Raw genomic sequence first — 72,089 nt, forward strand, 5'->3', positions numbered from 1 at the left:
AACTACAAGTAGGTACAACTTTCTCAGATGATACAAGAATGAAATTTTGTCTTGGTAAATGTGCAAAAGCAATGTTTAAAGCAGGAAAGTTGCAGTACCAAGAAAATATCAATCTAGGATAGGAATGTGAGATAAAGATTCTTCAGTAGGAAGGAGTGTATACATAATTTGGGAACTGATTAAGGATTGGTAATAAATCATGAGCAAGTTTGAATAAAACTTAATAAGGAATACTTTAGGAAAATAAACTAATACAGAAAGCAGTCTTGACATTTAGGAATAAAGCCCAGGCTATAACCAATTTGCTCTTCCTGTTTTAACTTATTGTTTTGCTGTAATTACTGACACCAAAAGGTCTTGGATCAGATGGACAGAAAAACAAGAAAAATGGTTCATGCTTATCAAATAGTATATAAAAATCAGTGTATATCAAGATTATATATTCCATGCTGTAAAGGAGGTATGGACCTCCTCAAAATTGATTATATATATAGATCTTCTATAAATCCTATTATTGCCCTATGTTAATATTTCTCTACTGTCTTTGCCCTGTTTCAGCCATAAAGCCCTGTATACCTCTCTGCTTCGCCTATCATCAAACAATATTAAAATAGTGACTCATCCCTGTGCCTTCTTACCTCTAAGCTTGCCATTCAGTCCACTGATTGTTCTTCGCTGACTTGCCTTCTCCCTCCTCCTTGGCTCTACCTGCTTAGTTCACCCTGTGGACTCACTCTGCTCCCCTACCCTGCCCCCAAATTCCACCTGCCCCTAGCACCTCTACACTTATAGAAAGTAAACCACATTCACCACCCCAACCCAAAATCAACTTATCCAATCTCATCCCTACTAATTAATCCCACCCCTTTCCATTCAATAAATCCAACCTCACTTACTTCAGCCCATCACAGCACCTAATAATATCTAAACTCACACCCTAATAGCAACCTGAACAAACACCATGCCTACTAAATCTTCCTTATTTCTAACTCAGCTACTATTTCTTCTCACCCTATGCTATCTAAGCTATCTCACCAGACCTCTTAATGCTAATCACTCTCCTCCTTTTCATACAACTAATCCATTCTACACAAAACCTGCACACTCCTCAACCTTCATATCCTCCTGTCTCTACCTCTTCAACACCATTTACTCTTCCCCCTTAAACTTAAACCCATTTCCAAAATTACAACTCTCATTCTTATTAGTACTACTACTCCTACAAAACTAGTAACCTATAAACCAGATACTAAGCTATCTAAACACCTCTTTTCCTATATTTTCCAGTTCATCACCATCCTTCTCTCCGGTGATATCCAGCCGAACCCTGGCCTCCTTCACCCTCAAGTCCCAACCTCCCCCTCTCATTTCACCCACTCCACTATTAAATCCCTCCATTTCACAGCTCTAAATGTTCAGAGCATATGTAATAAGATCCCTAACCTCCATGCCTGGCTTCTCCACAATCAGCCAAATATCTGGTCCATCTCCAAAACCTGGCTGAAACCCCATATAAAAGACTCTGAACTAATACCACCCAACTACTGCATAATTAGAAAAGATAGAACTCATAAAAAAGGTAGGAGAGTCACTCTCCTCTACTCATCCTCCCTCTTAGTTACTCCCTACACCAAACAGATTCCCCAATTTGCTAATGATTTACTAATTCCAGCTCTACATCAGATAAACAAATATAAGCTCATCTGCATAGTTACCCTTTACATCCCTTCTGGAGACAATGTCCCAGTCCTTGAAGACAGTCTTTCTTGGCTTTCCACCAATGTAACCAATGAGACTATAATTCTGGGTGATATAAATATTAACTGGGCCGCTATTCAATCTCCCACAAACCCTCTAAATTAAACCTCTACAACTTGTCCCAAAATGATCAATGCTGCAACCAGACCTTCCAAGGACTTCTCCACTGGAAGTACCCTTGATTGAATTCTAGTTTCTCATCCTCACAACATCTCTGATAGTGGCACCCTTCCCGACCCACTCAGCGATCACTTTTCCACCTTTGCCACCATCTTTCCCCCTCCTTACAACTATTCCATACCTATATCTCCACTCGGTCCCTAAAAAACCTTAACCCCAATACATTTATAAACTTGTGCAAAGAAATAAACTGGAACCCACTAAAAACTTTAACCTTAGATAATGCCATTACCTACTTCAATACAGCTTTCGTAAACTTGTTAGATTTCTTGGCCCCCTGAAAACAAAACATATTAAAAGTAAATCCGTCCCTTGGCTAACAAAAGATACTGTAAGCATCATGCGACTCCGAAATAAAGTTTGGAAATGCTACCACAAAAACAAAACTATAACCACCTTCAATGAGTACAAAATACTTCAAAACAAAGTAGAAAGATATTATTTCAAACTGAAAATCCTATTTTTTCCACACTCCAGACCAATCATAATACAAACCCCAAAAAATTCTGGGATGGAATCTCCTCTCTCCTTAACCCAGGTAAAATAGAAAACCCCACCCCCGATCCAAATGCTGCTGACATAGACCTAGCTACCCAGTTTAATTCTTTCTTCTTCGATTCCATAGTCAAACTAACATCTACCTTCACCAACAATTTTACTTCCACACCCCTACCTTCACCTACCCCCTCCTACTCTAGTACCTCTGCCTCTCAACTTCCTCCCTTCTCCATAAATCCCATCCCTATATCTACTATAAAAAAACTCCTTCAAAACCTGAAACCAACCTCTAATGCTCCTGATCAAATCCCCTCCTACTTCTTAAAGACAGCAGTAGAAGCCATAGCGCTTCATATCTACATTCTAATAAACTGATCAATCACAGAAGGCTATGTACCCCAACTCTGGAAAAAGGCCTTTATTATTCCACTCCATAAAGGGGGTAATAACAAAACATCCCAAACTTTCGAACTATTGCCATCTTATCCTCCATTTCTAAACTTCTCGAAAAATGCATCCACCTTCAACGTTTACCTTATCTCACAAACAACCACCTTCTAACTCCCACACAACATGGATTCAGACCTGGCCATAGCAAAACCACTTTTCTCCTCTGCTTTCTAGAAACCATTGACAAGGCCTGTGACTCCAGCCACACTGTATCCACCCTCCTACTAGACCTTTCAAAAGCCTTTGGTACCATCTCTCACAACCTACTGATTACCAAACTCTCTAAACTAAATCTTTCCCCTCCTCTATCAACTGGTTCACCAGTTACCTCTCAAATAGGCAACAATCAGTAAAGTGGAAAAAGCTAGCTCCTCATTATTCAACACTCCCACAGGAGTACCCCAGGGTTCAATTCTAGGTCCACTGCTATTTAACATTTTCATAAATGACTTCTATCAGACCATTCCTAATGCTAGTCTCATCCAATATGCCAGTGATTCAACTATAATCTGTTCTGCCACTTCCATCTCCTACTAACAAAATGAACTCAAGATGCCTTCTCCTCCACCAAAAAATGGATGCTAGACAGCTACCTAGCACTTAATGCCTCTAAAACCAAACTCATGATATTTACCCCTTCCAAAATCACCACCCTAGAAAGAAACACTTTTTCTACCACCAGTCAGAACAGCACACCTCTCAAAATAGCATCTAATGCAAAATTACTAGGCATCCTCATCAATGACCAACTCAAGTTTGATACCCACCTACAAGTAAAACCAATAAAACTCATAACTCATAACTCAGGTTAGTGGCACAGCACGATGCTTCAGAGATCATCCATGTGCAACTAACAATGGGCAAAACTGAAATTCAAATTGTAGCTTGTTACAGATCACCCACCATGTCCCAGGACCCCCATTCCACATTTCTGGAAACACTGGGAAACGTAAAGGTCCTACCAAACACCCTAATATTGGGTGGTTTCAACTACCCAAATATTAACTGGGAAAACTACTCAAGTACTAACTCCCTTGCCCAACATTTTCTAGAATTTATAAACTCAAACACCATGGATCAACTGGTCAACACTCCCACCAAAGGTGACAACATATTGGACCTGGTCATCACCAACATGGGTGACCGGTGTTCCACCCCTTGCTGGTTAGATCTGACCATAAACAAATCACTTTGGGTATCCACATTCCACCCCCATCCCCGGACAAGGAAACCATTGTGAAAAACTTTTCAAAAGCAAACTTCACATTACTTAAGACCGAGGTGAAAAGTTTCAAAGCCTCCATGCTAAAGGATAACGTTGTCCAAGCTGCAAAATCCTTCACTAATGCATTCTACAGGCACCTACAAGAATGCATGGATCATGCTATCCCAATCAAAATCAAGACTCACTCCTCCAAGAAAAGGAAACCAGTCTGGTGGACCCCTGCCACAAACAAGCTATACAACAGAAGGAGGAAACTAGTACAGAAAAGAGTAAAATCACAAGAAGGAAAGACATCCCTGATCAGTATCAGCAAGAAACTGCGACCCCTCATAAAATTGTCCAAGGCGAGCTTCGAAAGAAAAATTGCCAAGAACTCCAAAGATAACCACAAGGCATTCTTTAGCTATGTCAAGAATCTAAGTCGCAATGCTCAGATCTGCTCGGAATTAATGCAGAATGGCACAAAATACACTGAACCAACCGATATTGCCAACATCCTGGCAGACAGGTCCAGTGCCAACTTCACCCCCCTCTCATCCCCAAAAGGGCCCATAACCATACCAGAAGAATATAGAGCCCCTGAAATCACAGACACTCAGGTTAAAACAGCCCTCTCCAAATCCAAAAACACAGCATCAATGGGACCGGATGGTGTCCCAGGCTGCGTCCTACACAAGCTCAAAGACGAACTAACCCCTCACCTAAACACACTGTTCAAACTCAGCCTCTCCACAAGCTACGTACCCATAGAGTGGTATACAGCAAAGGTTATTCTGCTTCACAAAGGTGGAGCCACAACAGACCCCAGGAACTATCGACCTATAAGCCTGACTAGCTTGGTCTACAAGGCTATGGAGTGCATTATCATGGAACTCCTTAACAGAGGCATTGGGAACCTCCAAACACTGGACCCTACCCAGTTCGGCTTTGTTAAGGGCAGATCATGCCTCCTAAATCTGGTGGGCTTCTTTGATACAGTTACCAAGGCTATAGATGAGGGAAAGGTGGTACACACAGCATACCTAGACCTTGCAAAGGCCTTCAACACCATTCCCCATTCTGGTGTTATAGCTCACCAGCCTGAACATAAACCCCTATGTCACAAGATGAGTTGCCAATTGGCTCATGGACAGAACCCACATGGTGAGAGTTGCGGGAGCTAGGTCTGACTCTAAACCGGTTACAAGTGGCATTCCCCAGGGCTCAGTCCTAGCACCCCTCCTGTTCAGCATATACTTCTCAGAGGTACAGACAAGCACAGGAGGACTATGGCTGACCAAGTTCACAGACAACTGCAAACTAGGGGCTATAATTGACTCTCCAGTTGACACAGACATCCTCCAAAAGTGTCTCACTGAGACGGATACCTGGTGTCAAAATCATGGCCTCAAGCTAAATGCCAAAACGTGCATAGTCATCCCCTTTGGAACAAACAAAGTACAAACAAACTACCACATAGGTTGTAGCCCCCTAAATACAGAAAATGTAATAAGGGATCTGGGGACTCAAGTAGATAGTAATCTCTCCTTTGATAATCACATTGCCGAAGTGGTTAGAAAATCCTTCTATGTGGCCCACCTAATCACAAAAGGGTTTGCATCCAGATCAAAAGAGGTCATTGTGCCCCTCTACTTATCACTCATCAGACCCATCATAGAGTACAACATCCCATTCAGGATGTACCTTACAAGACACCTGAACAGCTGGAAAGCCCACAGAAGTATCTCACCAAGAGGATCACTGGCCTCAAACAGATGCCTTATGCAGCTTGACTGAATAAACTCCAGCTGTACTCAGTTGCATACCGCCTACTCAGAGGTGATCTTTGCCTGACATATGGCCATATCCAACCCAGAATTGATGGACATGCTCCACCTAAAGAAAACCTTATCCCCTGAAGCCACACACTCTAGGGATCTAAACCTCACTACAACAATAAATAGGATGTGCTGGAGGGATAGATTCCTGTCCCAGAAACTTCCCATGCTTTGGAACAAGATTCCAATCTACATTAGACAGAGCTCCTTGCTAACACTCTTCAAGAGAAACCTTGACGAGTGAATGGGGAACAGAAAGTTTACCCCGGTGATCACTTCAGTGGCTCTGCTGGACAGAGGCACAGGGAACTAATCTAAGGTGGTGGCGAAAACCAACACATTCTGGCTAGGCTTATAAATGCCTTTGGGCAGATAGCCTAGTACCTACCTATGAATCTATGAACCTATAAGAAACTCAGCATGCTTTATCATCACAATTGCTACATCTCTCCCTCTACTAAGCTTATTCTCTCTACCACATACCTCATCCCATCCCTGCTATATAGTGCCCCACTCCTTATTAACCCGCAATCCTCCCTCAAGACAAAACAATCCTCCTGTTACAATAAAATTTCAAAATTTGCAACAGGCCACAGATCTTCTGCACACCACTGTATTGCCCTTCATAAACTGAATTGGCTAGAGCTACCCATTTACCTCTCCTATATTCAACTTATCCAAGCACACAAACTTATCTTCAGTCCCTCTGTCTGCCCCTCCCTAGCCATTACACTTAAAATGCATCAACCTGATAGACTCCTAAGATCTAACTCCCAAAATCTGATCAAACTGCATAAACCTTCCCGTCCACCAGGCAAAAATCTTCTGTCCTTCTCTCTAGCTCACCTCTGGAATTCACTCCCACCTCTTATCTGTACCACTGGCAGCCTCTCTTCCTTCAAAACTTTACTTCACTCCCACCTAACATCCCACTGAGAAAGCTCCTGTTCCGATCCTACATAAAGTCACCCAACTTAAGATATACTCCAAGAGCTAATACATCTATAATGCTTTTTAACTCTGTTAAGCAACTGATGGAATTAACAAACTTTTATATATAACTTTGATTGCCTTTTTTAAAGATTTCTCTGCTTTTGCATTTTGCTAATGCCATTTACCTGTATTGCTGTACTTTCTGTTGTTATAACTTGCTTTTATTAAGTAATTTGCATTTTTTTTGTTTGCTGGAGCTTTTCTCCCCAGGACGCCATTGAAAACAAGCTCCTCGTGACCCAATGGACCATCCTGGCAAACACACTGCAAATAAAATAAAATAAAAATAATAACATAAATCTGCAATTGTGGGATTGCATACATATCTGCTGACATCATTAGATCCAAACATAGTGAAGGTTTTACAACATGACGAGAGGAAGTCTAAGAAGAATGCTGCTTGGTTTAGCAGAAACATTCAGGTGGCAAGCAGGAATGGAAATCAAACCACAAGTAGTCAAAAATCAGACAGCAAGTGAATTACCAAAAACAAAAGAAGTAATATAAGGAGAAGTATCAGATAAGAAGAAAAGACATGTGATAAAGCCATAAATATATTGGCAAGTATAGAGATCTCCTGGAACAACTCCATGTTGATCAGAATTTGATGCAGGAATGTTTAAGAAGAGATGAGTTGAAACAAAAGGATAAATGGTAAATGATGGCAGTCAGAGATAATGGCCTATCTACTTGCTGGTTTACAAAGTCAATTGAATATATAGGAGAAACAGACAAATGCAGATTCTGTAAAAAAACTTTTATTTTAAACAGTCACACACCTTGTTGCTGGGTGTGATAAACTCATGGCAGAAGGCTTGTACATTGAAAGACACAATAATGTGGCAAGATTGTTGAACTGGGGATTGTGTAAACACTACAATATAGTAGTAGCCAAGGAGCACTGGAAACATGAGCAAATAACATTATAGAAAATGATGAAGTATATATCATATGGGATCACTAATTACCAACAATTCAAAACATAGATGTGAGAAAACCAGATATAGTACTCCATGAAAAAGACAAAAGTAGCATTGATCATTGAAATTGCTACATCCAGCAATTACTCTTTCTCATGTACAGAGACACAAAGTCATAAATTATTAAGATTTGCAGGCAGAAAGGATATGGAAGACAGTTACCCCGACAGTTCCAATGGTAGTAGGAGCAATGGATGAAATGAAAAAGAATTTACACTTGTATTTGGATTTACAACCAATACATATAACTCTGTATGAACTGTAAAATGAGTCAGTTTTGGGTACATTGTGGTTGATGCGAAGAGCCCTTTTGGTAACATCAAAGATTTAAGCAATACTAATTTCATGAACTTTAATCATACCCTGACATGGTACTGGAAACCCAAAAGATTTGGAGAAATTAAAAAAAGAAGGATTATCACTCATACCACACCAATAGCATGGAATAGAAGTTTTTAAAGAATTGCATGAACTTAAATATAATAGAAAGGAAACTGATAAAATTTCAAATCAACACCACAAACTGTAGAAAAACAAAAAAATGCAGGATAAAGCATTTCAAAACTCTGGACTCTTCAGCTATTCAGCCCTTTAATAGACAAGAGAAAAAAAAAACAAAATGCAACGCCACACTGAGGAAATGAAGTAAAGCGCTTTTCGTCTGGTGCATGACCAAACTTCTTCAGATAACAAACAGTAGGCACAAAAAACAGTTAGGTTTATAACCACACAAGAGAACTCACCCGTCCACCCCTTAATTACACAATTAACCAATACAACACAAAAACACTCATAAAAATTTATATTTTTATGAGTGTTTTTGTTATGAGTAACCTATCAGATTTATGCGTTCTGAGTTGTGTTATATACATTCATATATTTATATACCTATATATATATATATATATATATATATATATATATATATATATATATATATATTCACTGTCATTTTGCTACCAGTAACTTTATGGTAGTATGAGAAACATGGTGGACCCCTTATGTATAGACACACTATCCCTTAAGGTAGCAAAGTTTTACAGTAGAGGAATGGCTGAATAATATAAGTTCTGAATTCTAAGTATATTTAACATTGAGGGGCAGAGTATTCAACAACAATAACATCTTTTGATGTTTAATTTTTGATTTTTAAAGTATGTATTATGTTAAATAGGTTATTATACCATTTTAGTAGTTCCTATTTTAAATCTTATAGTACTTAATTTATTACATTAGATGTGTTTGTTGCTTTTAGTAACAGCGAGGAATTTGATGAATTTTACCTAAGGTCTTTAAGCTGCAATTCATGTATATAATTAATTGCTTTTGCTTTTGTGTTGTATTGGTTAATTGTGTAATTAAGGGGCTGAGGGGGGAGTTCTCTTGTGTGGTTATAAACCTATCTGTTTTTTGTGCCTACTGTTTGTTGTCTGAAGAAGTTTGGTTATTGCACCAGATGAAAAGTGCTTTACTTCATTTCCTCAGTGTGGCGTTGCATTTTGTTTTTTATTCTCCATCTATTAAAGGCTGAATAGCTGAAGATTCCAGAGTTTTAAAGTGCTTTATCCTGCATTTTTTTTCTTTTTCTACTGAAAGGAAATTGAGATAGGTATACAGGAGGTACAAGTGCTGAGAAATAGTAGAGCTAAACCCTATATGTCTGAACTTGACAAATTTGATAAAGACACAGTAACTCTTAGACTGGAATATTCTTGTAATGTTGAATATATATGTCAAATAATCAACAAAAATCAGTTTATATTACAAGCAGATGATTATATAAATAAAGTAATTAAGAATAGACTTCAATTTAGTTATAGGAATAGAAAAAATTTAAAGAGATTGTTATGCCACATTGGCAATAAAAGTAATGGCAGCACAACCATACGTGGATTAAAGAAATGCGGTAGTTGTAGTATTTGTAGTGTGTTGGCCCTAGATAATAACTTTATACATCCTAAAACTAATAGAATATATAAATTTAATGTTTCAGCTAATTGTACAATGAAAAATGTAATTTATTTAGCTCTGTGTAATACCTGCAATTCATTTTATGTAGGTATGACTAACAGGACATTAAGGGAATGTGCAAGGAAACATGTAGCAGCAGTCAGAAATAAGGATAAAGATAGAAGACCCTAGCCAAACATTCAGCTTTATTTTGTAATACACATGAGTTTAGTTTTAAAGTCATAGAATGCATACATCCAAGCCCTAGACTGGGAGATTTAAAAAACTTAACAGAACAGCGTGAGTTAAAATGGATCTTAGAATTGCAAGCCGATAGACCACTTGGCCTCAATGATAGAGCTTCTATTAAGCCATATTTAAAAGCTAGGTGTCTTAGATAAAATATATGTGCTCACTTAAATGCATATGTTTTATTTTTACTAAAAGTTTTATTACTGTAGTTTATTAGGTCTTATTTGGATGTTAGATCAGGCAGATAAAATGGAAGTTTATATTTAGACATATGTATTTTTATTAAGAATTTTATAAGGGTAGTTTATGTTTTATATTTGTATGTTAATTTTAAATTTTAATTAGATAACTGAATTTATAATTAATTGATTCATATATATATATATATATATATATATATATATATATATATATATATATATATATATATATATATAGGGAGTGAAGTAATATGTTCTTTGGTCTGATCACAAACTGATGTGAAAGCGCTAGCCATTCATTAACTTTATTTTGCTTTTAGCCACTTCGTTTACTACATTTTTTATTCATAATTAAATAATCATGCAAAGTAAGTAGGAGGACAGCTAATAAAGAGAAGTAATGGATTTATGACAGGCTGTTGTGAAGTTTAAAAGTTATAGGTAATGTGTGAATTACTCAGCATTCATACACACATCACTATAAACAGAAGTATACTGTATGATGATTCTAGAAGCTTTTTGGATAACAGAGATATGTGTAGTCATCCACTGCCTAAGCTCTATATGCATCAGTGCACCATGGCAATGCTAGATGAGTAAAATCTCTAATGAATAAGTTACCACACACCTATAGATCTGTTATATGTGATGTGAAATAGTCAATGATGAACTGCCAAAATTTCATCCAAAGTAGGTTACACTATGATTTGAATCAACACATAGGCAAACAACATTTACATTACCATGTTGCTTATCCATTTAAGCTAAAAGACATCCCATTTTTTCAAAGTTGTTGTGATGTCCACCACTATTATCAATATGTGATGGCCACCAATATGTGACGTCCCTATGTTGCGCCAGGAGCTTTAATCCTTAACAGTGATACTGGAGAGGGATGTGGACTTGGAATACAAATGGATACACTCAATATTTCCAGTTGCAGACCTCTCTGCATCAAGCACAATTTCCCTTAAGAGCACACAGGGAAAACACTCAGCCCGGGATCTGGATTTTTCTATATCTGTCTCCCTCCAGGTCCCCAGTAAGACTCCCCACTGGTACAGCTGTAGGGTTAGGTCCTCAGTCAAGTTTCCAAGCCAAGCCCTCTCTGTAAATTTAGTGCTTCATGTCCTTGCCACATGTAGCTGACACACACACACACACACACACACACACACACACACACACACACACACACACACACACACACACACACACACACACACACACACACACACACACACACATACACACACACACACACACACACACACACACACACACACACCTGGGAAAGGCTGGCACAGATTTACCTGCCATGTCCCCTTCTGTCCAGAGTATAAGATAGTTATCACCACCACCAAAAATTCCACAATCAGCTATGTTGAGGCTCTTAGCAAAGGGTGCCCAATTGTACTTTGTAATATTAGTACTAATACAAATGGCAGTAGTTCACCAAGATGGCTAAACATTCTGGAGTGGCCCACACAGTGTCACCAAATAAATATAGGTACTCTCAAAGATCATATACCTTTTACAAGGACTAGCCATAATAAATGTTTCAAATATATTTAATAACAAAAAAATAAAAGAACATGGAGATATTGAATATATACTTACAGTAAACCACAAAGTTCAAATCACAGAAAATGTTGAAATTCACATTGATGGACAGACTCATACAAATAAAGAAAAACACTCTCTAAAGTAAGCTTCACTATATTCCTGAATGAATCTAAGAGAATTTTACTGTTCCCTAGTTAAGTTACTTACTACCACAAGGTAAGATGCTGAGGGTGTGGGCCTTTCTAGTCAGGCTTCCCAAACAGAATACTCAATACTCTGAGAGTTCTCTTTGTAATATGTAAAATATGATTTCCATGAGAACTGTCAGAATTACCTCATCTGGTCACCTGACTCTAGGTTCTCACTGTATTTACCGTTGAAGTTGAGATAGGAATTTAGCACAGATGGCCACAATACACACCCGAATGTTTATGGCAGTACCTGGGGCCTCTCCATTAATGAACAAAGGCTCTTTCCCAGACCCAGCATTTCCATTCGTATTCAGCACTGTGGGGTGCCTTTTAATAGTTTAACAACTCATTTACATTTCCTTTATTTTTCTTAAAATAAGTTAACTGGTTAGTCTCTGTTGTGCCAGCATGCTCTATTAAAACATATATATTTAATTCAGTTACAATAATACATATGCATTTCTTTTCATTCCAGCAGGATGCACTGTTGATAGATTTTAGCAGAAGCAAACCTCACCAATACATTTCCAGCACAAACCAAACATCTGTACAAATCAGTTTGATACATAAACGACATGCAGTTGTAATATATTTGTAACACAAGCATCTTGTATTTATTTATTTATTTGTTTATTGTCATTTGTTAACCGGGTTTGTCCAGCTGAGCCAGGGGTCTATTTTCAGTGGAGACCCGAGGAGAAAAGCTCCAGATAAAAGTAACAATATCACAGAAGTATCACAAAAATATCACAAAAAGTAGCTATAATTACAATGTTATAGTTTCAAGTAGTTAAACATTGAAGAATTCAAATAGCTTTTTTATACAGTTTTGTTCAAAATTGCAGACAAATCAGGAACATAACATCAGATAGGTTCAATATGGCAAAAAAAGTTTATATAGGTAACAGCTGGAAAAACTCTTTGTTTAGCAGTATTTACAGGAAACAGGGAGTAGAGTAAAAGAAAGTGAAGGAAGTATTAGATAGACAAGTAGAAAAATAATAAAAAGTACTTAGATTGAGGTAGAAGAACTTAGGAAGAGAGCAGTGTAATATCAGGTAGGAGTTTAACATTTGAGAGAACAAGGTGTTTATTAGGTAGTTTTTAAGCTCATGTTTAAATTGGCCTTTATGAGGTATATTCCTTAAGTTAAGGGGAAGGATATTCTAGGAATGTGAAACAGAGAATTTATAGGGATTTCCCTATATTTTTAGCAGTATAAATCAGTTTGATATTCAGAGGACATATCATTCTTTACAAAACTCCAACTGGCAATGCTGGCACTTGCCCATATCATCACAGTTTTAAAAGTCTATATTATGTAATAATGATAAAATGTATATCTGAGGCATAAAACATTTGTGGCAGCACACTGAATTTACTGTGCATTGTTTGCAAGAAAACATTTGTCTGTCCTGAAACAAATAAATAGCCATTAAAGAAATTAGTGTACAACTGTGAGATTCAAACCTTCTCATGTAAATTAGGTATTATGGGAGTCAATGACTTCACATACAGTGTTAACCTTACATCCATAAGACAGTATAATGATTACAGATCCACACTTCTTGTACTTGCGTTTTATTTACACGACTCACACATAGGATGACCTTCATTGTTCTTACATTCATTAAACTGATGAACCAATAAACTTAACAAACTGAACGTAAACACTGTCATTGTAAGATTGGTTGCATCTGGCTCACAAACCGGGCACACAGTATCAAAGTGGGTGACTTCACATCAACTAGCAGACCTGTTATCAGCACGGTGACACAGGGGTCAGTGCTGGACCCCCTTCTTTTTAGTATATACTTTTCAGAAGTTCATGTCAGAACTATGGGGCTGTGGCTGACCAAGTTTGCAGATGGTTGCAAACTAGGTCCAGTCATTGGATACCTAAATGATGTCAATATACTCCAGGAGGGTTTCACATAGACCAGCAACTGGTGTCTTAGTAACAGTCCCAAACTGAATGCAAAGAAATGCATCATCATTCCCTTCAGCACAAACAATGTCCCTTCACACTATCAAATCAAATACAATACCTAAAAAAAGTGGTAAGGGACCTGGGATCACAAGTTGACTGCATCCTTAACTTCAACCACCATGTGTCTACTGTGGTAAAGAAGGCTTTCTAATTAGCCACTTGATTAGTAAAGGCATCACTTTGAGAGCAAAAGAGGTTATAACCCGTAATCTGGTCCATAATTGAGTATAACCCTATTCGACATGTACCATACATAACACCTGCAGCAACTGGAGAGACTTCAAAGGTTTCTAACAAAGAAGATCAAGGCACTGCAGCATGTGACTTACACAAACCAACTAAAGTCGTTGTCATTATACTCTATGTTATATAGACTTCTTAGGGGAGACTTATTATGCCTGGCCTACAAAGCAATATAAGACCCAAACCTAATGAACTTGCTGCATATCAGTAAATCAAAGAGAACTATGGATACCCATGGCAGGGACCTAAATATGGCCTGCGACTTAAATAGAACATGCTGGAGGGCATATTTATCTCCCAGCGACTGTTGTATCTTTGGAACAGCTACCCACTGATATGAAACAGAGCAGCTCTATCACACTGTTCAAGAGGAACCTGGACGAGAGGATGGGGTGCTGTAAATTCTTACAGGGGATGGCACTCACAACCTTCCTGGACATGGGCAGTCATCACTAAATGCAAACTTTGGTACTGACTAGCATTTTCATGGTATTATTTTGGGATGAGACAACTAGGCTTAAAATGAGACAACTAGGTTTACCGTTTATTAAACTGGTTCCTATCACATCTGCCTTGGTTTATCCTGTGGATGTATTGGAACTTTTTTGGATTTTATTGTTTTATTTCCACTGGTATTCTGTTCCACTGTGGCATTTTTTGTGTTTTTTCTGCTTTTTAGGCTTAAAATGACCTCTGTGTTGATAGCCTAGTAATCTCCTATTTTCCTATGATCCTATGAAGGAAGAAATGGAAGAGAAAAGAATGTTTTGAATTTTAAATTTTAGAGTTTACTAATGTATGTATTACTCAGCATTCACACTTACATGCAAATACTATATGATGCTTCTAGAAGCTTTGCCAATAATGGAAAAAATGCATAGTTATCCATGGCTTACATTCTATAGGTCAGTGCACCTTGGCCATGTTAGATTTGTAAAAATCTGTACTGTACCAATTACCAAACAAACATAGAGCTTCCATACGTGATATGCAATATTAAATGAATTACTGGCAATAATTTCTCAAAAACTGGATTTGAACTCACACGTAAGTAAATGACATCCACTTTCCCAATTGGCTTAACCAGATGAGCTAAGGGACATCAAAACTGTTCAGTTGTTTTAAAAGCAGATAATATGGAATAGCAGTAATAATAATATGTTTGAAATTTATATTAATATACAGGTATAATTAAACAGTCCTGTATAATGTTTATACTGGCCCAGTATAGTTGTGTATAATTAAAGAATGCTTTGACATGCAAATGTTAACTTTCATGATTATAACACATTATACTTCCATGTAAATTACAAATATTAATTCAGATAATCATGGAATGCACTTGAAATTTAATACATCACATAACCACCTATGTTTACTATATACATATATGATAATGCTGGTGTTAAGGTGGGGAGGATGTAACTTTCTGTAAGCATTAGGTGGCTGGTTTCAGATCTCTGTTGTCCTCTGGTGAAAATCCTCTGTGGCCCTCCAATGAAGGCCATCATAGCATTGGCAGACCTGCACATCAGTCCGATAGATCCTAGTTTGTTTGTGGTGCTCCCTCATAATCTGGATCCAGATGTCGATCATTGCAAAGTTCTAGGAGTGTGCTTGCATCTTCTGCTCATGTCTAGCATAGACAGTGAGCATCTGCATCATCTTCATCTCATCATCTGTCCAGTTTGATGCCTGGCTTTGCCAAAGCCTTCTCTTGGTCAACATCCTCAGTATGGTTCCAGAAGTCTACTTTCAATGCCTTCAAAATAAGGTTAACTGAGGTCCCATTCAGTTCACAGGTAACAATAGTGTAATATGAATATGTGTCCATATCACATTTTAAAGTTGGCACATATAGGATGGTGGCAGAATATTGGAGGGCATCAGGCACATGTTACAGATATTCCCGTTTATTGATCCCAATTGGGCAGTTGCAGTGAGCATTGCACTCTGACGATAAGCTATTGGTTAATGTGCTGAGATTTGAGAATTTGCATGGATGTTTACTAATGGGATTCCAAAACACTGAGTGCTAATGCGCTTCATTAATTATGTATGGCACAAGTGGTACTTAAAAGCTGTGCACACTTAGCTAACCGCAATCTTGGATATAACTGACTTAGATCTAGCTTCTAAAGGTAAGCTGTCACCTTCTGGATTTGGAGTGTTTGAATATAATGCTATTATCACATTTATATGTTATTATGCTGTATAAAACAACTGAAAGATGTTTTCAGACATATGTTGTTTGGAATTCATTCCATTACAATTTGTCTGTTAGATAATGGATGAGGGAAGACTTCAACAATATGCATGCATACGGGTACATGCCCATCAGTGATAAGGAACTTTTCCCCATATGCAGTTGTACAGCTACAAACAAATCAGCCATGGTGAACTCCAGATATGGACATATATCTACAGTTATTGCAGAATAACCTGTAATGTCTGACGTATGTTTGAGGAGACCAATGACTTATGGGATTGTATGCAAGTTTTATCTTCAGTGACAGATTTACAGATACTCTCTGTTGCTTAATCATATAGTGGTAGTTGTGAGTACATTCAGTGGGACAGAGGCAACATCAGGCTATCTGAGCATTTACATTGTCTTTTCTGATTATATGTAGTCATGACAGCATAATAGGTCATTTTCACAGCTGATGTTTTACTACCTTGTTTCTGTATAAATTTCAATAGTTGTGTTGTGTACCATATCATGATGGTCACATTTGTGATGCTGTCTGTCACTGGCTATGATATCTGATATGCATCCTGCATTCTTGAATTAGAACTGGTAGGGGTTTCCAGATGTACATATAACTGTGGCATACCGGTTATATGTTTCACCCTTATTAGTCATAATATCCACTTACACGGGTTCAAAATCCACCTGTGCATGCATGACATTTCCTAACTCTTTGAATGAATTTATAGATATGCACACACATGCTGATGATGTTCGGGCATATGGATCTGTGATTCAGATGTGTTTTTCATGTTCATTCAGATCAACTGTACATAACAGTGGTATAGATTACACAAATTGTTTTGTATAGTTATGCACTGTAAATGAGAGGTGGGGTATTAATTTGACATATGATTTTAACTTTGTCATGTTAATATGGGAGTCTCTATATAAACTCTTAAGATGAACATATCACCCTGTCTTCCAGATGTTAAACCACAATAGGAGAGACAGTTTTACACTTTGCAGAAATGAAATAATCGAGGTTCTGCACCAGCATGGCTGCAACCTGCTTGGATGGATGGGCAATATTATGTGAAGAAATCAAGTGTGGACAGCTCTTGCACACATGATTAATGCTGTGGGTGGTCACAATAGATCAAGGAATGCCTGCTGGCTTTATTGCCCTGACATTATCCTCCTTGCAGCCAACAGACAGGTGCTATGAGAGGATGAGGAATGCAACTGGAGGTGGGCCACCATTGCCTCCCCAGATGAGATAATAATGTTTCTGGTCTCCCATCATAACACCTGCCATGATTATTGGATAACTGGGGAGGTATTGAGGCAGGTAGCACAGGTAAGTCCAATGTTCACCAACACTGCAACATACCCCAATTCTCATTGAAAGACATTGACATTTTGGTTTGTTCGCTACAAAGGTACAGCTGCAAAGTGTCTGCACTATTTGTCATGTAAGTGTCTCCATATCTTGTTAGGGTGATCCTTACTTGCTGTGTGCCTCTGTCTCCTGTTATTACTGTGGAGTATACTCATATGTTGTTCTCTGTGTGTCATTTTCTAATACAGATTCTGCTTTATGTAGGATGATATATTCCCCAACCAGGAAGGATGTACCTGTAAAGTAGTCTATACAGTTGTTACATATCACTATTGATAATTACATATGTGCCTTTGTAACTAATCTGGTCTTGATTACCTGCACAGGCCACCTGCAATCTGCACATCATCATCACCCATCCGGTATGTGTATATCTCATTTGCTGTGTGTTATAATCAAATGGAATGCTACATTATGCCTCGTATGTGCTTAATACTATGTTGTGTACATTTAGTATTTTACATGACAGTGTCACTTTAACCTTCACCACTGACAGTGCAGTTAGAGGAGGACATTTCAGGTAAATTTTAGTAGTTGTATTGACATTATTTGTCATATTTGATTATTATTATTATGTAATGACATGGCATATCTCTGTTATATAAGGTTACTGAACCACCTGCAACCATATTGACCTGCTAAGTCCATATCATCCTTAGCATTGTAGTTACCTAGTTGTTTGAAGTTCAGTACTGTGCTGCATTATTTGACCTCAGTGAATGTATATGGAATGTGTGGTCTGTCTCTTTTTGCAGCACGTCCAGTACTGGCTCCTCCAGTAACCCATCCACTGATCCTGAGGTGGAATGGGATGTGCCTCATTCTGACAGTATGGCTAATGGCACATGCACCACTGCATTGGGTTTATTGTCCAACCTGGAAAGAGACAAACATGTGGTTCATGGTGTAGCCTCCAATAGGGATTATAATGTGGCAGCCATTCTGATGATGTGGAAACATCAGATGATGGATATGGCTGTGATCCACTGCCCCACGTAGAGTCTAGTAATGATGCTGACTCTTCCCCATGGTGGACTGATACTGTCCTTTGGAATACACATGAGGTGTAACTGATATGCATGAATTAGTGTCAGAGGGTGTACACTTACTACTAAAGGCACAAGAATGTTCACAGTGATGTCATGGCTCTGTCCTATGCACACTTGTCCATGTCACCAATCATGTAGCACATCTACTGCATGTGTTACATGAAGGTCAGGAGTGCAGACATGGAGAGGTCATGACAGAATTGGCTGCACAACATGACAGTGTTGTATCTGCTACATGTTCTGTTGAAAGCCTCATCATGGTGCTGTAGTACAGATTGAGTGTTATTTGCCCTAACTGTACTGAACAGATTACCTCCAGTGAGGGAAGGCAGACCCCCCCCCCTCATTAGACCCACACACGGCCCTCGGACATCAATGTCTGTGCTGTAAGATTCACACACATATGCTGTTGGTCACTCAGCTGTGACCCCAGCAGTCACAACCAGACAGACACATCACACTACTGCTCCTACACATGCTGTGCCTTAAAATGCTAAAGTCACCAAGTTCAGCTCCTTGGTACAGAACTGTAAACCTTGTTTTTCTGGATGTGGTAGGGGCAGCCAGAGCCATGAGCTATCAGCATGGGTGCCCTTGAATGTGTTGCAGTAATACTGATGGTTGATTGGATATATGTCCTGTTGTGTCATTCTGACCCTAGGGCAATGATAACACCTGTGCTGATGACTAACTACTCAATCTGTCAGTGCTTTTTTAAACATCTGATGCCTCAGGTATTTCCTGATCAGTTATCTAACTTAGGTGGCTAGCTTCAAGTTGTGACATATTGTAAAATTGCCAATAATATGTATTAGTACAGATACTGATGGCAGTAATGCTGTATGCAACAATCTCCATGCTTTTATGTTTGCATCTCGTGCTAGTTGACATATAGCATGTATTTTCAGGATTAATGGCATGTTATCTTAGTCATTTAGTAATGATTGCTACATTACACATTTCCTTGTTCTCTGCCATTTCATATGCACAGGCATGCCACTGTATGCATACCTGTGTTACTTATGGTATTTTAATATGGTACTGCACTACTGCATGTGCCTCACCATAAGCACTGAATTCACTTCTGTGAATAAGTTTCACTTTTTTATCCTCATGCTAACATGTGGCATATATATATATATATATATATATATATATATATATATATATATATATATATACACACCTGTGTTGCTGTATCCCAAGTATTGCTTCATGTTCCATGACTGATGTGTACTCACTGTCACTGATGCTCTGCATGACTGAATGTATTCTCACCTCTAACTGAGTCATGTTGCATCCATAACCTGTGCATCATAGCATTGCCTTATGTACGACATTACATGGGATGTGAAGCTTGTTTGTGGTATTTTTATTTTTTGATGGTCCTTGGGATGTTTGTCATTACTCATTCTGCTGTATGCTGTTTACTCTGTTGCACTGCACTATAACAATACTCATAATGCTAAGTGTGATGCATTAGTGTCAGTGTACAACCCCTGGTTTTCAGCAATGTTTGTACTGATACATTGCCATAAATTGCATGGGTTTAGATTTCTTGTGGTACTGTCTATATTACTTCTATATTTCCACATTAGTTATTTGTATAATAATATCCTATCTGTACAATGACACTCTCTGTTGTGCATACTTCCTGTGTACCACGCATTTGCCATTGTGATCCTCTTTGATGATGTACCTTACAGAATGACTTCCTGTGGTGATGTTTCCTCTGTATGCATCCAGATGTGTTCCTTGCTGAGTGTTGTGTATATGATGTTACAGGTATATCATATGCTTCTGATGTATATGGTTTTCAGTTTGGACAACTAATAGTTTTCCATTAGTTTGGTTTAGGCTGCTGTTGTGGTGCAATACTATGTGAACATCACTGTTTAGTCTGTGTACATTTGTATGTGTTCATAGGTTCATAGGTTGGTACTAGGCTATCAGCCCTAGGGCCTATACATGCCTAGCCATAACAATTCCCTCACTATTTCTTCCCACACTATTTACTTCCCTGCACCCCTGTCTAGCAGGGTGACTAGCATGATCACCAGGGTGAATTTCCTTTCTCCAATCCAATCGTCAAGGTTTCTTTTGAAGAGGGCCAAAGAGGCACTCTGCTTGACATTTATGGGCAATCTATTCCAGAGTCTGGGGAGTCTCTGGGTCAGGAACCTATCCCTCCTGCATGTTTTGTTTATTGTGATGACAAGGTTTAGATCCCTGGAGCGTGTGGCTCTGAGGGATTGGGATTTCTTTAAGTGTAGCATGTCCAACAGCTCTGGGTTTGATATGGCCTTGTATGTTAAGCAGAGATCGCCTCTGAGTAGATGATATGTGACAGAGTATAGCTGGAGTTTTTTAAGGCGGTCAGCATAGGGCATCTGCTTTAGGCCTGTGATTTTTTAGTGAGGTATTTCTGTGGCCTTTCCAGTTGTTGCAGATGTCTTGAGAGGTACATACCAAACGGGGTGTTGTATTCTATAATGGATCTAATGAGGGATGAGTACAGTGGGACAATGACCTCCTTTTTTCTGGATGAAAAGCCCTTAGTGATGAGGTGTGCCACATAGAAGGATTTCCTGACTGTTGTGGCGATGTGGTTATCGAAGGTGAGACCACTGTCCACCTGTGTCCCTAAGTCTCTTATCACACTTTCAGTGTTTAGTGTACTGCCACCTATATGGTAATTCACAGGTACATGTTTTTTCCCAAAGGGGATAACTATACATTTCTTGACATTGAGCTTGAGCCCATGGCTCTGGCACCAAGCATCTGTTTCTGTAAGGCCCTTTTGTAGAGTATCCACTTCATTTGGGGATTCAATAATGGCTCCCAGTTTGCAGTCATCTGCAAACTTTGTTAGCCAGAGTCCCTTAATGTTGGCCTGTACTTCAGAGAAGTAGATGCCAAACAAGAGTGTGGCTTGTCGTGACTCAGTGATGTGTGTCAGATGCTGTCATGATGTCTGGGCTAGGATATATGGCCACATCCTCTGTCACTGATGTCTATTTCTTCTCTCCTTTGTGTCCATCTAATCATCCTGTGACAGCTGTGATAGCTCAACATTAGACATCTGAGGTTCTTGGGCTAGGTCACCCACACTTGTTGCTGGGAGGCTGCCATGTTTTGAGGTTTTCATTTTGTGAAGCATGGTACACACTGTGAGCATCTGTGATGCCTTTTCTGCTGTGTACTGGAGTGCACCGCTGGATGTGTCCAGAAATCTTGCTTTCAGCATGCCAAGCAAATGATCAGTGATGTTTCATGTCATGTTGTACATTCTGTTGTATGTATCCTCAGCTGGAGTTGAAGGGGCTCTGTATGGTGTCATTAGCCGAGGCACCAGTAGATAACAGTAGCTACCTGTTTTCAGGGGGAAGAGAAGGGATATTTGTTCATCTTGCTTCCTGTTGCAATGTATGGCTATCATGTATCATATAATGGCGGTCAGATACTTACCTAGTAGGAACCCCTCCAGTATTTTACCATGTTGGAAAGATCACCTCAGGGCAATTTGTCTCCATACTGCTATGTCATGCACATTACCAGTGTGTGTTGCCATGATATTAGAAATTAGGCCATCTGTAGAGCACATCACGTGACAATTGTGGAATTGCCACCCCTTTCTATTGATATACCAGTCAGTTTCAGGTACAGATGGAGTTTTGATTGGGACATGGATGCAGTCTATTGCACCAAGGACATGGGGGAAGTTGGCTATGGCATAGAACTGTTGCATGGCAATTCTGCATTCCATGGCTGTTGTTGGGAAGTGGACATATTCATCTAGCTTGATGAGCATTGCTGACAGGAACTGTGTGAGAATGCAGCTGGCAGCTGCTGGGACACTCCTAAAGCATCTCCCTTATGCCATTGAAATGTTCCAGAGGCTTGTATACCCAGACTTAGGCAGAGTTTTCTTTTTTATCAGTATTGGGTTATTCTGCAGACTGCGAGAATATAGGTGGGGTGCACACATCCTGCATACAGCCTGCACACATCCTGTAAATATTCTGCGCTAGCACTCTGTCTAATCTATATCTATCTATTATTTCCTGTTCAGAGAGTGTGCTTGATTGTACCCTGGCTCTGAACCTAGCTGGCTGCCTTCTAGGATACCTTTGCTGATCATTATGGCTTGCAGTACCCCAGCTTTCTGTAGTGCATTAAATAGTGGTTGCATTGTTTTTAAGTTAGGTTTGGGGAATCCACAGGATTCCTTAGGAATTTGTGGGATACAATAGTGTTAAAATTAAGCACCTATGGCCTCTGCCAAGTGCTTTCAGAAAGTTGTCAGAGAAGTACTGTGCTGCATTTAAATTGCATTGGGCACATTACTATTGTTTTGGAATATGTTGTGTGTGTTTGGAGTCTATAATTATCCTACATTAAATAGATAGTTACTTTGTCTTATTTTAGCATACATTATGAAATCACATCCACCACTGATGTGTTGACCTCTTCCTTTGATGTTCTGTACAGTCCGCAACTATCTTTTGGAATCCAGGCCATGGATACCAAGAAATCCACCTCAAGAGTAGTATTACTAATGTTTGCGGTTTAAACATGTATAAATAGAGTGCTGTTTTCATTAAATCTAGTCAATATTTCTTTATAGCTGTATCTGAATTAAGATTAGTAATGAACCTACTTGTATTAGTAAGAATGTTTATTGAATGAAAATGTGATGATGTAAGGTAATGCCAGCAATACCAGGAGAAGTAGGGCAGTGTATATGTAACATATGCCAGCATAGTTAGCTGGAATTTTGTAAACAATTATATGTTATTTGTATATCAAACTGATTTGTACAGGAATTTGTGTTGAAAATGTATTTGTAGAGCTGCTTATATTGTAACAGAGGATACTGATAGATAAGAGGTTTCTCAGTCTAGTTAACTTTGAAAAATAGTCTGAAATTAAATTACCTGGTTTAGGCCATGAATATTGTATCTTACAGTTCTGGTTGCAACCAAAGACAAAATGTCTGTGAAAACCAGCACTAGGAATCCTACTGTATTGTTCTTAGGGGTGAACTAATTGCTACCCCAGAAGGGTGTACTTTTTTGAAATGGTTTTATACCTTCCAGATACTATAACACACCTTAGCAAAACTCTATATGTGTATATTATGACACATGTGCTAGATTTTGGTACAGTTTCTAGTAAATGGGGTTGTATGGGAACCAGAGTCAGATGACCAAATGTGTGTGATGTCATTCTGTAATCCAGCACTGAAATTATGTTGTAATACTATACGAGATAGAAGTCTCAGAGCAGTCTATTTTTGAAACCTGACAAAGAAGGACCACTCACCTATGTCATCTTGCCTTGCTCTAGTAAGTGAACTAGGAGACAGTAATCTTTTAGTGAGATTAGTTATGTATTGCTTTTCTGTATTTGTTTAAATCTTTCCGTCTGTGTTATTTTTAATGTTTCCTGTGATTGAAACTCTGGTGTTGATTGTAAGTAGATATTTCTTATTTTCACATTATGTATTTATTTATTTATTATTAAATATATTGAAACTTTTCATTGTGGCTGGTTTTTTAAAGACTATTTTAACATTTGAGAGTAATTTTATTTATTTGGTGATACTGTGGCCACTCCTGAAAGCATTACTGCATTGGAAACAATACCATTTGTATTAATATTAATTCTAATTAGTATAATTGGGTACTCTTGTAAGAGCCTTAGAGTATCTGGCTTTGGAGTGTTCTGGTGGCAGTATCTACCTTATAGTCTGGGCAGAGGAGGAATTGCTGGTAAATCTGTGCCAGTATTTCTCAGGTGTGTGTGTGTGTGAAAATCAAATCTCAAAGAGTGTGTGTGTGTCAGCTACTTGGAGCAGGGACACACAGCACTGGTTTCACAGAGACAGTGGTGAAGGACTTGGCTTGGAACAGCTGAGGACTCATCTCTATAGCTGCGTTAGTGGGGAGTCTTATTTGGGGCCTGGAGAGAGCGTGGGAAAACCAGCCTCAGGACTGAGTGTGTTCCATGTGTGGTCTTCAGGGAAATTGTGCTTGGTGCAGAGAGCTGCATCTGAAAATACTGTGTGTATCTATTTTGTTCCAAGTGATCATCCCTCACTGGTGTCAGTGATGAGGATTGAGGTCCTTGATTACTAGCCCAGAGGTGGGACATCACCGAAAATATAATATAATATAATATAATATAATATAATATAATATAATATAATATAATATAATATAATATAATATAAGGGGTTGAGACAAACTTAGACAGAGAATGTTTGCCCTTGGTAAGGGGATCAAGTCTATATTGGATAATCGGTATTCCATCAATTGGGTATTCAGTATACAAAACCCAACAAGTCATAAACTGCACTAACATGAAATTAATGTAATTAAAATGGAAAATTATAAAATCAAAAAGAAACAAAACGTTTACTAGTAGGCAAGCCCTCCTGCACCCCTGCTACTTAACTATACCAACTTCATGATCACAGAACACTGAAGAAAAAGGAAAAGAAATCCTTACTCCAATGATAACAATCTCACATTGATATGTGTGGGAGCCAATAACTGCAATAACCTTAATAACATAAGAAATTGCCTCATCCTGACATACCAATTTTCCTAATGGGCCTCTAACTGCAAGCACTGCAAGTGAATTTTCTTACACTGCTTTATAAAACAGGATGCAGATGGTTCAATATTCTGCATACATCAAAAAATGGAATTCAGTGTAATGCAGTGTACTCAACAAAACAACCATCTACAAATTGGAAAAGTTAAAGGAACCTGTGTGTATTTATAGTCCAGCAGTTGCTCTAGAAAACAGAACCTACTGAAGAGAAGAATAACCCACACAGGAGAAGATGCTGGAATATGCACTTCCCAGAAGGAATCTTGAGAGTGTTGCTACCAACGACTGTTTCCCAGCAGCAGAAGATTAAACTAGAGGTACTGGTTCTGCATTTTAGATAAAACCAAATTACTGTATTTTATTTGGAAGAACTTGTCTTATCTATAAACTGCACAAGTTTTATAAAGATTGCTGGACTCAGCTGGGTGGGTATGTGTGTGCCTGTGTGAATGTCTGTTGTGTGTGTGTGTGTGTGTGTGTGTGTGTGTGTGTGTGTGTGTGTGTGTGTGTGTGTGTGTGTGTGCATATTATATATACACAAACACACATAGGGGTGTCTCTACTTTAGACAAATATTCATTTTTGCAAATGGAATGTACTGATATGTGATACAGAAAATAAACAGTACTGTGAATTCAGGCTTGTGCAGTTGCCAATTAAGTGAAAGTAGTGGGGAATTCACAATTTCTGTGTAGTGAGTTAAGATTTTTATAATACTTTTTTTTTAGGGGGGGGGGCTTGTAATGAGAAGTTTTGGTGGTATTTTTGTCCTCACTGTTTTTAACAAGTCTCTCAGAAACGAATACAAACACCAACAGCAAAGTCCACAGCAGAGAAATGACAGGCTGCAGCAAACTGTAGTTTAAAGTCTTTTAATAACCTTTAAAACCCAAAAAACATCGAATATCTCAAGCGCTTTCGCCTGGTTCCTACCAGGCTTTATCAAGATACAAACATAAAAAAGTAATGCCCTTAAATACAATAACCATTGGTCACATGGTGTTTTTTTAATTGCTTCAATTTAAGTTAATTAATAAGTCAGAATTACTTCAATTGAATTCCTTTAAAAAACAAATGTTAAAAACCTCACCCACATTTTTGCATTGCAAAATGTTTAACAAGCCATATACTTACAAAAAATCAATACATTAATACCAAAATACTTCCAGACACATCATTCACTGTTAAAAAACATTCTTTCAACCATATTATATTAATGTTCTATCTATAAAATTCTAAAAAAAATATATATATATAACCATATATAACACTACAGTTTCGCTTTACGTAGTTTGAGTACACTTGAAATACTAATACTGTCATTTAAACCTGGGGACCTAGCTGCGTCTAATTTTAACTGCCATATAAGTTCTCTATATTCCAGGAATGTTTCCCAGTCTCCTCCCCCAGGGTCCAGTGCAACCTGCTCCAGTACCATAAATTTAAGTTTTATATCAGGGCACTGTGTATAGTGCTTAGAAAAGGCGTTTGTGTCTTTCTTTTTAGAGATGTCATTTACATGTTCATAAATTCTTTGCCTTAAAGGCCTTTCTGTCTTACCTATATAAAAACTCAAACATAGAACACAGATCCCCATGTAAACCACACCCTTGGTTGCACAATTATAATATCCAGTTGTATGGACCTTAAAGTTCCTTGAAGGTATATATACACTACTACCATTAATAATCAGAGAACACTGTCTACAGGTACCACATTTACGTGTGCCTATTTTCGAAACAACAGCAAAATTAGTTGAAAGATGATTTTTAGTTTCAAAAAGACCCTTCAAATTCATGTCCCTCTTTTTTACAAAACTTGGTTTCTCTGGAATAATGTCATGAAAATTCTCCTGAAGGGTCAAAACAGGCCAGTATTTCAAAACAATTTGTTCCAACTGTTCAGCGTCCCTAGTATAGGTGTAGACAAAGCTACTGTGCCCATCAAATTGTTTTTCCTGCCTACCCTGCACATTGGGTAACAAACCCGTGCCCAGTACACTTACTTTTTAGCATATCATCATTGTCAAGGTGGATCTAACTGCACTAAAAGTTATTTCTGTTGTTATGGAGATTTCTCACTTCTCTGCTATAGTGTGACCATGGAGTTATTATATATATCTATATTTATCTATATTTATTTTATATATATATATATATATATATATATATATATATATATATATATATATATATATATATATATATAGGTATAGATAGATACATTCAAGGAGTATAGGAGGTTTGTCCTCCCTGATTTTTTATGTTTTATGTCTGTGTTCACTGATGTTTACTGAAGGGGATTGTACATTCAGTGTAATATGTTTGTGCTGTTTTGTTTTTCTGTTTTGTTTCTCTGCATTTTTCCTCTTGATATAAGCTAATATACTCAAGTGTGTGTGTGTGTGTGTGTGTGTGTGTGTGTGTGTGTGTGTGTGTGTGTGAGCACGAGTGTGAGCACACTCATGCATTTATGTATGCAGGCATATCTTTATGAAACTATAAAACATTGTTTTATTTTAAAAATGTATTCAGTCTATGATAAGCAAACTCAGTTATAATTATTAATTTACTGTGAAGAATTTCACTAATAAACATTTCAGCTTTAAAACAGTCTTTAAGTATATGACACAACTTTCAAACTTAATTCAAATACATCTTTATAAAGAATGCCACAAGTCAGTCATTTTTAACAAATAAAAATATTTTGTTTCCTTTACTTGACTTTACAGTTGCACAACCTTTACAAGACTGTACTGCTACCACCAGTGAAAACCACTATATACTATGATAATTGACACCTCAAATACTATGGAGGAAAACACATCCAAGCTTAATTTGGTAACACTAGATATTCAACTCATGCTCAACATCTGCATGCTAAATGCAATCACCAAAAACACCCTCATGTTAGGCAAGCTTTGTAGAGCAAAACCATTCTGGTTATCGTAACCAGATCTTATTTACTCCCATCTTTGTTGCACTCTTCCCATGATTTGGACTAATCTGACTCATTAACACCTATGTCTATTTATTTATTTGTTTTCTGGGGTTGGGGACTAACCCTCATTGACCTTTCTCAGATGCAGCCTGGGAACAGTGTCTGGCTAAGCAACTTACTGAGAGTCACACAGTTAGATAAACATCTTCAATATGTTCCCTTCAGGAATAAAAATGAAAAATGCAAGCATAAGTTAACCTTCATTGATACTCATCTACTGATAGTCTTTCAACAATTTATAATCCTGGATTTGAATTCGGTATTCTTATTTCTAGTCATTATTTCTTTTTCTTTTTTTGTTTTTTCCTATCATTTCTTCTTACTACTTTATACAGTCATATTTCCTAACCAACTCATATATTCTCAACTTCTCATCATCCACACCATCCTAAATACATCCTCCTCTTGCCCTAGCATATCCTCTCTTGTCTCCTTCTATAACTCAACACTCTCCCTCAGAAGCTCAGTCCAAAACCTCTTACAGATACATTAACAAAAAAAAAGTCAATAGGACAAAACCTATATTGCTATCTTCCTTCTCTCTCGTGGAATACGCTTTCCATGGCCCTTAGAAATATCACCCATGCACAGGAATTCAAGACAGCTCTCAGACATTATCTACACATCACCAGAAGATGTAACTGTAACCATCCCACCTAACCTCCCCTTCCTCATTCATACCTTCCTCCCTCTTTTCCTCTCTTATCCCCCCACATTCCTCTCTATTGCTTCCTTTCCCTCAAACATGCTAATTACTCTAATGTCCTGGCTATTACAGCAACATTCTACTACTCCTCTCTACACCTCTCCAAATTCTGCCCCCAGTAATCTTATACTAATTTTTCTTTTCTTTCTTCTACATTTTTCCACTATTTTCCTTCTTACTACTACTTGACAAATTAACTGCTAGTGTCTCCTGCTGCACCACCAATAACAAGTTCTGCTGCATCTCTGCTGCCTTGCTCTGACCAGGTCCTTCTCCATACCCTCTTCTAATGTGTAATCCTATTTTCAACTGACATCGCCGCCTGTAATACAATTGGTCATCGATGAACCTTTGCTGTATATACATTTAATTGTATCTGTATTCAATTTGTTTATCTGTACTTTGAATATTTTACCTGCACAACTTGTCCTTGTAAGTTCATTCACATATAATTTGTTTTGTGAACCTGTGTATTTTTTATTCTGTACTGTGAATATTTGACTTGTGTTATTTCTCCTCTAAATCTAATGTTTGTGTAATCTTTATGTTGGAGCTTTTCTCCCCAGGCCTCCTCTGAAAAAGGGTGCAAGCTCAGATGGCCTAACCCGGTCAACAAATGTCAAATAACTAAATAAATAAATGTGTAATCCCTACCTATACCTAATGACATTGCTCCATTTATTACCACATTTTATTTGCACTCATATTGGCTACAGTTGCCTTTGTCTTATGACCCAGGTCTTGGCTGAAATGGGTTTTGGACCAGTTCAATTATCATGTTTACAAACTGAAATAAATAATTTCACATCCCTCCTGGTTACCCAAAGTTCACAATAACTCAATATGCAACTGAGGCATCGACCAAGCTCTCAACAACCCTACTAGTCAGATCATTATATTATGGTGTTGGATTTAGCTCCCTTTCATATGGTTGAGGTACAATTCCTTGAGCATTCAGTACATTGACGGAAAAAGGTGCTGACAGTTGTAACGTCAAGTAAAGTTTTCTGTAGGAAATCATTGCTGGTTTGATTTCCAAACCCAGTATTCATAGACTGAGACTTTCCATTCTCATAGTGGTGATCAGCTAAGATTGGTGTTACATGGATATGCAAATCCCAGACTTTCAGCATGAATACGGAAATGCAAAGGATTTGTGAGTATGCCCACTATCACAAAAGTTTCACATGCTTAAAGCATAAACGATAGGGGGACAGCTAATATGCTGATAAAGGGCCTTAGAAGTTTGTGTAAGAATACAATTCATAGACATGAATCTATAATGAGGTAATTAACATAGTAAATGTGCAAATAGCCCTGAACTTACATCAGTAAGCAGCAGTTTTCCAGAAGAATATGAAGATGAGAATGGGAGATCTGTTGGTGCTTGTGCATACCTGGACATTTTACTGAAGGAGTTGCTTGGGTAAATGTTTCATTTTTGTGCTTGTGTATACCTGGACAATTTACTGAAGAGGTCACTTGAGTAAATATTTCATTTTGGTGCTTGTGCATACCTATGCATACTGCTGAAGGGGTTGCTGGGGAAATAGTTCATTTGTGTGTCAGAAAAGTGCTTATGCATACATGATCACACTGCGGAAGGGATAGCTGGGGGCAAGTTTGCAAATTGCAACCCCAATATCAAAGGTGAAGTACTGCTTTTAATAATGGATGTGTGCACCATACAGATATTGGACTATGAACTGCAAATCAACTTCATTAGCATATGTAGCTTTACAACACTTATCATTTTCATCTCATTATTTTTAAGGCCATTCACATTAGAGTAAATGACTTCTATGAATCTTGCTTTTGCTACGCTCATTTGTAAGCATCAGGAAGACCTCGATCAGATTTGTGTAAGTGACTATGAATACCGGTCTATGTGTGCACTGCAGAAATTCACTTTTTGGGAGAAGATTTCTCCTTTCTTCAAGTTGTTTTGACCATGACATTAGTACATATAAGTTTGGGGAAGTGGGCTTGCCCCCCCCCAAAAAAAAACACTTAAAGTTGATTTTTCACCCTTCTGTGTTTCAGGCATTATTAAAGAACTCAGTGGTTCATAGGGCAACCATTGGGTCTTCACTTGCAAATCGGATGAAGCATGATATATCCTCAAGAAGAACTGTGCATTTATATTGACTAGCTTTGTTTTTATACCTTTAAATTTAAGTAGTTAACGTGTAAAGAACAATAAAGCACAGAAGCATAAACAGATGTAAGACGCTTTAAATGTAATATTACTTAACTGAATTTTTCACCACGGAAATGACATGTTAATTTATTCCTAAAACGCCTATGTAACAAATCATTTTAGTAAACTCAAACTTGCAAGTAATAACAGTGTCATGTTTAATGACCCTACTAGTTAAATAGATTTGTTTATGGTGATGTTATACCCCACAGGGTGGGGTTTCTAACCTGTGAGCCAGGGTCCTGCACTTAAATTCTTCATTGTAATACCATCACTTTGAGAGATGGCAGCACCTGTGAAGGCATCAGGCTGAGCTCTGAGCTGGTCAACAAATAGACCACAATTATTCTGCAAATTCTTAGGGATTTATACCTGGAGAAAATTGAGTCATATGTAAGTGGGTCAGACTGGAAAAAAATATCTGGCAGGAGTTGGGTGAGCACCTGTCATCTCTCACAGGGATCATCCATTTTGGCTCCCAGTGCTACAACAGGTACAATGACCTACCGAAGCATAAGCCTGACCAGTTGGGTAAGGGAGTAGACTAGGTCATGATGAAAAGGCAAGATTTCTATAAGTATTTTTCCACTTTTTGTTTAAATCTCATCAAAATAGGTTAAAAGTACACAGGGCCTGATTTAAAAAAAATTGCTATCAGTGTAAGTGACCACTTACATTGAGCAGATCATTTAGAATCTGATACCCATTCATGAAAATAGGCCTTACACTGAAGTAAGTCACTTACACTGAGGAAAAAGCCTTTCTGGATCAGGGCAGACATACACTTAGAGTAACACTTTTGGAATCTGGCCCATAGTATATAAATATTGCAAAACTGCTGGTAAATGCAAGAATATATATATATATATATATATATATATATATATATATATATGTAAGTGCAAATGTATATCTGTACATAATGCAAAAGTATGACTAAGCATAAACATAACTGTAAACAAGATTGCATCTGTTTCAAAATATGGCATGTTTATGGGCTGACATGCTCTGGTGTATAAACACAAATGTATATGAATGAGTAAGGAAATATATGTAAACATGCATCCATATATTTCTGTAAAGACAAAAATAAATTTGCATGACTATGCTTAAAAATATATTTTTATGTAATTTTCTCTCACTCCATATGTGTGTGTGTGTGTGTGTGTGTGTGTGTGTGTGTGTGTGTGCGTGCGTGCGTGCATGTGTGCGTGTGTGTGTGTGTGTGTGTGTGTGTGTGTGTGTGTGTGTGTGTGTGTGTGTGTGCGCGTGTGTGTATGTGTGCATACACAAACAGAAAAGAACATATTTGCATTGCCACATAATTTCATATACTGTACATGGTAGCTTAGTACTTAGTTGTATTGCAGTCAGGTAATTTATAGGTACTAATTATTTGGTTTGTGTAGGCCACAAACTTTATTGATATGATCATTTTATAAGACATTAATTTCTTCCAAAATATAAACTACATAAACAAGATGGCTGAATTTAGTTACTTAGCCATCATATCCTAGTCAAGAGTGGAGGTTGGGTTGGGGTTGGGGTTAAGGTATCATGTGAATGATCAGCACACAGGAAACTGAAACATGCACTGTTTCATTAATGCTTACATTTATTAATCTGCAAATTATGGAACCACACATTGCTATTAATTATTTATAGTGCATGCATCATGCAAAAGTAAACATGTTTGGTTCCATAAAAGTTGAACTGGAAGGATGACTTAACTTCCTTTCCTGTGATACATTTTTATGTGTGTACACAGCCTCTGACTCTACGAAGGGAAGTTAAAACTCTGTTGCTTAGCTATTGTTTAAAATGCAAGTAGGATATCAAGACTAAGTGAAAAATATACATTACGAAGAAATTGTACAAAAGAGATTGCATAAATTACCCACCCCCCAAATAGACAAGCTGTACAGAGATGTATAAATGCATTGTTGGTCCTTGATTCCAGGTTCCTGATTGTTGCCTTTCTTCATTTTACATTTTGTTCATGTATAAATGTAGTAATTGAAAGGAAGTCATGCACCCCTTGTAGTTTAACTTGCATTGAAGAAGAAATATTGATTAGCACAGACAGATTATTTTGTGAAAGTATGACATTCTGTACTTTGCTGCTTTCCTGCTTAATAAATGCATACAGCAATAATCAATATAAATGTTTACAGAAGGTAACACACATATTAAGCAGGTGCTTTACTGCCTTTCCGAATAGCAAAAGTAATCATGTCAAAAATATTGTAAAACACATATCTAAGATAGATGACCATCTTTTATATGTTCTGTATGCAGCTGATGTGGAGATAAATTACATTTGTGGTAAGAGAACAGGAGACTTATACAACTTATTGAGGATACATGTAGGTAGGCAAAAATAAATAATTATTTTCATTTGTAAAAGAAACGTTAAGAAATAAACACATTTTTTATATTTATTTTGTAACTATGAATGCAGAAATAATTCATACACAAAGACAGTTAAAGTAGAGTGTTTTCTGTACACAGCTGCAGCACAACCAATATCAGCCAGAAATGTCAAGTGTATCACCACTTCTTATGCTACACTTGCATATATCATCAGTATGAGTAGACTGCAAATGTAAAAATTAACACCAATTCAAAGCACTGTACCAATTGTTCTCATGTTTCCAGAAGCATTTCTTAGAATGTTCCTTCATTTGAATAACGTTTTAATAAAAAAAAATAAAAACTATTAATAAAGATTGCACTGATATATTACACTGTGTCCATTTATTGTGTGCATTGTTTGTTTGTCTCTCTACTTTCCCTCTCTGTTTCTCTTATTTTATTTATGAGTTACTTTGTCCTTCTTTACTTTCTTTCTCTCCCATTTCTGTTAATTTTTCCAGACCCATAATCCTTAGGAGCAGCCCAACCATGTTACTTACATCTGACTGGATAAAATCCATTTTCAGCAGTGGCCCAGGGAAAAAAAGCTCCACATTTAAGTTACACATGATGAACATTTATAATTGCAGGATAAAAACATCTGTACATGAGCTTATTGACATGATTTTTAAAGATATGTTCATCCCAGAACAAAGAGTGCTCAGACTTGCCCAGGGACATCCTACGGTGGCATCAGTCCTTTAGCCACCTTGGCACATAGCAGCCTGGCAAACCTCACAGTCTATAGGCTTCATGACTGGATGAAGACATGGTGGAGCAGGTAGTGGACAGACACCTTTAACCAGTCCAGCATGCTCTTCAGCACATTAAAGACTCGCTGGCCTGGTTGGTGTCAACCACCTCACCACCACAAGCCACCACTCCCTCAGCATTAGGTTCTTCCACATAAACACCAACAGGCAGTAGAAATATTTGAGGTCCTGTAGACTGAGGGATCCTCCTGATCTCAAATCTTCTTCACCCCCTTCCTTTCCTAATAATCTCACTACACCATTTTTCTACTTCCCATGCAGACTACCCTCTTATATAAAAAAGTTTGAAAAAAAATAGGGGGTCTATCCCCTAACACAAACATAGTATCCCTCCTCTCCCACCTCCTCCAGCACAACTGTCTTGATGTTTTTCTTCTGTGTTTTTCTCTTTGTTATGTTTTCCCTTTTTCAGTCTTTCCTGTCTTTCCCTTTCCATTCTTTAAAGATAACTGTGATGCCCCACCACTGGCCCAGTAATCAAGGAGCCTCAATCCTCACCACTAGCAACAGTGGGGGATGTACAGACTGGAAGGATAACAGTTACACATGCAGTATTTCCAGATGCAGTGCTCTGCATCAAGTGCAATTTCCATAAAGAGCACACATAGACCACAGTCAGTCTGGAGCTGGTTTCTCTTTCCTTCTCCAGATCCCCAATAAGACTTCCCACTGGCACAGCTATAGAGTTGAGATCTCAGCTGAGTGACCAAGCCAAGGCCTCCAGCACCCTCTCTGTCCAACCAGTGCTTAATGTCCTTGACCAAGTAGCTAAAACACACACTCTTTGAGGTCTGATTTACACACACACACACACACACACACACACACACACACACACACACACACACACACACACACACACACACACACACACACCTGGGAAAGGCTGGCACAGATTTACTAGTTATGTTCCCTTTTGCCCAGACTACAAGGTAGTTTCCCCAGCCACCAGTGACTCATTATCAGCTACTTTAAGGCCCTTATCAAAGGGGTGTCCAATCTTAATGTGTAATGTTACTATCAATACAAATGGTAGTCAACCAAGAGCAAGGCTATTAGGAGTGGCCCACAGTGTCACCAATTAAATATTCAAGTACTCTCAGAATTTAAATATGTCTCATAAATATCAGCCATAATGATATGTTTAAATATATTTAATAATAAATAATGAAAGAACCAGAAATTACTCAGTAAATAAACACAGTTACATCAGAGTTCAAAATCACAGAAAATATTTGAAGCAGCGTTGCAGGACAGTCTCACATAAATAAAGGAAAACATCTAAGCTATACTTCATTATATTCCTGTCTGTCTCTAAGAGAAATTACCTTACACTAGTTAATTTACTTACAGAGCCAGGCAAGAGAGATGTGGTGAGTAGGTTTTCCAGGTGATGCTGTCAGGTCAAAGACAAAATACAAAATGCTCAGTCTCTCTTTCTCTCTCTCTCTCTCTCTCACTCTCTCAGAGACTTCTTAAGTTAATATTTCAAATATTACTGCTGGGGTGGCTTGCAGCATGATATCACTTCTTGTCATCTGACTACCCCAGGTGAAAATCCCCACTGCAGCTGGTAGCATTTAGCATCTCTGTGAAAATACATAGACCTCAGATCCTTTGGCAAATGGTGGGAGTCATAAAATAATTTGCATTCCTCCACATTTAAAGACAATACAAAAAACTTCTGTAGTACAGACATTCTGTCTCCTGTTGATTGAAACTGAAAGATAACATTCTTTTATTAAGTGGTTATAAAGTAATTTAAGTTTTCATCTATTCTGCTGAAGTTAACTTCTTATGTTTCAGTTTCCATTGTTGTTAAAATATATACATCTAAACAGTTACAATAGTATATATAAATTTCTGCTCGGTACTTTACAAAATATCTCTTCAGCACACGTCTGTACACTATGACATACAGTTCTAATACATCTGTAATACAAACAAGCATCTTACATGAGCATATTGACATTCACAAATGCCATACAACCACTTATGAAATTCCTGATATCTGGGCTGTCAATATCTCCTTCTGTCACACTTCTATATACATCATATTAATATTCACAAATGACATATAATTAATTATTTACACAATTCCAGATAGCTGGGATGGCAGTATCTCTTTTCGTGACAATAACCACATGATGTCCACATAAGAATACTCCTATATAAAACATATAAACCCTCATTTAAATTTTTTAAAAGATAATAATACAGGCTGCACTGTGCAGCACTTTCCATAACCATTTGAAGCATGCTTGTGCATAGCCACTTTTGTCGACAATGTCCTAGAACATACAAAACCATACAAAACTAACATTTTCATGTTGTGCTTTGCCCATACTTAAGGATTAACTTCAACTGTTTTATGCTTTTGCTGCAAATAGGTGTGTTTATTAAAATACATTCTCATTTACTTAATCAGTGCAAACAACCTGCACTTAGTGTGTCTACATATAGGTATAGCAAGCACTCTTTGAGATAAGTGCAACACAAGTGAAAAACTCAGGACTGTGAAAATCACCCACATTTTCTTTTTCATTTATAAGTACCTCACCAACCTGTTTTACATTGGGCATAATATGCATCCGTTGCATCCCAGTAAGGATACTTTTAAGTCAAATGTATTTCATACTAAATGGATTTTTTAGCTAAACAACATTATTATATTTATATTCTGTAAAATGGATCCACTGTGAATAATCAAATATCATTTAATCTACATGAGATTATTCAAAATTAATAGTCAAAAACCTTTGGCAGTCATAAAATCAAAAGAATGATGCTACCAAGGTTTGACAAGACAAAAAACACTTCCATACATGAAGCCAAGACACCCAAACTTTATATATGCTAACTCTCAGGCTACATAAACAGAAAAATGGGAGAAAGTAAAGAAAAACATAAACATCACCTTTTTCCTCTTCTCTGAGTCAAGAAAACTGCAAAGCAGGATACTGTCTGAGGCCTAACCAGTGCAGATTTATAGAAATTTCAATATCTGACATAGCAAAACTGAGAAAACTAAGCACCTAATAGTTATACATGCGTTTAGCTTTCAAATAAAAAAAAATGGATGCTTTAGTGATAAATACTTGAAACCAAGGTCAACTATTACATAAAAATATGTCATCATCATCATCAAGCCCCTTTTTCCTATTTTCTAGATGGGGGGGGTTGAGTGAGGTCTTGCCATTGCTCTTGATTTAATGCCACTCTCCTACCTTTTTCTAACAGTCATCCCTGACTGTCACAGGTCTTTTCTCACACAATCCATCCATCTCTTTGCTGGATGCCCTTGTTTCCTCTTGCCTTCTTCCTGACTGTCCCAAATCTTCTTTACCAAATTGTCTTCTGTTTTTCTGCACATGTGCCCAAACCACAGTAACCTATTCTCTTTGACCTTCTGTGCAATTTGAGCTACTTTGGCTTCTGCTTTGATGTCCTTATTTCTTCATCTGTCCCACAGTGTGCATCCCACCACCAGTCTTGGGGGCTTCATCTCCATATCCTTTAACTTCCTCAACTGCACTGCCTTTACTGCTCAGGTTTCTGCACCATACAGTAGTACTGCTCACACCAGTGTTTTGTACACCTTACTTTTCAGCTTCTTTGGCATTCTTCTGTCATACACTACCCTTGACACCCTGTGCCAGCTGCCTGCAGCCCGTCTGATTCTAGCTTTGATCTCCTTATTCAGATTTTCCTTCTCCTGAAGGCTGGTGACCAGGGTGTTACTGGCATTCCTTATGAAGGGTATCTTTCTGTCATTGCCTTGCAAGATGATAGAGCTTCCTTATGCCATTTACTATGTCACTTTCCAGAAACTGGTAGTTTTCTGTCATGCCTTGTCCTCTGCTATTGCAAGGGGATTAAAAGTCCTAGCATTGTATTCTGCTTCCTACCAATTAGTGAGGGGTAATCTGTGTCTGTCCTACAAGGCAGTCTCTTACCAAGCCCTGATGGAAATGTTGCACATTCTCAAAACTAACAGCATGAGGGTTACCCACTCCTAAGATATAAACCTGATCTCTGATGTGAATAGAAAATGCCGGAAAGTCAGATATGTGTCCCAGAGATTGCCCCTCCTCTGGAATAGACTTCATATTCACATGAAACAGGGCCCTTCCCTGACCATCTTTAAGCACAATCTGGACTGATGCATGGGAAACTGCAAATTCAGTCCTGGGGTGATGCTGATGTCCCTTATGGATAGAGGCAGTCTATAAAAATAGCCAAAACTCTGCTTGCAGACCCTTACTAACTTTTCCATAGGGATAGAAAATTGGATAAAATCCGGGTAAAACTGGCTAGGTTTGTAGGAGCACTTAAGCCGTTAGCCTAGTAATCTCCTATGAACCTATTGCAACTCCTCTCTTAGCCCCTTTGGTAGCCAACCCATATTCCTTCTTTGCCTTGACAGTCTTTTCTGTCTCTCAATTTTTCCTGCACCTCTTCCTTTTGATGACTTCTTGGACTTCTGCATTCCACCACCAGATTTCCTTATGTACCTTATTTCCATAACTGGTTCTGATGCATACCTCTTCTATAGACCTCCCACATGCTGTTTTGAGGCTCTGCCATTCTTCTTCTTCAACTCCAGCTATTTTCTCTTCTTCATGAAGTGCTAGAACCCTGAGCAATTCCTTGAATTCTTGTGCTTTCTCTCCAGTCAACTTCCAGGTCTTTTGCCTGGCCTCTGTTGACCTTAGAGCCTTCTTTGACTGCTGTTTGCAGCTGATTATGGCAACCAGTGGTTTGTGCTGTGGGCTAACTGTTTCACTGGAAATAACTTTACAATTACTGATTCTACCACAGTGAACTTCCCTGACTAGGAAGAAGTCTACCTGAGTTGCATGTTGGCCACTCTTGCATGTGATCTTGTGACTGCCTGTCTTACTGAACTATGTGTCGGCCACCATTAATCCATTTGTCCAACAAAAATCTAGATTGGCCCTCCTTCATTATTTCACTTCCCCCAACCATATGGACCAGTGCAGTTGTCACATCCTGTTCTTTCTGTCCCAATATGAGCATTCAGGTCACCCATTATCAACATCAATTCATGCTGTCCTGTTTGATCTAGAAGGTCTTACAACTGCTGTCTGAATGCACTCTTTCTTCACTGATCTGTGGCATAGGCTGAGATTATGAATAGTGCCCAACCCTTACACTGGAATCTAATTGCCCTGAGTCTGTAACTAGTTCTGATGTCATCCCTGTCTATCTTCTGAAACCTCTCCCTCACCACAATTCTCCACCATTTCTTGTCTATCCCCCTACTGAGTAGTACACTCTGGACCGCAGGCTAAGTGACTTTGCTGCACTGCCCTTCCATCTTGTCTTCTGGATAGAAAGGATGTCCAGCCTCCTCCTTATCTTCATTTCATCCACTTCCAAGTTGTGTCCTGTCATTGAACCTATAATAAGTGTAGCAATTCTTAGTTCATATTAAATTATGTGATAATTATAAAATAAAGTCCTTATGCATTTCTTACCATTTATATCTGCTTTTCATCTGCTTTTCAAGTTTGCATCTCCATATTTGATTTGAAGTAAAAGTCACCTAACACTTATTAGAAATTCCACAAATGTTCTGTTTAGTTCCTGCATTGCAATGTTTTCTTTATTTTAGATCCACCACTTGCTGCCAAAATATAGTGAGAAGTACAAGCACAATTTCTATAAGATCTTTAAAACTCGTTTCTCAGTATGGCTCCTGATAAACTTGGATAATAGTAACATCTTAGCTTCTAAAACCTGTTGAGAAGTTCTTTACTTAACATAATTTCTAATATGTACCTTACTTTAATTTTGAAAAATATTAATTCCAAATCTAAATTTCTTACTGCTTTTTCTTAGACTTCGCTATTTATTTATTTTATTTATTTATTTTACATTTGTTTACTGAGCTAGTCTATCTGGATATATTTCCATTTTCAGTAGAGGGCCAGGGAGAAAAGCTCCAATAGTAGCACAAAAAATTTAAAAACAATTTTCTCACACAATAAAAGAAAGGATGTCAAAATACAAAGAAGTAATCTTAAAACGAAGAACATTACACTAAGAAACACTGACATACATGATAAGACAAGTCATTTTACATTATGATACATGAGGTAATTTACAGTACATTAAAAGACTGAATTCATACAGTAAGTTATTTTAATTTTACTAGTGACAGTTACTGCTTCCAGAGGGGTAAGCAGTACTGTTTTGGTAAGAAGAGGTAATATAGAGATAAAAGTAGTCTCTTACAGTTTGAGATGAAAGCCCTTAACCTTTTGTATGTTTTATGTTAAATCATTTTATTTGCCTCTTGGATTTTGAATTTTTTTTTGGATACTACTGGCTCTTGTATTGGATGTAGCACAGTCATGTGGGGTCAGTTACTTGCTCAGGATGGCTTTTTATGTTTTATGACATTTTTGTCACTAGTAAACTTTTAACAATATTTGGTACAACATATATTTTCTGACAGATGAATATGATTCCAACGGTGTTGTTACCCAGATTAACAAACATATTAAGTCTAAAACTGTAATAATATGGCCGTTTTGTAACAAATTTACTGATATGAATGTATTCTATTTCAAACTGATAAAGATGCAGTGCAACATTTGTATAACTGTAATGCAAGAAGGAGTGTGTCAAAAGAGATGGCTCAAACAAAAATGTCATAAAACATAAAAAAACATCCTGAGCAAGTAACTGAGCCCACATGACTGTGCTAAATCCAATACAAGAGCCAGTAGTATCCAAAAAAAAAAAAAATTCAAAATCCAAGAGGCAAATGAAAAATTTAACGTAAAACAGATGAAAGGTTAAGGGCTTTCATCTCAAACTGTAAGAGACTTCATCAGAACAAATGCCACTTGTAACTGAATCCTTTATATAACAATTTGTTTCTAATTACAATAATTAAATATGGAAGCACTTAAGGGTACAAGTCATAAAAAACATATACCAATTCTGAATAAAATCAAACATAAAAATAATACATCCTGTATAAAAAAATAAAATCAATTCTCACATGAAAAGACATGTATATAAGAGATCATATATTCTGTTAAGAATAATATTTATAAAGTAAGAGCACATTTTTTAAGAAGGGGGACAATAGTGCTGTTGTCATTCATACCTGGAGGTACCATAGCATTTAATTTTAACTGCCAATGTAGTTCTCTAATCTCCAGGTCTAGTTTCCACCAACCTCCTCTTATATTATCAACTACAGTGTCCAATATCCCAAATTTAAACCTACTAATTCCTTTATAAACTAAACTATGCTTGTAAAGGACATTTTTGTTGGCTTTATTAATAGCGTATAGATGTCCATAAATACACTTCCTAAAGCTACGATCTGTTTTCCCTATATAAAAATAACCATATATGGTACACAAGGCCAAGTAAACAATACCCCTGGTACCACGATCACCCTTTTTCAACATAATTGTGAAAGGCACATGTTCCAAAACAACAGTCTGGTCCTCCATAATAAATAAACACTGTCGACATGCCCCATATTTTGTTGTCCCTTTCTCTAGTACCTGATGGTATAATAACTCATGTTCGAATAGCCATTTTAAACTTTTATCTGTCTTATAAACAAAACTGGGAACTTGTCCAATGTGTTCAAGAATGTCAGGATAACTTTTAAAAATGATCCAGGTTTTTGTTAACATGTTTCACTTCCTGACTACCCATACTGTAGGGTAGTGCCATACTGCTTGGGAAATCTAATTTACATTTGGGTACCTTATCATATGTAGCTGAACTGCTGTTATTTAAGAAGGGTTTATATTTATTACCCCATCCTGATTTTACTTCTTGGACTACTGTCATTAAATAATCTTGGGGGTACCTTCTTTCTTTAAGGATGTCTATGATAGTATTGATTTCCATCAAAAAGCTATCCAAATCTGAACACATCCTGGCTGCTCGTATCAACTTTGCTTTAAAAATGTTTTTCTTCATATGTCCTGGGTGGTTACTCTGGTAATCCAGGTAGTTGTTAGAGAAAGTTTTCTTTCTAAAAATTTTTGCACCAGACATTCTGTGAGTTTTATTTTTAAACAAAGTTATATCTAAAAAATCTATACTATGTTCAGATTCAGTTCCTGTAAATAGGAAGGTATCCCCAACACTATTTAGATAGTTCAAAAATACATTTATCTTCTTAGCAGACTTACATAAATAAATAAATCGTCAAGGTATCTATAGTAGGCTAGATAGTCCTCTGGGAATTTTGAACTAAAAACATGTTTTCTCTCCCACATGTATAAGACTAAGTTAGTAAATATGAGTGCGCAACCTGCACCCATATTTCCCCCTTTAATTTGTTTGAAAAATTCTCCTTCAAACATAAAGTAATTATTATTCAAAATATATTCCATAGTGGCCATCAAAAAATTCAGTATTGTGTCACTTAAGGGAATTAGTTCTCTAATTGTATCATAAAACAAATGAAGTCCTTCAAGATGGGGTATAGAAGTAAACAAGTCTTTAACATCAATTGTTGAAAAGCTACACTCATCACTAAACCAAACGGCCTGAATTTTGGTTAAAAAGTCCCATGAGTTCTTTAATAAGTAGTCAACAGGTTTTATTAAGTCCTTAAGTAGCCTATCTACAAACACCGTTAAAGAATACGCGGGACCATTGTGAGCTGCTCTAATAACCCTGAATGGTGAATATTTTTGTGAATTTTAGGAACTCCAAAGGCCAGATGATGTTCTAATTTCAAAAATTCAAATAAATTCTCATTAATGACACCCTGTAAGAGGGAATCTTCAAGAAAAAGTTGGATTTTTCTCTGCATAATAAATACTTTAGTCATAGAAGTCTGTTGGTATTTATCAGTATTGTAGAAAATTACTAAAAGTTGGTAATTATAATTCATTCTATCAAACAAATCCACTCCCCTGCCTTTATCAGGTTTGATAATCCTAATATCCTGCTTTTCCCTTAATTCTCTTAATAATTGTGTTTCTTCCTTTCATATATTATGGAAACTCTTTTTCTTATGATTAAGTGTTGTGGATATCTTTCATGCAGGACTGTTCAAACGTTGAAAGAATGGGGTGCAGTAGTGGGTTAAAGGAACTTTTCTTATGCATTATAACACCAGTATTTCTGAGTGAACTACTACTTTTACTGTTTTTAAATAGAAGGTACAAGACATAAAAAACATATAACAATTCTGAGATAAAACAAATCAAACATAAAAATAAAACATCCTGTATAAAAATAAAATCAATTCTCACATGAAAAGACATGTATATAAGAGAACATATATTCTATTAAGAATAATATTTATAAAGTAAGAGCATGTTTTTTAAGAAGGGGATAGTGCTGTTGTTATTCATTACTGGAGGTACCATAGCATTTAATTTTAACTGCCAATGTAGTTCTCTAATCTCCAGTTGGTTTAGCAATGAGTGTAGCTTTTCAACAATTGATGTTAAAGACTTATTTACTTGTATACTCCATCTTGAAGGACTTAGTTTATTTTATGATGCAGTTAGAGAACTAACCCCCTTAAGTGACACAATACTGAATTTTTTATGGCCGCTATGGAATATATTTTGAATAATAATTACTTTATGACTGAAGGAGAATTTTTCAAACAAGTTAAAGGGGTAGCCATGGGTGCGAGTTGCTCACACATATACGCTAACTTAGTCCTATACATGTAGAAGAAAAAACATATTTTTTGGTTCTAAATTCCCAGAGGACTGGCTAGCCTACTATAGATACCTTGATGATTTCTTTATCTTATGAAAGTCTGCTAACAAGATGGTTGTATTTCTGAACTATCTAAATAGTGTTGGTGATATAGATTTTTTAGATATAAATTTGTTTAAAGATAAAACTCACAGAAAGTTTGGTGCAAAAATTTTTAGAAAGAAAACTTTCTCTAACAACTACCTGGATTACCAGACTAACCGCCTAGGACATATGAAGAAAAACATTTTTAAAGGAAAGTTGATACGAGCAGCTAGGATGTGTTCAGATTTGGATAGCTTTTTGATGGAAGTCAATACTATCATAGACATCCTTAAAGAAATAAGGTACCCCCAAGATTATTTAATGACAATAGTTCTGGAAGTAAAATCAGGATGGGGTAATAAATATAAACCCCTCTTAAATAACAGTGTTTCGGCTACATATGATAAGGTACCCAAAAGTAAATTAGATTCCCAAAGCAGTATGGTACTACTCTATGGTACGGGTAGTCAGGAAGTGAAACATGCTGACAAAAAACTGGATACTTTTTAAAAGTTATCCTGATATTCTTGAACACATAAGACAAGTTCCCAGTTTTGTTTATGAGACAGGTAAAAATTTTAAATGGCTATTCGAACATGAGATATACCATCAGGTACTATAGAAAGGGACAACAAAATGTGGGGCATGTTGACAGTGTTCATTTATTATGGAGGACCAGACTGTTGTTTTGGAACATGTATCTTTCAGAATTATATTGAAAAAGGGAAATTGTGGTACCAGGGGTATTGTTTACTTGGCCTTATGTACCACATGTGCTTAATTCTATATAGGGAAAACAGAACCTAGCTTTAGGAAGCACATTTATGAATATCTATATGCTATTAATAAAGCCAAGACAAACGATGCCCTTTACAAGCATAGTTTAGTTTGCAAAAAAATTAATAAGTTTAAATTTGGGATATTGGACATTGTAGTTGACAATATAAGAGAAGGTTGGTGGGAACTAGACCTGGAGATTAGTGAACTACATTGGCAGTTAAAATTAAACGTTATGGCGCCGCTAGCTATGAATGACAACAGCACTAATGTGCCCCTTCTTAAAAAACATGCTCTTACTTTATAAATATTATTCTTAACAGAATATATGTTCTCTTATATACATGTCTTTTCATGTGAGAATTGATTTTATTTTTTATACAGTATGTATTATTTTTATGTTTGATTTATTGTATTCAGAATTCTTATATTTTTTATGTCTTGTACCTTTAAGTGCTTCCATATTTAATTATTCTAGTTAGAAACAGATTGTTATATAAAGGATTCAGTTACTAGTGGCATTTGTTCGATTGAAGTCTCTTACAGTCTGAGATGAAAATGCTTTAACCTTTCATATGTTTTATATTAATAAATAGTTTTATTTGCCTCTTAGATTTTGGATTTGTTTGGATACTACTGGCACTCGTATTGGATGTAGCACAGTCGTGTCGGGTCAGTTAATTGCTCAGGATGGCGTTTTATGTTTTATGACATTTGTATTACTGCTACTACCACAGCTGTCCCATGTGTTTGCAGATAAAAATCTCCATTAAAAAAAGTGTAAACATTTGATATAAAAATATACCCTTTCTTTACTAGAAAGTCGTAGGAAGCCCCCAGATCTTTCTTAATTGGTTCCACACCTTCTGAGAGTTGAGTAGTGAAATAAAAGTCCCTTACATTACCTTAAACTGCTTACAACTAATTTTCCTAATGCATGACTTTTACTGCTGTAATCAAACCAATTCTGTCAATAACAAGCCCAAAAAATTATATTTGCTACTTTTTAAACATTTGTTCTTTGGTAATATTGACCTTCTCTAAAGTATCACACTTTTCCAAATGACAGGCCTGCCAGGTAGGTTAGCAAAAGATTTGTGGATTTTTAGGTAAAAATGGAAAAGAAAGCCAAAGTGTATCCTTGCTATAATTATAAAAATAAACAAACAAAATAACTTTTAAGCCTTTTTACAGCTATTGTGTCTGAGGACTTGGAGGCAGTAAAAACCATAGTAACTCACTTTGTTCATCTTTTTCCAGAGACATTGACATTTGTAGAAATCTGTTTATACTTTAAGTGTGATGCATACAAGCCTATTGCTTTGTAAAGGAATATTAATAATATGCACTTCAGAAAAGATTCAACAAGCCTGGATATACTTTTATTCATTGCTGAATAACTCAACACCGTATGAAAATGTATTTGTTTAAAAAGACGTGCTAATTTCAGATGACTAACAGAGATTTTTGGAATCTTTTCATTTGAACAGCAATTTGAATTTTTCACCGAGGGCACTAGAATTTCTCACAGGCCAACTTGCAAAAGCTTTGTAATGTTATTCATACATAATTCAGGAATACTTAGCTCCTGGATTCTAATTTGTATGTAAGCAATATCAGCTTCACAATTGGCCTCTGCACTGATTGGGTATTGCTAATATATTTCTATTGGTATAACTGGCCCTTAGACCTACTTTCAGTTCTCCTGTTCAGGAACTGTAAATGGGTGCTTGTCTATCAGATGTGGTATGAGGATATTCTCAGTCAATAAAGCTGACAGGTGACTTTTCAATTTTTTTTTAGCTTTTGTAACATAGAGAGGATGTGGGACATTTGTGGGGAAGTGATGGACTGGTCAACATTACAACAACTATCATCAAACATATGTTTTTATTTCTCCTATGTTTGCTAGTCAGATCCATTATCATAGAGAAATAAAGCCCTGAATAAGATCCAAGTGACACAAGACCAATTACTGACTTGACCTACTGGAATAGGAGAAGATATGCTGGAATGACAAAGCTTCACCTCCTCACCTCTCTTTTGGTTTTGGGTCAGGGATAGCATGATGGTGGTGGAACATTCCATTTCTGTCCTTCCAGGGCTGGCTGAGACTACAAGACTGCCAGGCTTGACATGTAAATGGATTTGGACCTAGGGTGTGGAGATCCCATAGGGCATTCTTTTTATGAGAGATATTATAGAATGTATATGCACCCTGTTAAATGCCTTTGATGGTCTAATGCAAAGACCATTTCTTTGCCATGTTTCTTTTGGTTGTAATATGCTAATATCTCTGCTGTCATATTATTAACCTTGAATGAACCCAGATTGAATTTTTGAAATTAAATACATGGTGTGTGCTTTATTGTTCACGCTAAACATTTTAGTTAAAATGTATAATTAAAAATAATTTAATAATTAATTAATGAGGGAGATTAGTCTACAATTTTTAATTTGCATTTGGCTCATATCTAGTATGCAAGTGAATATTGCAGCTTCAGGTATAGGTCATTTATACCCTTCGCCTGAACAGCAAACATGGTATAAGCATGTTGCCTAGTTTTATCTTGAAAGTCTTGTAAGAAGATGAAGTATACTCATCTGCTCCAGATGTTTTCCTTTGGTTTGTCAATAGCTGCTAGTTCTTCTTCTAACGTTATAAGGCTATATTGTGCTGTAGATGTTTTTTCCTCCTATGATAACATTGGTCATGTAAAACTTTTTTGGTATTCCAGTTCTGTCTTCTTCACATTTATAAATGTTAACATTAGTGTAGATATTCTTACTTTCCTCTCTGAGTCTACTTAGAATTAAATTGGGTTGTCCATGAGATTAATTTTCATCCTTTATGCATGTAAACTAATTCTCAGACTCTTCTAGCTTATGAATATTTGCCAAAAACCTAGATAGCCTCTGCTCCCATTCTGCATATTTAGCAAATGTTCCAAAATGACAGAGTTCAGGTTAAAGCTCAATTAGTTCTGCTTGTAGTTCATTAAGTTTGGTGAATTTCTTGTTTTCATATTTGTTCCATAAGCCTGGCTGTTGGCATTTGATAAGAGTTAGTCAATATTATGTTTGTTATTTTGTTTTCAGCATGTGGAAAAACTGATTGGGTGTCCTGTCATGACTGTTTTTACAGTGGCCCATCTGACATCAGGGCTATACTTCATTTATTTTCCAGTTGTGTCCTAAAGATGTGGTTCTATATAGGTTGAAGACTAAGCCTTTTGCTGAGTTGCCTTACAAATTTTCAATCTAAGTGTTTTCTATTAATGGAAGTAGTACATCAGATACTATGAAAAGTCTATTCTGGACCACATTTTATGTGATGCAGAAATTAAATTATATGCCCATCTACTGTTTTCTCTCTCCCTCTCTCTCTCTCTCTCTTACATACTATGTAACTGCCTTACCAAATGGGCCCCAATCTTCACCCAGCTGGCCCATTTGTTCCTCCTAAGGACTGAGTCTGCTGGGTGATCTCACCAATTTCTCCCACCCTGAATCAAACCTGTCCCTTGGCAGATTGCAAGTCCTATGACCTATTTGCTTCCTACCCTTCAGCTCCCCAGCCCTACTATTTTTGAGTAAATTTGGCCACATTTCACCCCTACCATAGGCAAGAGCCATATGAACCCTTTGGGGTCCAAATGGAGAGATGTAAAGCCAGCAAGCAAAGGAGAGTAGTGGTACTGAAACTGAATTCATCCTCAAGTCTTGGTGAGTACATTAATGAGGTGGACCCTGTTGTCTACAAAATCTCACCATGGCGACACTGATCTATAGACTTTATTTATATAGCATATAATTTGGAGATAAGCAGGTCAAAAATAAAAAAGATATCTGGGTGCACAAGACCCAGGATAAAAAGTGCCCTTTCCTGGCAGGGGCACTGGTGCCAGGACTGGAAAAAATGTCAGTGCAGACTCCTCAAAATATGGAAACATTCCTACAATGTGTGTCAGGCCAAGCCCAGTGGTAGGATGGCCTCCCTGTTGTAGATGGAAGTAGCATTCCCCAAAAGCCATAAAAGCTGATAGGCCCAAGAAAAGCCATAAAGATGATAGAGTGGACTATTGAGGATAAGAAAGAAATTATGTATTGTTACTATTATGCAAAAAGCCCAGAATTTCCAGACACAAGATATACAAAAAGATTAAGAGATAAATTAGAGGAAAGAAAAATACTTCCACAAGAAAAACTGTCCAAAGCTTCAGATAAAAAATTGTGCTCATTAATACAACAGATTTTTGAAAAACAGTATATAGACCAAGAAACTTTGATCTGTTTGGAAAAAGAAGCATCTGAGGAAGTGCGAAAATATAAACAACAAAACCTAGATATTTTTGAAAAGTAAAAAAAAGAAATATGGACATGGGAAATAAAAGAGAGATTTGATATGGTGCAATATTTATGCAAAGGTGAAAGCCAAATTAATCAACATAAAGGAGTTAGTCCCAAAGATATTCAAAGCGAAATACAGGCAAAGGCATTCAGACATAGAAAATTTCATGATAAAAAAAATTAATATCACAAAGATGGAATGTAGAAAATCAGATTAGTAAAGTAGAAGTTAAAAAAATAGAAGCTGAAGTTATGGAGTGCCTGCAAAGTGAAGGATTTGATGTAGAAGGTCCAACACAGGTTACATCACAGCATGATGGAACGAGTCCCCAAAAGTAAGGAGAAACGGGAAGATCAGGAGATGTCTGAAGAAGAAATATGGACATAGGAAAGAAAAACAGTTAATATGGTATAATATCTATGCAAAGGAGAAAGAAAAACTAATCAATACAAAAAGAGCAGCACCAAAGATATTTGAATAGAAATACAGGCAAAGGAATTTGGACATGGAAAAGTTTACAATACAAAAAATAAGAAGACAAAGAGGAAAGTAGAAAAGGAGATCAGTAATGGAGGAGTTAAAGAAATAGAAACTTAGGTTATGGAGTACCACCAAAGTGAAGGATTCAGTGTAGAAAATCTAATTCATAAAGCACCACAAAAGGACAGAGCAATGGAACTCCAAATTAAGGAGAAAACAGTGCAATGGGAAGCAACTGGTCAGTTGCCCTATGAAGATATTTTGGAGCCTTCCATAGGAAACCAGTATAAACATTCACTTGAAGTGGGACGGCAAGGGAAGGAACAGGAAAATGTGGAAACTCTGACATAGTTAATGTTGAGGAGTGATAGGCCAGTAAGTTTTCCTATGACCGAGCAATGGATGGCACATGATGAAATTGAAGAGAATGTGCCACAGGAAGATGCAATAGAACTTTCTATAGAATGCCTGCAGGAAATGGAAAACAAAAACTTTGCCCTCAGTTTAGAAAAAAACGAGCTAAGAGAAGATTTGCTTGACTTAATAGGTATAGATAGATATATTAAGATCAGTGAAAGAAATAGACTGCAGAAAGTCAATAAAACCCCAAAAGTAAGAAGTTTGATAAAACGAATGAAAAAAATAATTAGGACTGTCCACAGAGATCCATGTGATATAACAGAAGTAAACAGGATATATTACTGCGTAGCTAAATTAATAACTGATGAAGTTCTACCACAAGAGCACAGGGTAGTGATGGAGAGAAAGGGGAGAAATCGATTACTATTATGGAAGTATCGAATAGAGAAAATTATAAAGCAACTAAGACAAGAAGTGTTACTGTTAGAAGAGTATAGAAGAGGGAACAGATCAACAAAAATACTTAGAAAGATAGACCTGATAAAAGCAATGCACAGTATTAGAACAGATCAGGCTCCATCATGCACTATCGCAAATAACAAACTAAAAATCTCAGCACAGGTAGAAAAACATACGCAGATAATTATAAAGGAAAAGTACAAAATAAGCAATTTATTGATTACTCAAAACATTTTATAGACAGTTGGGAAACAAGGTAAAAGGAATTGAAAGGCTGCCAAAAAAGAAGAAATAGATTCATTTTGGAGAAATATCTATGAAGATCCTGTGGAACATAACAAAGATGCTAAATGGATAGAAGAAGTTAAAGAAAGAATAAGAAGTTTAAAGGTACAGGATATGAAATGGGATGAAGTAACAGCCAAAGAGATTGGAATAGAGTTAAGAAAAGCCTCTAACTGGAAAATCCCAGACCCAGATGCAGTACATAAAGTTTGGCTAAAAGTATTAACATCTTTGCACAAAGATTTAGCCATGAGTAACTACTATTTATATGCTCACTCAAGCAGACATCAACCTGGCTAACAACAGGAAAAACAATGCTCCTACTTAAGAGTGAACCTGCAAGCTACCCTAAAAATTATAGACCAATAACGTGCCTTCTGACTATGTATAAACTATACACTGGAATTGATGCCAACAGAGTTTATAGTCATTTAGAAGAAAACTCAATTATGGCAATAGAACAAAAGGGCAATACAAGAAAGTCATATGGAACAAAGGATCATTTGCTGTTAAATAAAGTCATAGTGGAGAACTGTAAAAAGGGGAAGAATTTAAGTATGGCATGGATTGACTACAAAAAAAGCATTTAATAGTATCCCACATTCATGGATAAAAGAGCGTAATAATGTATAAGATACATCCTACACTGATCAGTTACATTACAATGACCGTGAAACAGTGGCAGACCACTTTACAATTAAGTCATGATAAAGGACAAATTATTATTCCAGGGATAAAAACTCAAAGGGGGATATTCCAGGGTGACTCTCTGCCACTGCTGGTATTCTGTCTTGCCCTTAACCCATTAAGCTGTCTACCTAACAGCTTAGGCCATGGCTATAATTTGGCTCCTAGAAAACAACAAAGTTTAAAGACTGCTCGTCTTCTCTTTGTCAGTGATTTAAAACTGTATAGCTCATCAGATGAGGAACTGAAAGTACAACTGCAAGTTGTCAAAACTTTTTCAGATGATCTAAGAATGTCATTTGGTCTTGATAAATGTGCAAAAACAACCTTTAAAGCAGGAAAACTGCAGCACAAAAAAGGCATCAGTTTGGGACAAGAATGTGATATAAAGAACTTGAGCAAGAAGGAGTGTATGAATATTTTGGAACTGATGAAGGATCAACAATAAAACACAAACAAATGCAAATAAAACATAACACCTTTAGAAGACTTAAATTAATCCTGAAAACAGCGGTGACATCTAGGAACAAAATCCAAGCTATAAACCAATTTGCTCTTCCTGTCCTAACTTACAGTTTTGGACTGATTGACTGGCCCCATAACGTGCTTGATAGATTAGATAGGAAAACAAGAAGAATGCTTCACGCTCACCAAAAGATTTATAAAAATCAGTGCATACCAAGTTATATATTCCCCATTCTGAACGAGGGATGGGCCTCTTGAAATTGATTACATGTACAGATCTGCAATTGTGGGATTCCACACATATCTGCTGACCTCACAAGATCCAAATGTAGTGAAAGTTTTAAAACATTAGGAGAATAAATGTAAGATGATTTCCCTACTTAGGATAGCAGAAGCATATTGGTGTCAAGCAGGAATGGAAATGAAACCACAAGTGGATAAAAACTAGGCGGCAACTGAATGTGCAAAAAGCAAAAGAAAGAATATAAGGTGAAGGACCAGAGGAGAAGACAAGAATTGTAGAAAATGCATAAATATAGTTGCAATATAGAGAACTTCTGGAAGAACCTCATTTTGATCAGTAACGAACACAGGAATGGTTAATGAGAGGTGAATTCAAACCAAGAGATGAAAAGTTAATATTGGTGGCACAAGATAGTGGGCTACATACACGTTGGTTTACAAAGTCCATTGAACATGTGGGATAAACAGACAAATGTAGGTTTTGTAAAACAGAACTGGAAACAGTTGCACACCTTGTTGCTGGTTGTGACATACTAATGGCAGAAGGACCTTATACTGAAAGGCACAATAATGTGGCAAGACTGTTGCACTGGAGATTGTGCAAACATTACGGTATCGAAGTGACTGGAAAACACTGGAAACATGAGCCACAAAGCATCATAGAAAATGATTAAGTCTACATCACATGGGATAATCCATTACAAACAGTTAAAAAGATAGATGCTAGAAAACCAGATATAGTGGTCCAAGAAAAGAAGATAAAAGTAGCATTGATCATTAAAATCACCACACCCGGTGATTACAGTGTCCTGCATACAGAGAGACACAAAGTTATAAAATATCAGGATTTGCAAGCAGAAATAAGAGCAATGTTGAAGAAAGATAGCCAGATAGTTCCAATAGTAGTAGGAGCAATGGGTCTTATAAATGATGAAGCTGTGTGATAACCGTGAAAGCACTTACTTTATTTTTATCTTGTTCTCTTGTGTATTAAAAGTTGTTTTAGTGTAAGCCTTGTAGGCTTGGTACTTTTATTTATTTTTCATTTACTTGTTTCTTACTGTACCGTTCGAGTCGTGTTGTTGTTTATTTTTACTTTACTTATAAAAAAGAGTCTACAATCATATTTAGATATGCTACAAATACCATACATGTAACTCCATAGGAATTGCAGAAGGAGTCATTAATGGGCATGCTGTGGGTCCTGCAAAGATCACTTTTGCCTGACATCAAATACTGAAACAATACTAATTTCATGAACTTTAATCGTACTTTGACTGAACCCTTTATTCCCTTTCCAGCCCTATCATTTACGAAAGATGAAAGATCGGGGGTACAGAGTAGTCTAACCAGAGAATCAGGTAGATCAGCTTAATGCCATTCCCTGGGTCAGCACTGTAATCTGTTCAATTTCCCCCTTCTCAGGGAAACATACGTACTTTGCAGTTTAATGCTGTCTTCAGTCACTTCTTAGTATGACCTTATCCTTAGCCAGTTTGTCTAAGAGTGGATTGAAACTTTGCAAAAACATGGTCTTTGAGTCACATGATACATAATTTGAGACCAAACATATGGGGATTAGTATTAGGCTTCCATGGACAGTTATCCACAATAAATCTGGCCTCTTTGTCCATCACTTTCTTTATAAACTACATTTTGAAGGATTTTCTTATTATGATATCTACCCTCAAGAGTTGTCACTGCTGTATGCTGATCGATTGGGACTGAGACATTTTTTTGGGTCTATATTAAATAACCAAATGCTTAAAATGTCGAGTACAACATGCTCAACATACTTTAAGCTAACATTTATTTAATTGAGAGCTGAAAAGATCTAAAATAAGAGTTCTGAAGTGTTTTGTTTAGTCAGCACAAAAACATGCTACGTGCGACGTAAGTTCATGAACTCCTTTCAGACAAAACATAAATGGAAACTGTAACTGTTTTTTTCCATTAATAGTAAGAAGTTGAAAGGTTAATTATGTAAGCACAACTACATATTACACGAAGCGTACCACTGCAATACAGTTAATTGAAATCAATAACTTACTTAGATTACAATTACCATAAATTGACGTTCACTAAAGCAGTTAATGTGGTGCTTTAGAATAGTGTTACACTATGGCGAACATGAACAGTTTCTCACAAGGTGTTGTAGGAGACTATTACAAATTTGTTGTCTCAAAAAGGGAAATATATGCTGAACATAGATGGTTATTTATATAGCCTAGAAAATGTAATGAAAGAAAGTACTGGTGCTGTAAACTAAAACTTAAGGAAAGGTGTAAAGGCCGTGCAGTGACAAAGAAAGAAATATATGATGGACTACTTCTAAAATGTACAGGGCATCACCATGCATCAGATTTATATGAAGTGGAGAAATACATTGCTTGTGATAAATTAAAGGAAAGTGCTCGTACATGTAGAGATACTCCTGCTGTAGCTGTAGATGATATTTGTGCTTCTACAGCTACACAGTACACAGGTACCCTTCCAACAAGAAGATCCATGTTACAGCAGGTAAATAGGGTTCGTTGTAGTGCAGTTAAAAATTATGTTCCTGCCTGTACTACTTTGGAAAGTGTAAATCCAGGGGAATGTACCTTGAAAGAAAGGTACTTTGTTCATAAAAGAATGGTTGATATTCCAAACAAGATACATATTTTAGTGTTTTCCACTGATGAAAATCTTAGGGATTTAAGTAAATCACCTATTTGGTTCATGGATAGTGTGTTTCTAATGAAAGATCGGTTGTGTAGACAACTGTACAGCATTCATGGTCTTTTGACAGTTGGTGGAAATATTGTATGTGCCCTTTAGTTTTTTGTTTAATGACAAAGAAATCATATAAATGCTACAGTTTTATGTGGGAGTGTCTTTGTGATCTGTTGACAAAGGCTGATCTGAATGTGTCAGTTAAATTTATTTTATCTGACTTTGAGATTGCAGCCCTTCACAGTGTAAAACACAATTTCCCAGCTGTCTGTTCAAAGGGTTGTCTTTTCCATTTTAGTCAGACTGTCTGGAGAAAGTTACAAAGCTTGGGATTAGTAAGGTTGTATGGAAGGTGTGTAAACTTTCAGATAAGTGTTAAAAAGCTCATTGTGTTATCATTTTTGAATGTTAGTGAAGTTGTTCCGGCATTTCTACAGTTGTCTGAAACATTTCTTAGTGAAGGAAAAGATTTGCTGTCCTACTTCTCAGATACATATGTTTTGGGTCACGTAAGAAAACAGAATACTAGATTATCCTGTACTTACAGATTCCCTCCTATGTTCTCTATAGACTTCTGGAATGTGTCTGCATTAAACGCTCTTTCTTTACCTCAGACACAAAATCATGTAGAAGGATGGCACAGATGTATCCACTGTTTGCTTGGACGGTGGATTTGTGATATTCCGTCTGTGTTGTCATGCTAGTTAGAGAGCAGAACAAGGTTAAAGAAACTAGGCTGAGTTTACAGTCGGGATGTCCTCTGTCCCCTAAAAAAAGAAAAACAGTTTTGAAATATGAAAGATTGCAACAGGTTCTGCAACATAAAGATGAGTATAGTACACAAGATTTCCTTTGGGCAGTTGCAGTTCTTTTGAAAGTGTAACGTATTTTCTGAAATTCGCCATCGAGTACACTTGCGGTTTATTTAATGAGTTGTTTGTAGATAAAGATATTCACTTTGTGTTAATACTAGCATTTTCACATTTAGGGTGTTTATATTAGTATTACAGTTGGTGAGACAGTGAAGATAGTTTGAATTAAAGGAAAACAGTTCGGAGTTTATTTTCTGTTTAGTACATTTGTCTCTTACGTCACTTGAGAGAAGGTGTTGGCCAAATAAAACTTTTGAATCTTTTGATTTTCAGCAATTCTTGATTTCAGTTAAGTAAACGTTCACTTAAAGTACGTTGAGCATGTTGTACTTGACATTTTAAGGGTTTGGTCATTTAATATAGACCCTTTTTTGATGGCATTTTCCAAGTGATCTGCTTTCATATGGGTTCATGAATCCAGGCTGTGTTGATGATTGTTTTGAATAAGAAGGGCAGGAATAGCTTTCCTTTGTTGAGTATTTGTAGACCATTGAAATTCCAACTAATAAGTTTTAGCTTGTGCCCCCTCATTATCTTTGCTGTTGTTTACACTTGTTCTTTACATGGAGGGAAATGGTGTGGGTACAGACTGCAGCATCACTCACCCCTGCATCTCTCACTAGTGCTCCTTTATATAATGTTTCTGGGCCTTGTCCTCCTTCAGACAGTTTTGGCAGCACCCCAAAAGATAGATTTTAGATTTTCAGTGCCTCCATTCTTTGGGCTGTTTGTCCTTTCATGCCCCGGACTTCTCCTGTAAGCCCATGCCCACCTTTGTATGGGTTAAGATCTTTATTGTTGGTAGAAGAGCAATTTTGTGGTTAATGCAGAATACAGCCTTGAAAGAATATAGTACCGCTCATTGTTATTACTACTCTTCCATGACTGCACGTCCACATACCTGTCCTAACTACTAATGTATGCACACTCCATGTGCAGATCTAAGCCATGACCTCAAGATATCCCACCAGAAAGGTACAGCCTGATATTCTCTATTCCTGTCTTGGCTTGGTATACAAAACCATTTTTCATCCTTGTATTTTTTGTTTCGTTGAGTGTCTGATATAATAAGCGACTATATTACTTTTCTATCATTAGATTCATGGCATGCACTTGTTAATTGCCTCCTGCTGCCTCATGCATGTTTTTGCTTTCTTGTATTTTGTAATTGTGCCTGTGTACCTACCCAAGCATTAATTGCTATATTGCACCAAAACTGCAGTACTTGTTTCATGATAAATGAAGTTTGGCAACAAACTAAGTTGTCCCGGGACATCTTCATGGGGTGGGGGGGGCTAGGTTAATATTAAGGGGAGTTAAGTGGGTTGCAGAGGTGAAAGGGTTAAGTGGAGGCAGGGATGGTCGGGAAGAAATGTGATAAGGATGGGGAGGGGCTTAAGAGGTTTAATCTAGTGTAGCTGGGTAAGCAATCACAATTTGGCGTGAACTGGCTATGGCAGGTCCTACGTCCGAGATGACCTGTGGGTGTTGGTGTCAGCAGGCAGGCCTTGGATGGGTTGGTATGGAATAAGGGGTAATGCTTGCTAACAAGGGCTTAGGATAATTTTGACTGTGTTGGTGTCATTCAATGCTGGATTCCAAGTTTGTTGTTCAGTGAGGTTGCTTGTTGGCTGAATAAGTTTGGGGGTTTGGATGCTGTAAATCTGTTTCATGTTTAGTGGAGACTGTGGTGTTATAGTCGGCCCACATCGGAATAGGCAAGCTAACGATTGAAGTCATAGTGGTTAATTTGGGTCAATATTGCTAGACCGAAAGATCAGAAGTGAGAATGTATGTACATCGACACATTCATAGGTTCATAGGTTCATAGGTAGATACTGGGCTATCTGCCCTAGGGCATTTATAAGCCTAGCCAGAGTGTATTTGGCTTCCGCCTCCCTATTAGATTAGCCTACTGTGCCTCTGTAAAGTAGGTCACAGAAAGTACCCTTTTAAGATTAGTTTACTGTGCCTCTGTCTAGCAGGGACACAGGAGAGATCCCAGGGGTGAATTTGCGATTTCCCATCCACGCGTCCAAATTTCGCTTGAAGAGGGTCAGCGAGGGGCTATGTCTGACATGAATTGGGATTCTATCCCAGAGTGAGGGGAGCCTTTGGGAAATGAATCTGTCCCTCCAGCATGTCCTATTTATTTTTGTGCTGAGATTTAGGTCCCTGGAGCGTGTAGCTCTAAGGGACTTGGATTTTTTGAGGTGGAGCATGTCCATTAATTCTGGGTTTGACATGGCTTTGTACGTCAGGCATAGATTGCCTCTGAGTAGGCGGTAAGCAACTGAGTAGAGCTGGAGTTTCTTTAGTCAAGCTGCATAGGACATCTGTTTGTAGCCCATGATCCTCTTGGTGAGGTACTTTTGGGGTCTCTCCAGTTGCTGCAGGTGTCGGGTAAGGTACATCCCAAAAGGGGCATTGTATTCAATTATGGGCCTGATGAGTGACGAGTAGAGGTGCACAATGACCTCTCTTGATCTAGATGTGAACCCTTTCATGATAAGGTGGGCTATATAGAAGGTCTTTCTAACCACTTTGGCAACGTGATTATCAAAGGAGAGATTACTATCTACGTTGGTCCCCAAATCTCTAATTACTTCTTCTGTACTTAATGGATTACCACCTATGTGGTAATTTGTGGGCACCTTGTTTTTCCCAAAGGGGATGACTATGCACTTTTTAGCATTTAGCTTGAGGGCGTGGCTCTGACACAAAGCATCCATCTCTGTGAGACCCTTTTGGAGGATGCTTGTGTCAGCTGGATATTCGATTATGGCCCCCAGTTTGCAGTCATCTGCAAACTTTGTCAGCCATAATCCCCCCGTGTTAGCTTGAACCTCAGAGAAGTATATACCGAACAAGTGAGGTCCCAGAACTCAGCCCTGTGGGACGCCACTTGTAACTGGTTTGGATTCGGACAAGTCACCTGTGATTCTGACCATGTGGGTTCTATCTCTGAGCCAGTTTGCAACCATCTTGTGATATAGGGGTTGATATTTAAGCTGGTAAGCTTATTTATGATGCCCGAGTGGGGTCTTGTGTCGAAGGCTTTTGTGAGGTCCAGGTAGGCTGTGTGGACTACCTTGCCCTCATCTATGGCTTTGGTAACTGTTTCAAAGAAATCAACTAGTTTAAGAGGCAAGATCTGCCCTTAACAAAGCCGAATTGGGTAGGGTCCAGTGTCTGGAGGCTCCCAATGTCTTTGTTTATGAGTTCTATGATAATACGCTCCATAGCTTTACAGACCAGACTAGTCAGGCTTATGGGGCGATAGTTCCTGTGGTCCATTGTGCCACCACCTTTGTGGAGTGGGACCACTGTAGCTGTACACCATTCTTTGGGTGCATATCCTGTAGTAAGGCTAAGTTTGAACAGTGACTTAATGAGAGGGTTCAGTTCTTCTTGGAGCTCATGTAAGACACAGCCTGGGACACCGTCCAGTCCTATAGATACTGTGTTTTTGCTTTGGAGAGGGCAGCTTTCACCTGTGCATCTGTGATGTCAGGGAGGTTACATGCAGTTGGGATAGACATTTGCTCCTTTGGGGGGGGGAGAAGTTTGCGCTGAATCTGTCTGCCAGGATGTTGGCTATGTCTGTAGGTTTGGTATATTTTGTACCATTATGCAACAATTCAGAGCATATCTGGGAGTTTCTGCCCATGTTTCTGACATAACTAAAGAAGGCCTTGTGATTATCTTTAGTGTCTAGGGCAATTTTTCTTTCGAAACTGGCCTTTGATGATTTTATGAGGGATTGAAGTTTCTTGCTAATACTGATCAGAGATGCCTTCCCTTTTTGGGATTTTGCTCTGTCATGTAGTAGCTTCCTCCTTCTGTTGTATAGCTTATTTATGGCCGGTTGGTGTACATACAGAGAGAAACACCTAAAAGGCAAAAAACGGAACGCCAAATGTGTTTCTTAGCCAGCAGCACAGTGATGGGGATAAGGAAATATATCATTTTCCCCACTGTAGTGTGGTCTTGGAGTTGGTATATTTAAGTAGGGGGGTGTGGGGGGGTTTGCCCTCCTGCAAAAGCTAATTAATTTAATATTTTAGTTTAAATTTTACCTACCTGTGTGGCGCATTTTGATGATGAAACATGTTCGTCATTCCGGTTTTCGCCCTTTAGGTGTTTTGCTCTGTATGTACATCGAACTTTATGTGTCAATGTACATACATTCACTATTTAGTCCTTTTGGGGTTTTAAAATAGACCCGGTTAGTTTCTCTAATGCCTATTCAGCTCAGTGTTATGTGCAGGTGTTATTGTGTCGGTTTGAGTTTTCCGGTTGGAGGCGCTATCTGATGGTTGTTCTTCACAATTTTACAAATAGTGTAAGCTTGTGATTTTATGAGGCAGCCCAGAATTCAGTAGTTCATTGATTACAGGTTAATTGCAGTTGTGGTCAATGGTGGGGGTGGAGCAGTCAGTTGCTGTGCTTTGTGACTGCAGTGGTTCCCCCTTGAGACTGTGTGCAAGTGGTGGTTGATGGGTGCACAGGAACAAGGCCGCACTTATAGTGCACTTGCAATGGCAAGAGAAGCGGTAGAAACTACAGAAAGTTGTGCCCCCCCCATTTTTGTCTTTCTTGTGCCTTTTTTTATTCCCTCTGTGCAGTCCATGCAGTCCTGTAATGTGACAGGCTTGCCTTTTGAGAGGAAACTGGTTATTAGATCTCTAGCCCGAAGGTGCAATTTTATTTACGCTCCTCTGAAGGGCTGCCACTCACCTTGCAGTGGCATTCCTGGATGGCCACTGTATTTGAGAGTGCTGAGGGTCAGGGTAGTGAATAAGGATTGGTATTTTGTTGTAAAGAGCTGTTGATGGTGGTACGGAAGCTTGGTGAGCGGATGTTTGTGGAGTCGGAGTTTCATGCGAATGGAGTCTGCTTGTTACGGACCTCAGTCTGGTGCAGTGTATGGTTTCCTCCACAATTCTGGTGGTGACGTGTGATTGGGAGAGTTGGCGCACTTGTTTGGTGGTGGTTTCTTCGGCATGGTTTGGTTGCGGGTATTGGGAGGTAGCAGACTTTTGGTTTGGAGTCGGGCTTGACACACAGGAACCTTGTGTTTGTTATAAAGTGTTGTGAAAAAATTACCCCCCCCCCCCAGAGTTGTTGGAACTATATCTGAAACCATATTTTGTTATGCAAATTGAGCATTTAGAGAAGAAACATCTGCAATTTAAAAGTTTACAACTTGACAACAGGTTTTTGAAAGACCGCATTAACATAGAACATTTACCTAGAGGCCTGAGATTCTGGAAACTTTCCTATGGAGTTGTAACAGACTGATTTTTATAAAGAACTTGTTTGTAGACACATAGTTAATGAGGATTTTTATTAGAGAAACTGACAGACAGAAAAAATAATGGGGGAAATGCAGAGGTTGAAAACAAGTATTAAAGTGACGCTTTTGATATGTACGTCAACAAATATTGCAGTGTTTCCAATAAGGTGTAATAACTAATAGAAAACAAAAGAGATCAGAGAAATGGTAGGGAATGAGAATTAATGATAATTTATACCTTTCTTGATCTTGATACAATATTAAAGTGTTGGAATGTTGATCGGACATCTCCTGCACATATCATTTCTTTTCCCTTTATGGAAAATTGACATTTGAGAACTCTTGCAGAGGGCATTTGTGTGCCTTGTGTCTCTGAGGTGAGGGCTTTGTTGGGGGTAATAGCTTGGATGTGGTTGGTTTGGGGTCATGGGTGGCTGTGTAGGGTTGTTTGTGGGCAGCTGAAGGGGATCTCTGTTGCGTCGGGAAGTTTCTTTTGGTTTGTGGCTGAAAGGGGATCACTTTTCCAGAGGTGGAACTGAGAATATTAAGGCAGGAACAGCCTGTCACTGTGGTTGTGGCAGTTGGTAATGGCACAAATCCCTCTCCCTCAGTCTTAGTCACTGTTCTACACTCCGGTATGGTGGTAGGAAGGTGCAGAACCATTTTGCAGGCATACACTCGCCGGGATCCCTTGCTTGCACATGCGGGGTTGTGGCTCGAGCGGTTGGTGAGTCAATTAAATTCAGATTATTGCAAACCCTGTTATTTAATCCACTTTGTAAATTTGAAATTCTTTCTCTGGGTGGGTCCACAAGCAGGGAGTAACGGCCAGGGGCCATACATGCACATAACAGGGTCAACAGTTGGGGGGCAGTATGATGTGCTGCTTCCTCATTGGCAGCAATTTAGATGGAAAAAAAAAAAGGTTGTGTTTCTCCACTTCGGCTGGTGTGGCTGCCACCATGCTTTTCGACCTGTTAGTCAGGTAGGTGAAGTAACTGCTCAGCAGAGCTGTGAATGGTTTCATGGGTTTACAATGAGTTGGCAAGGCTGATAACTGACAGCCATTCAGTGTCAGCTGCGGATTGGCCAGGAATGCTCATGTTGGGGTATGAGCAGGCATAAATGAGGGCAATATAGAAGTCAGGTATCAAGACAGTTCTGTTATGGTAGGAGGAATGGGTTTATTTAGATATGCTATCGGTGCATGTAACTTCAAATGACTTGGATAAGGAGTCATCACAGAGTATGGGGCGGTGTTGTGCTGAGCAAACATCGAAGATTGCACAATATTAATTCATGAACTTTAAGCATATTGACTTGGTCAGGGATCCATTCCTTTAAAATAAAAATGTCCGACATGTCAGGTTTGGCTTTCTGGCTTTTGACGGGTGGAATGAGGTGGAGGTTTCCTTATGCTGGGGATTTAAGGAAGCAGCCCGGGTTGGTAAGTAGGTTTTGTTTTTCTTATTTCTAAATAGTGCCTGAAATGGTTAACATGCATTTTGTGAGGAAGTAGTGTAGGCAGATGTTATTGGTTTGGGCTGCTGCTGCGCTAAATACCTTTTAATTGTAGTAGGCCTAGAAATGTTGGACATTTTATAAATCTGTGGCTTTCTGGCTAATTGCTGTCAATCAGTGCAGGCTGCAGTTTAAAGTACTGATAGATTCTAGAGCTTCAGAATTTATACATTTCAGACAGTGCATGATAATGCAAAATATGTTAAGCTATCAATTTTCAAGGTGACATTTATAGCACTATAGGTTGTATAAAGATTTGTCTAGGAAATCACAAAAAGGACGTCACTGAATATGGCATAGCAATATGGACAGTCTATAAGAAAACAAGCAGAAGTTATAGTAAAGTCTTAAGACTGTAGTCAGAAATAATGACAGGCAGTTGCGGACTTCATACCATTTGGAATATCCATGGTACCACAACCTATTCTATCAACCTTTTAAGTTTGTACGAGGGATATTTAAAATAATACCTGATTGTATTTTTGTGAGCTGCTAGTCAGCTACTAGGTTTGCTGCATGGTGTCCATTGGTTTCATATTAGGTTGGTTAGTGTGCCTCACTTGGAGATGGAAGGTTAAGAGCTAGGCAGATGGTTTTATAATATAAGTTAGTATGGCATATACAGGGCACTTATTGATATGGTCTGGAATCGCAAGGTTACACTGGTTGTGGATACTGATAGGTCTCTTCATGTGTAGGGGTTTAGTTTTAGCATACTTGACTGGTAGTTAAATTTATCTTGGGTATTTGATAGGGTCATTGGAAGCATAGTTGCAGTTATGGCTGTTTTGTCATAGATGTGAGTGGTGATGGTACATTCCTTTTTGGTGGGCAGGTAGGTTGTCCCTGAAGATGTCTTGAAATGTGTGTTATGTATTTGGGATTATTTACATGTCCTTTCTTTCTTACAGATGGAGTCTTGGAATGCTGTGGCTGTAATTTGAAACAGGTGGGTATATGGTGGAGTCTTCTCATTACATATTAAGGGGTTTTCTTTTGTCCTTTTCTTTGTAGATGGAGGTGTGCCTAGTACCAGTTGTGGTGATACACAGTGAGTTTTCAGATGATGGAAGCAGTGGCAAGCAAGGAGGCTACACATGAGGGAATGCAAGTGGACAGCAGTTAATGACAGAATTTGCTGAAGTGCAGGAGGCATCATGCGGTGGCTTGCAAAGGGGATTTGAAAGGTGATGTTTTGATAGGATGGATGTTCTTGCCAATGAATGGGGCACAAGGAGGGTCTGAGTAATCACCTCGATAAGTCATGTTAGAGCTCTGTGTTTAATTAGTGGGAGCTGATTATTGCGTTGGCATGGGGGCAAGTAAGGTAGAGGTAGGTAGAGGGGTAAAGGGAGAAAAACTGTTGGGGACGGTTTATGAGGAGTGTGGGGATCCCATGGGATGAGTAGTCACAACATTCATAGGAGCACAGGAACTTATTAGGCTACAGCCTTATGGCTCTTGCAAGCCAGTGAAGTTCAATCCTTGTTTTCTTGGAAACCTTCGGTGGTTGTGGTCACTCATCCAGTTGTTTGAACCATATGTGGTGGAAGGGTCAATGAGGTGTGTGACAGGATGCTGGAGTTTGTTCCTAATATGTGGTATCTTTGGGGTGACAAATTGGTCCCTTGAATAGGTAGTGTGAATGTTACATACCAGGTTAAGGTTTTTACAGAATAGCACAAGGATCATTTCACTTGAGGTTTGGGTGAATTTTGTAGATAGGGTCCAGGAAGCATGGTAGGTAGGTGGTTGCAGTGGGGTAGTTTTAGAAACTGGGTGCATTGTTACAGGGGAGTTAGAAGGTTTAAAGGAAGTTTGGTTGCAGGATAAGACAGTGGTAGGACAGATCTTAATTACCTACTACTAGTATAGGTAACATAAGGAAAGTGAGCTTTCAAGGAGAAAGGCCAGGGACAAACAGGGGTTAAGCATGGTTTGATAATGAGTTAATGAGGGTGTTTATGGTTGGGCATGTAGAGTACTTTATTGCTGAGCATAGGTGAGTTTTCAGGAAATGGGTCAAGGGGTGCTGGTTTTCTGCCATCTAAGGTTAATACATTAAAATTTTGGAGGTAGACTTTACCTACGGTATTTGAGTTGTTGCACAGCCAGAACTGGGCAGTTAGTTGGCTAAGGTGATATGCTACAGTTGACAGGGTCCTGGGTGTGAGACTTGATACTAGTTGTTTTGACTGGGTGTCGATTTGAGTTCAAGGGGTTATAGTTTGTGTTTTTTTGTTGTGGTTATAGGTTGTCAGTCCATTCAGGTTGAGCCATGATTTCAGCTTTGAAGGAAGCGGGCTAAAAGGGTATGTATTCTCTCTTGGTGTGGATGTTCTGGTGGTACAGTGGGGTCATGGTAATCCTACTTTATTTAGTTTCATTATGTTTCAGTGTTGGTATGACACGGTGGGTTTGTGATGGGATTCTAAGGTGCTTTACAGATGATGGGTACACCGAATGATGTTTGGCTTGACCCTTCACTTTATGGGAAGTAGTGGGATGAACAATTTGAGTAGAAGGGAGGGGGAACAGCCTGGTCAGGCTGGTTGGCAGAGAAGAGGGACAGGCTTTCCCTCTTCTGTTCCCCCTCTGGTGTATGGATGTTCATTTCAAGGAACTGTGGAAAAGAAAATGAGCAGCTGGAGGAAGCTTGCTGAATAGATAAGTAAACGGAGGTAAGGATTCTGCTTATTTGGTGGAATGTAATTCAATGGATGGTGTATGAAGTGAGTTGGGATGCTGCTTCATGAGTAAAGTAAGTGAGCAGCAGTATGGACCCTGCTTGTTGGGCAGGGTGAGTAAGTATGCTGCCCTGATTAGCATTACAAGGATGGCACTTCATAAGTAAAGAAAGTGAGCAGAGGTATAGATGCTGCTTACTGGCGTAGGGTAAGTAGGTACGCTGCCCTGATTAACATTACAAGGATGTTATACTGTGTTTAGAATCAATTATATTATAAAGAGTTGTAATTAATGAACTGGTGAACAAAGCTATGTTATGGAAATTTAATAAAGGTCATCAAATGTCATTTGGTGTGATGTGTTTATTGAAGGGGACCGGGACAACAGACACTTCCTATTCACTCAATGGATCAGCATCAGTCCCTTGCATCTGTACATTGTTTTATTTGTAAAATGTATTTAGACAAGCATTAACAGAGAAAGAAAAAAAGGGGGAAGAAGCACACTATCTACTTTTTGAGAAATCAGCAAAGAGACTAAACTGTACAACTGGCTAGGTTGGTTAGTATACACTGGTCTGTTTATGCTAGTCCTAAATGACTAAATAGTTATGAACTTTACTGAACATTGACAGCTTGCATAGAATTTACAGCTAGTGGGGGGTCACTTACTTTGTTGGGAACATGCTTTATAGACCCCTTCTCCTGTGGGTTCATAAGTAATTCATTAAATATTGAAGTATTAAAAAAATTACTTCATATATGCAATAATACACACACACACACACACACACACACACACACACACACACACACACACACACACATACACACAGGTCAGTATGTTCTGCATGTATCTAGAGTTCTAAGTATCTAGCACAATCACTAGATAATACTGTTGTACACAGACTGCAGTTTCCTAGAGATTAGCAAGCCCAGCTATAACATTTTCCAATTTTTTATTTATTTTTTGCATTTGAGAACTGCAGAAGTCATCTTTGATTCATTATAAAAGTCAGGTTCCATAGACCATTATAGGAACTGCAGGTTCGACAATGTGCCATGAACAGCTGACTGACTACCCTTAAGTCAATCCTATACATGCGATGCAGTAGCTCTCAGTAGGACAACAATGCAGAAGAAGACGATTTGCACAGTGTACTGCAGAATGCATGTCTTGTATACTTACTTGAGTCTGTTGTTTAGCTTTATATGTGCTGTGATTGCTTTTGTATGAAATGCTAGTAGACCCTGGTGATGTTTATCTCTCCTTACAGGTGGCTGCCTTATCAGAGATCAGCCAGATTTTCAAGCTTCTGTGTGCTTTAATGCTTTTACAGTCCCTTAGGTAGCACATCATTAAGAAAGTAACTCCCACCCTGTAGCTCACTGTGATTTTTAGTGCATTGTAGTTCTAAAGGGCTCACATTCTGTGCTTCTATACTTCCATAATATAAAGTAGAATTCAGGACAGAAACCTAACACTTCTGTATTTCCACCTATCACATACTTCACTATCTGATAACCATGCCCTACTTTGCACTTCTGTAGATGTGCAACAAACTATACACTTTTGTGATGTGTTCTTGTATTATCTTGCCCATATAAATGTTATGAATAATTTAATAATGTGCTATAAATGAGCAATCTGTGTTTTACTAGGTGTTAACTTAGACACTTGCACACTGATGAAGAAGCAATATGCATTTCAGATAACTTTGTGGCAAAGAAGGTGTTTCTTCCGATGACGTGCACATTCCACTATCCAGTCCTTCAATAACTTTTATATTTTTGTCATTCATTGCTGAATATAGCACACTGTACCGATGACAGACCTGACGTAACATGGAATACTTAACATTATTTTCTGACATTTTACAGCTGTTTTGGCAGTTATGTTTGTTTATGTGCCCTTGAATGGAGACCAGAAAAATACCAATTAGCATGTATTTCAGTGCATATGACATAACAAGTTTACCTCCAGAAGTCCTCTGTATGACTTATTATCATGGATCTCAGGGCTATGATACAGCACATTTGCCTCCTCTAGTTTGGGTATGATTAATTATTATGGATGTCATTGCCTATGACACAACCATTTGCCTCCTATAGTCCTCTGGTACGTGCATACATTACTATGGATCTTCTTCTTCTTTCGGCTTTTCCTGGTTAGGGATCACCACAGTGGATCATCTGTCTGCTCATGATTGGCAGTGGAGTTTTACAGTGTCGAGTTGCCAGCCCGGCACCCAACCTTCCACAGAAGGCATACACTCACACCTAGGGCCAATTTAGAGTGTCTAATCCACCTACTGCATGTCTTTGGGATGTAGGAGGAAACCGGAGCACCCGGAGGAAACCCACGCGACCACAGGGAGGACATGCAGACTCTGCACAGAAGGCACCCCAACCGAGGATCGAACCGGAGAACCTCTTACTGTGAGGTGCATACATTGCTATGGATATGTTTTCTAAAATGGTATTAGCTAACTGTTTTACCTTTGTAAAGTGATGTGTGACTGGCAACTACTTTAAAATACTTTATGGGAACTGTACTATTGCAGTGTTTCACTGGTCCATCAGCTTATTGTAGAGCACTTTGATCAACACCCCTAGTGCAGTGCACTCCAGTCCTTTGCAGCAGGACATCTTTTACTGTGCTGTGGGAATGACTGGTGCAATAAACACGTCATTCTGGCTCTCTTTGTACAACACAATGACTCAGAGATTAAGATATCTGTCTCTCTGTACCAGGGTCTTGGGTTCAATCTTCTTCTGTCCCCTGTCATTGGGGAAGTGACATTTTTTTCTCTATGTCTACACTGGTTTTCTCTACAAAATCTGGTTTCCAACCAAACCATGTTGGTCGAATGATTACTCTAAACTGTCCATTTATAATACCTTTCCCTTGTGTTATGGCTAAAAAGCTCCAAAAGGGACCAAAAAGGAATAGATGTGACAGGTTAACAAAAAATATGTTATATTTAATTATATTTTATTAAGGAAAGTATGTATTCATCATTATTACAAGAGTATTGGGTACTTTGTTTCTTTGTTTTTTCATCAAACATTAGATCTTTGCTGTACATACTTTTTTGAATCTTTGAGTGGCTTGTCAAGGTGTTCATCAAAATACCACTACTGGGCAAGATTAGTATATGCCTGTTCTCTTATTACTAGTTTGTATTGCTTTTTTTTTTTTTTTGATATGGAAGCCCTTCTCACTCATCTTTGAACCACACTACGAATTATTGCTTAGAATTAGATTGTATGGATATTTCCAGAATATTTTCTTATGCAACACAGAAGTGACAATGTAAAGAAATAGGTTTTATAAGCATTAAACATTTAAATATCAAGGATCATGTAAACTGTTAATCTTCAGTAGACCACTGAGAGAGAAGCCCAGAGAGAACGCCAAACAGAAAAGCAGCTATAGACTGGGAGCTTTGGTCTTGTTCTTGTGACACAGTTTTAGAACAGATAATGAATTCTTTATAATAAGGCTTGTTTATTAAGTCAGAAATTAAGTCCTTGTTAATGACTTGATGTTTTATCATTTAGATTTCTTAGTTTATAGCTGTTTACAACTGCTGGCTTGTAATTCAGGTTTCTAGTGTCTCAGAAATGAATTTATAGAGTGATTCTGATTCGTAGACTTGCAGATTTAACTTCTGATTTATAGTTAATGTACAGCTTATGAAAAAGGAGAGTAAGGCAGAAACAACCTTACTTGACTCGTGATTTCAGATTTCTGAGCCTGGTTCTTTTTACAATAATGGTAAAAATCGGATGTTCTATCTGATTAGATTCATTTTGCAGATGATATCTTGTAAGGTTTATATATATATTTGATTTTGTTACATATTTGTAAGCACTCTAGAGATGATTTATATTTGTTTATTTCAATCTTATTTTCTTTTTACTTAATTAAGAGTTTAAGTGACCATGAAAAATCAGAAGCAATCTCACTTTTTATTTCTAGGGAAGTATATATGTTCCATACTTACTTGTTTCATATTTCTCGAGTAGTCCTAGGGAAAAGGAAACATTTTTTCTGCTTTTTGATTGCCAAAGTTAGGGTGTTATTTGCTTGCCTGCTACTTAAATACTTGTACATTTGTAGAGGAATGTGCAAATGGCACCCAACAGACAATAAAATAAGTGGAAACAAACCGTAAAACCAAAAAAAAAAAAAAAAAAAACAGTCGTATCAGCGTACAAGGTGAATGTCCAAAAAGTGTTTATTGAGTAAGCACTTTTTGGACATTCACCTTGTACGCTGATACGACCATTTTTTCTTGGACCCAACAGACAATAGACAATTGAAAAGTACCATTTTTAGAGTTTTTGTAAATGTACAAGAAATGCAGGCAGCCAGAGGTTAGTATAAATCCACAGTCGATAAGTACAAAAATAAGGTAAACTCCGACCACCACGGCTGACTTCATACACTTTATTAGACATACACTTTAGTAAAATAAAAAACAATATATGAATGGAATAAAGACTGCCCAAACCTGATTAGTGCTTTCACACATACATGCTTCTTCAGATCTGAAGAATCTGTTTTTTGTTTTTGTGTATGTCTCATTAAAGTGTATGATATCATCCATGGTGGTCGGGTTGTTCCTTGTTTTTGTATTTTTAGTATTTTTGGGTGAAGTATTTAAATTAGGAGTTACATTTATTTAATTTATTTTTATTTTACATTTGTTGACTGGGAGAATCCAACTGTATACATGTCCATTTTCAGAGGAGGCCCGAGGAGAAAAGCTCCATCGACTAAGAACAAACAAGTATGAGATTTCTACATGGCAACCAAGTATTCATGGGAAAACACATGATTTAACAAGATGCCATAGTTTTAAAGTTACAGAATACAATATTCATTGGTAGTCGCAAGTTTTAACAAAATTCCATAGTTTATAAGTTAGAGTAAAGTAGTACTTAGAATGTACTGGTTTCCAGTAATAATACTGATTGAGAGAAATGTAAGTAAGAAGGGGGTTGGGAGAGGATGTTAGAGTTAATTTTGTGAGAAGTGGTTGGGTTTGAAGTTGGAATGTGTATAATTGTGGACTGTTGGTGTGGGTGTTCATAGGTGAGGCACTATATGGAGGAGTTGTGATTCTTTTTCAAAGGATAGAAGTGAAAGGGAGCACGAGTGTGGGTCAGAGTGTGTGTATGTGTGTGTGTGTGTGTGTGTGTGTGTGTGTGTGTGTGTGTGTGTGTGTGTGTGTGTGTGTGTGTGTGTGTGTGTGTGTGATATGGGTCAACCTGGTGGGTAGCAAGGGCATAGCCATGTGAGTTTTAAGTGTTCTTTTAGTAGTTTTTTGAATGGAACCATTGAGTTGGCTGAGGTAATAGCAGAAGGTAATGAGTTCCAAATGTTACCTATGTAGTTAGGGAAGAGGGAGTCACCTGCTATGTTATTGCTTTTGGTCACCTTGATTAGTCTTTTATCACTAGGGCAAAGTTGTCTGGTATTAGTTTGTAGTTTAAGTAGATTAGATAGTGCTAGCTTTTTTTCAGGAAGTAGCAGGAGTTTATGGACAAAAGAAAGCTGATGGATTGAGAAGAGATTTGGGAATTCAAGCCAATTACGTTGATTTAGTGAGTAATAGTAGTGGACACAGTAGGGGACACCAGTAGCAAATTTGGAAATTTGATTGTAGCAGATGTTAAGCTTGACCATTTCAGTTTTGAGTAGGTTGGTGAAGATGGGAGTGGCGTAGAATAGTGTGGATAGGAGGTGGGTTTGATCTATGGTTATTCTAACAGGTTGGGTTAGAAATGGCAGAATGGTTAAGGTGTTTACCAGGTGGTGGCTGCTAAATGGGCCCACAAGGGCAGTTAGCATAGTACTTAATCTAATCTATGAATCTTTATAAATACTGCCCAGTTTTTTGTGAATGTTTTTAATAGTTTGATTTATATGTAGATCAAACTTGAGGTTGTTGTCAATGGTCACTCCTAGCAGTTTAGCATGAGTGTCTGGAGAGATGATAGTCCCATCTCTGGACACAATATTGAACTTGTTGGGCATTGAGGTAGATTTGTTTGGTTTAAATAGCAACAGTTTGGTCTTTTTGGGATTAAGTAATAGGTTTTTGTTAAGAAACTAGGTTTCTGTAATTTGGAAGGCTTTTTGTGTAATGGACAGGAGTTTGTGTGGGTTGTTGGCTGAGTAGACTAATGTTGAGTCATCAGCATATTGTATAAAAGTTGCATCTTGGCAGATTTTGTGGAGATCATTAATAAAGATGGAGAATAGAAGGGGTCCCAGCATGGACCCTTGTGGTACTCTTGTGGTAATAGGCAGCAGTGAGGATAGGTTATTGTCCCAATGAACTGCTTGTTGTCTACCATGTAGATAGTTTTGGAACCAAGCTAGTGCGCGATCACTAAGGCCAAGATTAGTAAGAAAGTGGAGAAGTTTAGGATGGTTGACCATATCAAAG

This window comes from Protopterus annectens, chromosome 4.part1 (assembly GCF_019279795.1).
Source record: "Protopterus annectens isolate FY-2018-M chromosome 4.part1, PAN1.0, whole genome shotgun sequence".
Classification (NCBI taxonomy): domain Eukaryota; kingdom Metazoa; phylum Chordata; order Ceratodontiformes; family Protopteridae; genus Protopterus; species Protopterus annectens.